The sequence below is a fragment of the Vanessa cardui genome, chromosome W, assembly GCF_905220365.1.
Source record: "Vanessa cardui chromosome W, ilVanCard2.1, whole genome shotgun sequence".
Lineage (NCBI taxonomy): Eukaryota > Metazoa > Arthropoda > Insecta > Lepidoptera > Nymphalidae > Vanessa > Vanessa cardui.
This window is the reverse complement of record NC_061153.1, coordinates 2,828,904-2,900,992: the sequence shown is the minus strand read 5'-3', so window position 1 is coordinate 2,900,992 and position 72,089 is coordinate 2,828,904. Positions and strand designations below refer to the sequence as shown.

Sequence of the window (72,089 nt, the reverse complement as noted above, 5' to 3'; positions counted from 1 at the left end):
TTTCTGGATGAATTCTGTTTATAATTAAAATTAGTTTCAGGTAAACCAGCTGCTATAAGTGTCACCAGGCTTTTCCCACCAATATTCTCGTCCATATCTAATAATAGCTTTACTTTTCTTATGGCATATTCCATTAGTGATCTTTTTTTATATTTGTAAAATATGGCATACATTCCCGTATTCCATCCTCTATCAGCAAATTAATCTAAAAATTTACCTTTCCACTCGGACCATCCAGCCTCTATTTTCAAAGTTTTCAATGGTGCTGAATGCCAGTCTGCACATAATTTGTCTAAGAATAATCTTAATATTTCTATCGTCGTTGCATCTTTCTTAATATCAAATCTATTGCATTCATTCTTAAATGTTTCTATCCATTGTTTTGCATTCGAGAATTTACATACACATTTCTCTATCATAAATCTTTCTGATATCAGTGTTAATACACAAACGGTTAGAGTACGACGTATGTGAGGCGCGTAGATAAATATTTTTTTTGTTGTTTACGATTGCTTCAACCGATTCTCCGTAATACTGTGTTATCGCTACCTTTGTATTAGTGTACAAACGCATAATAACCGCTGTTGACAATGGCTAAAGGTTTAATGTTGAGTACTAATGACTTAACAAACCATTTGAATGAGATCGACGATAACGTGAACTGCATAGAAAAAACTTATGTTGAACAAATAAATATGGAAGAGGATATGGATATGATAGAAAAAAATAAAAAACGTATACGCAACGAGATAGATGAATGTAATGAAGAGTGGCAGCAAGTTTCAAAACGCATTAAGAAAAAAGTTAGGACGGTCAATAATTCAGAAGAGGACTTAATACAAATTAGCATTACTAGTAAAGAAGTATTGCCGAAACAATTCGTTTTAGCCAAAATATTATGTGATAATCAAATAATGGATATTATTAAAGTTAAATACATAAATCCATACAAAATCCGATTAGCTTTTGATAAAGAATCTAGTGCAGAAAAGTTTTTAAAGTGTAAAATATTTAAAGATACGGGGTGGCGATGTCAAAAATCATGGGAGATGGGCTTATCATATGGCATTGTTAAAAATATTGATAAAGAGTTATCAGATGAAGAAATAATTAATAATTTATCTTGTGAGTTCGAGATTTTAACGGTACAGCGCTTAAACCGCCGCAAAGAGGATGGTTGGTTTCCTAGCGAAACTATCAAGATTGGATTTAAAGGACCAAATATTCCGGCGTATGTATACCTCCTGAACCTTAGAATTAAAGTAGAATCATATGTATTCCCGGTGACTCAATGTTCTCGTTGCTGGAGGTTTGGACATACACAAAAAATGTGCCCATCTAATAAAATCATTTGTCCCAAGTGCACTAAAAATCACCCGAATTGTGAAAGTATTTTTTTCTTATGCAGTAATTGTAAAGGAAATCGTATGCCCTTGGATAAAATATGCCCCGTTTTTAAAAAAGAAAAAAAGGATTCGAGAAATAATGTCGGAGTTCAATTGTTCATATTTAAAAGCTCTAAGTATTTATGTTCCTCCTTCACCGCTTTTACAAACTTTTCAGTCAGATACAATTCCTTCAAAGCCTAACACAAATCATGTGTACGCGCCTATTTTGCCTATGTCATCAGATTATCCTAAAATGGAAAATGTCACCCAGGATGTTTCTGAGAATCTCAAACCTTTCGAAAATGAAAAAAATATTAAAAAGAAGAAGAAGAAAAAGAAGAAAACTATTAAACGTGCTGAAAATGTGTATGCAGACATAGAAGTGTCATCGGATTCTGAGAATAGTTATGAAAAAGTATACGAGTGTCATAAAGATAATTTACCTAACAATAATGATGAGAACCTTTTTAAAGATGAAATTAATTTACATCGAGAATTTATTGATAAACTTAAATGTATTATTTTTCAGAAAAACATAAGTATTTCATCTAAATTTAAACAAATTGTGCAAAAATTAATTGAGTGTAGAAGCCTAAGACCAAAATTAAAATTATTTGAACATTTGTTGCTTCAAGAAAAGATCCATATCGCGGTGGTTAACTGAGACTTGGTTCGAACCAGATGCCTTTATAAAAGTAACCAATTATAATATTTTTAGAAATGTCTTTATCTTCATGATAATACTCATGGTAGAGTAGCAATTTTTACTCACAAATCAATTCAAGCTCATTCAATCGACGTAGAAGTTGACAACAATGGTATCGAAATTGTAGGGGTTAAGATATTAAATTGCCAACAAATTGAATACATTTTTTCAATATATTGCCCTAGTGATGTACAAACAACTCAAAGAGATTGGGAGAATTTATTTTCGCTCGCCAACCGGAAATCATTATTGTTAGGCGATTTTAATGGCCATCACATAAGCTGGTCTTTTAAATCAGATACTAGAGGTATTCAAATTTATGATTCGTTACTGGAAAGTAATCTTGTCCTGCTTAACAACGGTAGTCCTACTCGAATTCAATTGACCGGAAATATTTTACGCAAGTCATCGCCAGATTTAAGTTTAATCAGCTCAGATATTTCATTGGAATTTAATTGGACAGTCACGAATGTATGTCTTGGCAGTGATCATATGATTATTAAATTGAGTACTTCAGTACATTGCGAATTAAAAATATTAAAGGAACGTAATTTTCTGTCGAGATGGCCCAGTGGTTAGAACGCGTGCATCTTAACCGATAATTACGGGTTCAAACCCAGGCAAGCACCGCTGATTCATGTGCTTAATTTGTCTTTATAATTAATCTCGTGCTCAGCGGTGAAGGAAAACATCGTGAGGAAACCTGCATGTGACAAATTTCATAGAAATTCTGCCACATGTGTATTCCACCAACCCGCATTGGAACAGCGTGGTGGAATATGTTCCAAACCTTCTCCTCAAAAGGGAGAGGAGGCCTTTAGCCCAGCAGTGGGAATTTACAGGCTGTTGTTGTTGTTGTTGTTGCTGTAATTTTAAACGCGCCGATTGGGTTGGTTATCGTGAATATTTAGAACTCCTTTTTTTTTAAATTTCAATTTTACAGATGATATTCAAAGGGATTATGATGTATTTATTAATCTTATAAACACAGCTGCCGATAAATATATTTCCTACATTAAATTTTGTCGAAACCCTGATACTAAATTTATTCCTAAATCATACTGGACACCTGAGCTATCAAGAGCAGTGGCCATTCGTTGCATTGCCCTAAGAAATTTTCGTCGTAATCCTATACCGCGTAATTTAAACATTCTAAATGATAAAATAAAACAGACTCAAAGACTTATTAGAATAGCACAAAATGAAGCTTGGCAAAAATTTTGTTCGTCCTTGCAAGAGCTTTCTACAACTTCCGAAATGTGGGAACGCATGAAATGGCTTAAAGGTTATCAAATTCAAAGATCTCCGATTAGTGAAGCAAATGCTAATAATTTATTACGAAACTTGTGCCCAGATTTCAGTTGTCGAAATTCCCCAAAATTCACATCGTACAATGAAAATTTAGAACGCAAAATTTCTTTACTTGAATTAGAAGCATGTATAAAATCTAAAGATACTGCTCCAGGGCATGATGAAATTTCATTTTCAATGATCAAGCGTTTACCAATTGTATCGAAAAGACATATTACTTAATCTATTATCTATTATAACCGAATATTTGTGTCAAATGTTGTACCAAAGCAATGGCGGGACATATATATCGTCCCCATTCCTAAATATAAATGTAATTCAGGTAATGTTAAAACTTTTCGTCCAATTTCTTTAATTTCCTGTATTTGTAAAATTTTTCATTCAATTATAAATAAAAGGTTAGAAGTGGTACATGGAAAAAAACAATATTGACGTGACAACGTCTTATAAATTGGTTTGCCGGGTGACACTTCAAGAAACTGCGTTATGCTCCGCTCACAATGAGAGCGAGTGAGAGGCACGCGTCCCTTCCACTCGGGCATGGTTAGCCTGCCTAAGAGCGAGAGAGACAGACAATTAGAATTATTTTACCACTCAAAGTCGTTGTCGCGTAAAACTTTCGCCCGTATACCGACTTTACAGGCAACAGGTAATTTTTTTTCTCTTTAGATACAGTAGGGTTTAGAAGGGCACCGTCTACAATGGATAGTCTTAGCGTACTTGTGACTAGGATACAAACAGGCTTTTGTAAAAACTTTGTAACTGTTGGGTGTTTCATGGATATCGATAACGCATATAATAACATAGATATACATTGTTCCATACATTAGACAAATTAGGCGTAGGTGCAATGTTTTGCCGTTACTTATGGAATTTTCTATCAGAAAGATACCTTAGGATCAGAATTAACGATGTAACTATTTCAGAAAAACTAGTCAAGGTATAGCGCAAGGAGATCCATTATCTCCATTGCTGTTTAACATTGCAACAATTGATATAGATATATAAGTCAGTTAATAATGTTCATATTTCACAATACGCTGACGATTTTGTTTTGTACATAACGCGTAAAAATGTTATCGATGCAGAAAGAGAACTCCAAATAGGTGTGAATAAATTTGTTAAGGTAATTGCTAAATTAGGATTAGATATTTCATCAACGAAAAGTAAAGTTTGTGTGTTTAGAAAAGGACATAGTAGAAATTTAGTTAAGATTTTGGTAAATAATTCTCCTTTGGTTATGGTAGAACAAATAAAATACCTGGGATTATGGTTAGACAGATCTCTTAGGTGGGCTAAACAGATTAATTATTCTTGTGAAAAAATCTCTAAATTTCTTAACGTATTTAAAGTTTTAGCTGGTTATGTCTGGGGCGTTCATCCCAAACATTTGAGACGACTATATTTGTCCATTATTCGAAGTCGATTAGATTATGCATTAGGAGACCACTGAAAATCAGTGTAGAAGCAACTATGTTTAAATTTTTCACTGAGTGGATCTCCTTTTGGCTAAATTACGCTGCTGCACACTATTTATTGTTTTATATTATTTTTTACTCTCAAAACTTGTTCTGTTATAGTTGTATTTTTAGTTATTATTATTATTATATATTTTGGTTATTTTCACAGTATTATGTCATATGGCATATTACTTTGGGGTAACGCTGCAGATATTGAATCTGTCTTTATTTTACAAAAGAGAGCAATTCGGTTTATTTATAATCTTGGAGCTAGAGACTCTCTTCGGGATGTTTTTAACAGAGTAGGAATACTTACTGTTGCGTCGCAATATATTTACAACAATATCATGTATATTCACAGTAACATTGATCACTTTGATAAAATCAGTGATAATCATTGTATATGCACTAGAAGTAAGGATAAACTTATAACGCCAAGTTTCCGACTCCGCAAAGTCAATAGATCCTTCTTGGGGCAAGGTATCCGTTTCTATAATAAAATTCCGCAGAAATTTTTAACTTTGCCGTTTAGTAAATTTAAATCGTTTGTTAAAAATACATTGGTAGAAAAGCATACTATTCGATACAAGATTTTGTAGATGATAAAAAAGCGTGGAGTTAATACCTGTTGACTTCCAAGCAGGATACATTAATTGAAATAATTGTATTTAATTACTACTGAGTTTCTTGCCGGTTCTTCTCGGTAGAATCTACTTTCCGAACCGGTGGTAGCTTCACTTAATTGTAAAATGACGATTCAAAAGTGCTTATAAAAGCCTACTTGAACAAAGTTTATTTTGATTTTGATTTTTGATTATTGTATAACGACAGTAGTGTCTCTCATTTGAATAAATTGGATAAAATGCAAAATAGAGCTTTAAGAATTATCGGGGGTTACATTAAGTCTATTCCGACCCACGTGATGGAATGTGATCTGTGTGTTCAACCGCTTTGTTTCCATAGATTCTATTTAGTCGGTAAATTTCTTTTAAAATCAAAATCTTTTACAAATAGCCCAGTAATCCAAGAACTAGAGCAGTTTTCAGCTTTGAATATAATAAATTTATGGAAACGAAAACGTAAACCTTTATTACCAGAAGTCTACGATATTATTAAATGTGTTGAGGTTCATAGCACAAATTCCCTAGATTTCTTTTCTTTTTACACATGGACTAGTAATATAGATATTGCAAACATAATTAAAACAAGTATAGTATATATATCAATAAACCTAAAAGAACCTATACCATAAATTATTTAAATAATTATTGTAACAATTTTATTAATGAAACTTATGATGGCTACTATAAAATCTTTACGGACGGTTCTAAAGATAGTCAACTGATAGATGCAGCCTTTTTTGACGCGGAATCTTCAGATAGTATGGGTTTTAGAATTAATTGCAATATTTCAATAATGCATGCTGAGTTATTAGCTATCTCTGAAGCCTTATCGTATATATCATCTATTAGCTATGATAAATTTGTTATTTTCTCAGACTCTAAAAGTTCCCTTCAACACATAGCTCGATGTACATCTAATGCTAGAAGTACTCCCATAGGCTTTAGAATTTTAAAACAAATATGCTATTTGAGAAAACAACAATGCAAAACAATTACTTTGCAGTGGATTCCATCCCATGTGAATATAGTAGGTAATGAGATAGCGGATACGCTCGCTAAAATCGGAACTTACGAAGGTGTTGAAATTTTTGTAAAACCCTGTTATGGTGCTCCCACATTGCCGTTAGAAAATGTTTGTAAACATTTTCTAACATAATAACATTTACTCACAAATGTTGTCAATTGTTACATTTTGTTAGAAACTGTTACATGTTATAAGTTTAAGTAAGTAAGCTTTTTTTTTGGCGGTAGGTGTCAAAAAGTGCACACTTTCTCAAACTATGATCCTATACTATAATTAATTATTAAGTGAATAAAACCAGTTTTCTAGTTCAAAGTATTTAATTAAAGTAAAATCAAGTGTTTACCTACAATTGTGATAAGAATTATGGCTCCTATGTGAATATATGAGTTAACACCTGCACTTACCTGCTGGCTCTTCTTATAGCTGACACAAAATATTTTTTGAATTTGGCATTTCTTGAAGGAATCACAAAAAAAAACACTATGACTAAGTTAGAAGACATTTTAAAAATGCACAGAAGTATTGGTGAGTCTCTAAGTCAACGTAAGACAGAATTTGAAAAACAGTTAAAATCTAATACTAGTGACTCTTCAAAAATAAGTATTGAGAAGCTTGCAACCGAGTTCAAAGACTTTAAATCTTCTGTTTGGAATGTTCTGAGCCTTCTGAAGTCCCTGACGACCAACCTGGCAGCACAAATAGACGAAGTTGACAGCCAATCCCGGAAAAATGTTCTCTTATTTGGAGGGATAGACGAAGCCCAAGGTGTGAATCTTATATCCACAGTACTCAGTACTATTCATGTATTGATGGGCCTGCCTAATGTACAGGCATCAGCAATTCAGCACTGCCAGCGACTTGGTGTTCACACTAACAACCGTCCTCGCCCAATATTGGTTCGCTTCAATGACATGAGTATGAAGCAACTTATCTGGAGTAATAAAAAGAAACTCAAGACATCAGCGGTGGTCTTAAGTGAATTCTTGACCAGGACACGCCAATCATTATTTGTGAAGGCCCGAAAGCACTTTGGTGTCAGAAATGCCTGGACACAAAATGGCAACATACTTATTAAGTTGCCAAACGGTGACCGCAAAAAAGTTATTACTCCGGATGGTCTCGAGGAGCTTATTATACAGTTTCCATGCTCAACCCCCTCAGTATCACCCGCTGATAAAGTACCCAGTGTTGAGAAGCCCAAAGTTATTAGTCCAAGGGCCATGACTAGCACTAGTATTCGACCAGTCACGAGAAAGAACTTGAAAAAACCGTAATATGTATAATTCTGTATAGTGATTCTTTCATCCCATGGTGTAGATTCTTGCTTAATTGAAGTAATACAGACTTGTTTTAATTGCATTTCATTGTAGTAAATAAAAGTTTGCAGTTATTCCTATCGTCGTATTACACACTGTCATTTTACTAAATCTGTACACATAACAAGGTATATGTTCACTTATTATTTCACAATTCTTTTTATTTTTAATACACCCGCAATGTCCTTTATCAACCGACTTCCAAAAGGAGGAGGTTATCAATTCGTCTGTATTTTTTTTTTTTTTTATGTTTGTTACCTCATAACTTTTCACTGGGTGGACCGATTTTGATAATTTTTTTTTTTTGTTTGAAAGGTAGTGCTTCCCGTGGGGTCCCATTTTTTTTTTATTTTTTTCCGATGATGGTATCCATATGAAAACGACATAAGTCTTAAATTTGCATTATGTATATGCGCGACAAATAGGTGAATAACTGAAAATCACGTTAAACAATTTTGATAATTCTTTTTTTATTATAAAATATATACTTCAAGGGTAATTTGGTGAAAGTTTGGTAAGGTTCTGAGCACAGGATTCATGACAAAGTAACGGAACGGAAGGGAACGGAACAATTCTGAGGAGCACGTTAGCGATACTCGGTCGAATCTTTTATTTATAGGTTATTTGGATATTTGAGTCACCTTCCGTAATGTGGTTATGTTTATGTAATTATCATAGTCGAATATTATAATTAACTAGCTACCCACCCCGGCTTCGCACGGGTGCAATACTGATACTAAATATACTACAGAATTTGTTTATACACGACATCACATCGCAAACTTCTGAAATTATCAGTGTTTCTTTACTATATTGTTCATGTATTATATACACAAACCTTTCCCTTGAATCACACTATCTTTTAAAAAAAACCGCATCAAAATCCGTGGCGTAGATTTAAAGATATAGGGACAGAGAAAGCGACTTTGTTTTATACTATGTAGTGACGGAACTCCTATACGGCTCGCAGTTAGGGTGCGATATGGGGCAGAATTTCTTACTATCTTTAATCAAATTTTGTATATGTGATGTGATGTCATATGATGTACGAAATATAGTTGGTCTTTTTCAAAGTTTTTTTGCTGAGTTCGATTACAGCTCTTTCGAGGGATCCTTGTAGTTTACGCCGCGTGACGTATTAAATCTGCATTTTCGAAAGTCTATTTTTGCTTTATTCGCAAGTTTCCTTTGAAATTGTCCTCGAAGTAGTTTCTGACTCATATAAATGGAACGCTTAATCTATCCATATTAAAAAAAATTAGTTAGTCAACATCAGCTTCACTTAAAATCAAAAAATAAATAAAATTTTAACAAAAAGAAAAACCGACTTCAAACAAAACACTATTTTTAAAACAAATGAATATGCACGAAAAAGTAATAAAAATATTTGCGTATTCAACATATTTTTTAGAGTCTTCCTAAGTTAAATGAAATGAAAAATATTAGACTACTTAAAAGTCGATTAACGATTATATCATGTAGTTATAATTATTGGTATATTTGCTTGTATACTTATGCATTACCCTATATTTACCATACTGTAATGAATAGCTGAATCTACTAAACTGACTAAAACTTATAAATAAATAAACACTGAAGAAGCTGACAACAATCATTGCATCGACAATTAAACCATTTTGAAATAATTGATAATATTATACATGTGAAAGTAACTTCGTCTGTCCATCTGTATGTTGCCTCATCATAGGTATAACAATAAACCGTCTGTTAAAAAACCTAACCAGATACACAAAAACATATCTCTTTATAAAAAAATATAGAGTAACATATAATCTATCTGCTGCATATTACATAATGTCATTTGGCGATATCACTTGTTTAGAAGTTACAATAAATCATTTGGATCTCAATGTCAAAGCAATTAATAAAATATACTACTTTGGCAAAGTACTGGTCACTGAGGTTTTAAATGATATTTCATTAAAATAATTACAGGGAATACTATGAAATTGTTTACATAGATACAAAATGCGAATGTTAATTAGCGTGACAGTGACCTACAAAAACGTATGAAGATGATACGTAATTAAATCGTAATAATTAAATTAGTTTATAATTAAAACTAGCGACCCGATCCGGCTTTGCACGGGTGCTATAACTGATACCATAATATACTACAGAATTTTTTTATTTACGACATCATATTAGAAACTCCTATAATTATCAGTGTTTTTTTTTAATATAATGTGCATTATTATATACAAAATCCTTCCTCTCGAATCACTCCATCTATTAAAAAACATCGCATCTAAATCCGTTGCCCCAACAATCAAAAGAAAGAAGCGATACGAGCCCCTTGATTGATCCAGTATATTATTGTGTAAAAGGTAATTTGTATAAAACATATTTGTTAAAGTATTCTCGTATTGTTTTTTGATAGATATACTGTAGGGTTTTATTGGCTGACACCTGACTCCTATACATATATTTATATAATATTTTATTAGATATATTTATATAATTATGAGCTCTAGTGATGATTCGTTCCATTCAGCCATGAGTGATATTTCTTTCTGTTCCATAGATAATGATGGTCTAACTTTAGGTGAACATCTAATGAATGATTTATCGCCTTATTCTCATAATTTTAACATCTGTCATATCAATGCACAAAGTGTACCGAGTCATTTTTCGGATATATACGACACTTTTAATTTAAAAAATTTGCACGCTCTCTTAATATCTGAGACGTTGTTAAAGCCTTCCTTACAGTCGTCTCCTTTTTCTATTCCTGGTTTTATACTTATAAGGAATTACCGCATCGGTAAACGTGGTGTTGGAGTGGCAATTTATTTGAAAAGTAGAATACCTTTTAAGGTTATTGATTAATCTCCCTCCACTTACAGCTCATCAGCCGAATACTTATTTATTGAACTTAACTTAGGTATCAAAATAGCTGTCGGTGTGATTTACTGCCCACCTAATATCGATTACTTTAATCAAATAGAGTTTATATTTGAGAATATTATTTTTAACTACACTCATGTCATATTCATGGGTGACTTAAATACTTGTATGCTGAAAAATGATTATCGGTCACATAAATTAAGCACTATTTTTAATTCTTTAAATATTAATTGTTTGCCATTACAACCTACTCATCGCACTAATACTTCTGATACCTTACTCGATTTAATCATTGTATCTGAAGCGAACCTTATTGCTAAATATGGACAGTACTCTGCACCAGCATTCTCTCTCCACGATTTAATTTTTGCTTCCTACAGGATCAAAGTACCGAAGCTTAAGCTTAAGCTTAATTAATTAGTTGTTTTTTATCATATGAAAAGTTTTTCGAATTTTGTAACCGACCACCTACTCTAATAATACGGTTACTATCTAAAAAGATGTCAAGACTAGAAATATGTCGATCTTGTTTAAAAGGTTTGTTGTTAGTTAATGCGTTATAAATATCGGGAAATGACATTTGTTGAGACATGCGCGTTAAAACTACAACGGCATTATTCAATTCATCCGACGAAAGTGGACCAAGGTCACGATTTAATTTTATTTTAATGCGAGCGTTTTTAATAAATCGTAATACGTAAGCGGCCGCACGTCTTATACGGTTAAAATTAGAAAAAAATATTAAAAGGAAAAATGCTAATTATATTTGTTTGTAATATTAAAGAAGTTACATTTGATTTTCTTTCGGGCAATTCATTAAATTCTATTGATTCATTAGTTGAAATTTGTTTGAAGTTCGATTTAACATCGCGTAAGAACGTCGGGCCGTGCCACCAAAGTTCCGAGTGCTGAAGCGCATCTAGTCCGATCCCGCGCGACAAAAAGTCGGCCGGGTTATCAGCGCCGGCGATGTGTAACCATGGCAACTCACCGGTCAATTCGTTAATCTGTACTACTCTATTCTGAACGAATGGTTTTAATAAGTTAGGAGTAGTTTTGATCCAAGCTATTGCTATAGTTGAATCAGACCATAAATAAATGTTGTTAAAAATTAACTTAAGTGATGTAATAATTTTTTTATACAACCGTGCGCCAATTAAAGCTCTACAGAGCTCCAACCGCGGCATGGTGACAGGTTTCACGGGTGCCACCTTGGTTTTAGTACAGAGCAACTGCACAGTCACTGACGAATTATCGTTGTAGGTACACACATATGCACATGCACCATATGCATCTTGTGATGCATCCGAAAATATATGTAAATCTATGTATTTTGTGTAAGGTCCCTTAACGTGACGAGGAATGCGAATATTCTGTCGGCACTGTAAAGTATTTATGAATTTTTGCCAAGTTGTAATTATTTTATTCGGAACTTGATCATCCCAATCCAATTTACATTCCCATAGATTTCTTAAAATAATTTTTGCGATTATTACTGCCGGTGCTACTATTCCTAACGGGTCAAAAATTTGAGAAACAATTGATAAAATAATGCGTTTTGTAACGTGAGTAACATTTTGATCTATTCTTGTAGTAAAGTGTAATTGATCTGCGTACGTACTTATACTGTCGAAACCGTAACAATAAAGAAAAAATGTCGTTATGTAAACTAGGACCGACTAGTTGAATGTCGTTAAGCGACTTACCTGATGAAGTTTTTGCACTCCCGTCAAAAACCACCCTTAACTTAGTTGTGGTACTATGTTCCCTCATAACACCATGATGAGGTAAAAAATAATTTGGCAATGTACTATTATTAATGCGAGTCATGTGCCCCATGTTTATATATTCATTCATAAAATTGCAATATAATTGTTTGTATTCAGGTGATGAACGTTCAAACTTACGTTCGAGTGCAATAAATCTATTATATGCTAGCGTGTATGAGTCACCCAATGTCTCGCTGGACTCCTTCATTGGTACGCGCACGCAGAACCGACCCGTATTATCACGATACGTAGTTTGTTTAAATAAGTTTTCGCATAATGTTTCGTCTTTTGTTAATTTATTTTGAGGAACTATTTCTTCTAACTCCCAGAATTTTCTAAGTTGGGTATCTAATGATATCGAATAGTTACATTGAACCCGATTAATGCGCGAAAGTTTTTTAGTGAATATGGTACCCGATATTATCCACCCCAGCTTAGTATTCTGAATGTACGGGCCACTATTTAAGCGAATTAACCCGTCGTTTAACAATTCCCAAAACTTGTCCGCACCGATTAATATTTCAATTTCCGATGGTGAATAAAAGTCAGGATCGGCTAGCTGTATGTCGTCAGGAATGTTTATTATGGTTTTGTTATTTAAAGATGGCAGCTGAGTTGTGATTTGAGACAAAACTAAACATTTAAATCGTGTATTATAGTTAGTAGTTTTTGATCTTACGTTTGTTTCGCATCCTTGCGTCGAATGAGTCACCGAGTTGCCTACTCCCGTGACTTGAACAGTGGACTGTATTAATAGAACGTTTAACTTTTTACATAACGAAGCAGTAATGAAACAATGCTGGCTACCATTATCTATTAAAGCGCGTGCAGTGTGATATTGGTTATTAATGTCCGCGACCTCCTCTAAAGCTGTGGACAACAATACAGTCTCTAATAATGTGTGAGATGTATTGCTAACACTATTATTATTATGCGATTGTGTGGTGTGAGAAGCGGAGTGTAATGTAATTGTCTTAGCGGTTACACTAGCTGCATCCCGCGGTCCGCTTTGCGCGCTGTTCATAACAGCTGTTTTTTTTTTTTTTTTTTTTTTTTTTTTTTTTTTTTTTTTATGGTATAGATTGGCGGACGAGCATATGGGCCACCTGATGGAAAGTGGTCACCATCGCCCATAGACATTAACGCTGTAAGAATTATTAACTATTCCTTACATCGTCAATGTGCCACCAACCTTGGGAACTAAGATGTTATGTCCCTTGTGCCTGTAGTTACACTGGCTCACTCACCCTTCAGACCGGAACACAACAATACTGAGTACTGTTGTTTGGCGGTAGAATAACTGATGAGTGGGTGGTACCTACCCAGACGGGCTTGCACAAAGCCCTACCACCAAGTAATGTATGCTGATGTAGTAGATAAACGAGAGTCGTCAATGTGGAGTAAGCTATTGTGTTTCTGGTTACATAACCTACACGGGCCGAACCAACACTCAGATACTGTATGCCCTGCGCGTAGGCAATTACGACAAAGCCCTTTTTCATTAACTAATTTTAATTTAGCTTTATTAGATAAATTAATAAATGAGTTGCATGAATAAAGCGGATGAGTTGAGTTGCATTTAGGACAACAACGGTAACGTTTTAAATTAGGCGGGTTATTCTGTTTATTTTGCGTATATATAAAGCTATGCGTCTTATATTGTTGATTCGATGTCTTTTTTATATGATTTGTGTCAGGTGTATGTTTACTATGTGACATGTTAAGCGTTTCTAGTACGTCAGCCCTATTTTTAAGGAATTTAATCAAATCATTGAGCGATAACCGTACACTTGACTGACTTTCTATAATTGTACTTTTATAATTTTCCCATTCTCGTTCCGTAGACGAATCAAGTTTTGAAACAATTAAATATATAATTAAAGTGTCCCAATATTCGGTTGGTTCACCTAACGTTTTAAGTGCGCGTATGTTCTTCCAAATATCATCAATTAATTTACGTATTTGAATCGGTGAATTTCCTTCCTTATTTACCTTATTTACCGCCACAGTAGAAAACAACGCCTTTACATGGTTTTTTTACGAGCAAACGATTATTGTTATATCGGTTTTCTAATAGATCCCATGCTATAATGTAATTTTCACACGAAAACTCCAATGATTTAATTACCATAAGTGTGTTACCTGTGAGAGAAGACCGCAAGTAATGGAACTTTTGTACGTTATCTATGTCTTCCGAGTTATGAATCAGGGATAAATAGGTGTCGCGAAACTCAAGCCACTGATCATAAGAACCGTCAAAGGACGGCAAGGAAATTGTTGGTAGTTTTATCACACCGGTATTTTTACGAGAATTAGTAACGTTACTATTTTCGGCTAGGATACGCTGAGCCTTAGCTATACATGCATAAAAATGGTTCTCGAAGGTTTCCCTCTCAATTAATTCCTTTTCAATTTGAGTATCTCCGACATTAAAGTCAATTTCATTCTGAATTTCCGAAAATTGATTCAATAAAGACTCGGCTTTTTTCAACCGTTCTTGCAACTCCGTTTTCAATACTTCTGTTATTAATACGTTTTCTAACGACTCAACATATTTGCTAAATAAAGTAAATCTACCTTTAACAATCCCCCTTTTCTTGTTTAAATCCCTCAAACTATCTACATTCGTCATCATCGGTTTGTGGAAGAGAACAGCAAGAATTTATAATTTGCTAATGTGGGTAAGTGACGTTGCACGGACACTGCGCATAAAAATAATGATTTACGCCCGGAATTAAAACACTATTACCAAAAAATAAGCACTGGATAGAGGTAAGGAAGGATAAAAGATAGAAGATTGACTGACCTGGCTGTATTCTGTTGGCCCCGACGAATCCTTAATGCTGGTTTCGAGCGTCCGTTTTATGCTGGTCGCGCGATTCCTTGTATCACCCGGCGTAGAAGGTCCAATGTTTGTGATATTGATGATTTGGAAATGAATGCTCCTTCGATAGCTTCAGATAATTTTAATGATGACTACAATGATGATTACAATGGTGGAAATAAATTAAGAATAAAGCGTATATAAAATTAGGTGTTGTTCGTTAGCAAATTTAAGTGCGAATGATACCCCGCCCCGCTCCCTACCCCATCTCCCGCTCACCGTCCGCCTGTGTGGCCAGTGTGAAGAGGTGTTATATTATATTATATTATATTATATTATATTATATTATATTATATTATATTATATTATATTATATTATATTATATTATATTATATTATATTATATTATATTATATTATATTATATTATATTATATTATATTATATTATATTATATTATATTATATTATATTATATTATATTATATTATATTATATTATATTATATTATATTACATTATACTGTATTATATTATCGTTTAATTTTTTAAGACTATCTTATGTTTTTTGTACACCTATATCATTCTTTCTTGTACATCCTAAGGTTGGCTGGTAGAGAATGCAGTAGCATTAAGCCCGCCTTTTGTTAATACTTTTGTATTGTACAATAAAGCATTAAAATAAATAAATAAGTGCTCCTACACTAATAGAAAATGTATACTAACATTTTATAACATTAAAATCTGGTACTGGCTCGCAGTTTGTTTGCGTTCTGAGAGCGTCTACACGAAAAAGGAAGAGGATTTGCTCATTGGAATAGCTTTAATTTTTTTGTTTAAAAAAGATGAAAAAGCGCTCTTATCTCAAGGATTTGGGCATTGATGGTTGCTTAAAAGATTTTATAAGAACGAATTTGAGTATCTACAAAATTTAATTGGGACAAAAATAGGAAAATGAGACACTAATTTTAGAAAATCTGTAAGTGTGACGGAAAGACTTGCGGTAACATTAAGATTTTTGGCAACTGGTAGCAGTTATAAAAGTCTTGGAAATGTGTTCAAGTTGTCAGACCAAGTGATATCTATGTATAATCATACCAGAAGTATGCGAGGCTCTCAATGATGTTTTACAAGAATACATACAGGTAAGTCAAACAACATTTTTATTTATTTTTATTTTTGATTACTTTTAATATGATCTAACAAAACTTTCAAATCAAACATGTATTTTTTAATTTTGGATTGATCCCAACAAATCGTTTAATGATTGGGTCGAATCTTGGCTTGATTCCGATAAATTAGACGGACTCGGTGTTCTTGCGCTGGTACGAGGATGTGCAGTATGTGCCCTGGAGCTATCCGAAGAACTGGTTTCAAATGAAGCTGAGGGACTCGGTGCGGTGTAGTATCGAGCTACAGACAGCATTATTTTCCAAAAAAGTGGATAGATTTGGTTCAGAGTTGTATCCCCAGGAACTACTAGCAGTTGGGTTTGTAGGAAAATCATATTGTCCTATTGATGCATTGTACAAAATATTGTTAATATGATGTTGAGCAGTATTCCTAGCATAACTGTGTTTTATTTGTTTCAGTTTCATAGAGACGTACTCTCCAAATGCGTCACTTTCATCCCTGCTATTTCTAGTTTCGTACATGTTTTGTAAAATCTTTACAGCTTCTTGTTTTATTGTATCTTTTTCAACTGGCAGTCTTCTTTTGCGAAATGGTTTTGGGGTGGCGAAAAGCGTGCCCGGAGTTTCGTTTATAGTGACAGTATTTTCTGTTTCGTTTAAACTGAGAGTGTTTTCTGAATCACTTCTGTTTTTCGTTACCCCGTTTTTTTCGTTACTCTGAAAGAATAGAAGTAAACGATAACTTCAAGTTACTTAATCTTCTGTTTTTGTTCCAGATACCAACAACACCTCAAGAGTGGCTACACGTGGCAAATACATTTAAAAAAAATGGAATTTCCCAAATTGCTTAGAAAGTATCGATGGAAAGCACGTAGCCATACAAAAATCAATTGATAGCGGCAGTGAATATTACAATTATAAAGGATTTTACAGCGTTGTACTTTTAGCGCTAGTGGACGCAGAATATAACTTTTTATACGTGAATATTGGCTGCCAAGGACGCATAAGTGATGGTGGAGTTTTCGCAAACACAAAATTTCGAAATAAAATTAACGACAATAGCTTAAAAATACCCAATGACAGCTCACTACCAGGCCTGTTCCTTATGTGTTCGTATCAGATAATGCGTTCCCATTAGAAAAACACTTGTTAAAACCTTTTCCAGGACCACAAGATAGCAATTCTAAGGAAAGAATCTTCAGTTATAGACTGAGTCGTGCGAGGAGAACGGTAGAGAACGCATTTGGTATTTTGTCGGCCAGATTTAGAGTTTTACGAACTACAATATTATTAGATCCAGAAAAAACTACTACTTTAATTATGACATGCGTGCTACTGCATAATTTTCTAAGAAAAACTGGATCGAGCATGATTTACGCTCCATTTCTATACTATGATAGCGAAGACGAAATAACTGGTACACGTATCGATGGACAATGGAGATTAGAACAGCAGCAATTAACACCACTTGAAGCATGTGAATCCCAGGCAGATGATGGGAGAGAAATAAGAAAAGAATTTGCTGAATATTTTTCAAATGAAGGGTTATTGGACTGGGCATCTAAATACTATTAAAAGACGATAAAATAAATCTCACCTCCATCGATAGTTGAACTTGGGATATTTTTGCCTTTAAGGAACATGAGTTTTTTAAATGAAAACCATTTACTTGATTCATTAGCTCCTGCACCAGATTTAGGTTTACATTCTCGGTTAAATTGGCCTACGAGTGATCGAATCTTTTTTTCAATAATTTTTTATCCAAATTAAATTCACTGGCAATTTCCATCCAAGCTTCGTGTTTCTTATTTCGGTTTTTGTAGTCCTCTGACATCGTGTTCCACAGTACTTCTCTTGCTTGAAACATTTCAATCAATTTGTAAACATCTTCGTTATTCCAATTATAATATTCCTGACATATTTTATTGCTTGGCGCACGCGCAACCACTAATCTATATAGGTACGCACAGCGACGCAAGCTTAATTAAACAAAGGGCCTGACAAGACACCAGACAGCGCGCAGCGACCGGCATACTCTAACCTCCCCGATTCCCCGCATACCCCACCGTCACCTTTATAAAAGGTTTACAAACAAACGGTAACACATGTTTTATTTTGTTATAATTTGTTAACTTAACGTTACTAAACATTTTCTAACATGAAAACATTTTTTAACATTTATTATTTAATGTTAGCCAACAAATGTTTACTAACGTTACTAAACAGTTTCTAACGGCAATGTGGGAGCACCATTATTGGCTTGACTGAAAGTCTGCATGTGATTAAAAAAAAAATATAAAGGCATCTGGTTTAGGACCATACAGTTTCAACCTCTTACTATACCTTGGATCGACACCGTTTCACTGGGTAGAAAGGACATTGTGACTGCTCTACGCCTAAGATCTGGACACATTCCATTTAATAAATTTCGCCATATGATGGGAAAATCTCCCAACCCTTATTGTTCCGTTTGTGGGATATTGGAAGACGTCTACCATATTTTAATGGAATGTGTTCGGAACGAAAATAAGCGACGTCAATTTTTTAGCAGTATACTATTCCACATGAACGTTGGCGAGTGTAATAGCATTTTATCAATTCCTGAGTCAAACTCTGCAAAACAATTGTATAAGATAGTTTACCAAGCTTTGATAGAACGACCATAAACTAAGAAATGTATATACACCGTTTGTGCACTAACAGAGCGACATAGTCGCTTTAGCGACAAAGTTCTTAAAACATAGGAAAAAAAAATCTTTCTGATATATTTTTTAGATTTAGCTGACCGTCATTTTTCTGCATGGATGCAATGACGTCCGGTACTTTTAGATATAAGTCATTAAACATGAAATTATTATCTTCATCCAAATAAATTTTTACCATTTCATCGGTGCAGGAAATCCATATTATTCATTGTTGACCTCTTTGATTTAAACTTTTTTTCACTCTTTTATAGGTTTCTGTCTTAGTGCTGTGTGGCGACTCGCATATGTATCAGCGTCTGGCAGTATGTACTTTTTGTTGTCCTCTGTTGTAATTGAGGTTATGGCGATCACACTCGTCTTACTGTCGGTTTGTGATGCTTCATATCTAAATGCAAACTGCAATCTATGTGCCATTCTAAACAAGTATTGTCGTTTTATAAGACAATTACTAATTTTTATTGCAAGAGGAGAAATAAAACTTCAATTTTGTTGCTCTGTAAACAAAGAATGCAAAATTTTATTTATCGAGTAGGTCACACAATCATAATAAACTTTACAAAAATAGCACAGTCTTACCTGTAAACAAAGAAACGACAATAAAAGTTTATTGTTATCACCTTTCGATTGTGCTAATTAAACTTATTACAATTAACTTTATTAATCAAAAAACGCCAATTCATGCAAATTCTTCTTTGACAATGACAGCCGCGACGCGCCGCGGCTAACTGTCGAACTAACGGTGCGCGCGCTTATGCAGAAAGACACCACTGGGTCCACGGACCCTGAGCCATCGGGTTAAGAACAAATGACGCGGTAGCCGAGGCTACCGAGGAGGAAAAGCCCGGGTAAGGAGGGTAACCTCGAGGCCCGTACCCAAGCCTAGCCTAGGCCAGGCTGGAAGACCCGTTTATATATGCAGATTAAAGAAAGAAATTTTCTTTCTTTACATATAAAGTAAAGTAAGTAAAGTAACAACCTGTAAATTTCCCACTGCTGAGATAAGGCCTCCTCTTCCATTAAGGAGAGGGAGAGAGGGTTTGGAACATATTCCTACCTTCCTTGCAGGTTTCCTCACGATGTTTTTTTTCACGTATTCATCGTTAATGTTCACTCCTGATGTAATTTTAAATTTTGGAATAGAGAAAAATGACCCTGTAGCTAATCAAAAATTTATTAGACTTCTGTCTGATTGGCATACCTGGATACCGGTGTTCACTGAGGCTTCAAAATTATCCGATAATCCTGATGATAATTTTGGTGCTGCGGTTTGAATCCCAAAATTCAACGTGACTTTATCCTTTAAATGCCCTTCTCAGACTTCGGTGTTCACGGGTGTTGCCTTATATGAAGCACTCCTATTTGCTGACTCTCATAATTTCTCTAAAACAATTATTTTTACAGACTGTAGAAGTTGCTTACAAAAAAATTGTAGTAATCAATTCAAAATGAAAATTAAGCTCCCTATTATTTTCAAGATAAGAGAGTTACTTTTTAATTGTTGGCAAAAAGGTAAAGATATGGTCCTTGCTTGGATTCCTGGACACTCTGATATTGCAGATAATGAGATGGTGGACTCTTGGGCTAAAGATGCAACAATAAATGGATCTGAAAATCAAAGTGAAATATATCATTCCGATTTGTTACCTTTAGCGAACTTACATGTAAGAAACGATTGGCAAAACTTATGGGATTCATCAAGATTTAGTAAAGAACATTACTGCGACGCGTGCTCAGGAGTTCAACAAGATGACGGCACGCAACCGACGAGGTTACTAAAACTTAAAATATTTTTATTAAATTCACTTGTTTTAATGATTTTTTTACAGAATTTAAAATTAGTAAATATTTTTTGGAATTGACGTACTTTTGGGGAGAAATAAAAAATTAATATATTAAATAAACAGTTGTAAATAAATTAAACCTATAGAAAGTCACTTCGTCAGTTATTCATATTTTAAAGATATGGAATTGATCTTATGTATATCACATTCGGCATTCATACTAAAAGTAGCGTAATATTATTTTCAGCTTTACGAATCAGCAATTTCACGGAATTGTTAAATAAATCCGAATTTGAAAACTCGAGTGATGATGAAAATTTCGCTAAGGCTTTTAGCAATAAATCCCGATCATCGGCAGGTGAAGACATAAGCAACAGTTGTGACAGCGTTGATAGCAATTTGTCAAGAGGTCGAAGTGGTTCTAGTATTCTCGGCAGGACTACTGGTAGTCGAGGACGGGGCAGAGAGCGTGCTGGATCTCGAGTTCGTACACGTGGTGGCACTCTCAGAAACGGTTCGAGTCGGCCACAAGTTGGTACTTAGTGGACACGAGATAAATTCGACATGGATTTGCTAGGTTTGTCTTCTCCCTCTTACTTACCATCCATTCCGGATCAATCAATATATGAAGAATACTTGGATGAGGAACTGTACAAATTAATTGCAGAAAAGTCTAACCAGACAGTCATTGAGAAATCTGGTAAGCCTTTTAGGTTATCTATTAAGGAATGCAAAACTGTGGGTATAACTATGCTTATGTCATGCATCAAATACCCGCATGTAATGATGTACTGGAATCGGAAATACGCTATTATTATTATAACTGGGGCCATGTCTCGTGACAGATACTTTCAGCTACGAAACTCATTGAAGCTAGTATATGATCTTGATGTCACCACTGAAGTAAAACAGAGGGATAAACAAAACAGAGGGATAAACTCGGGAAAGTTCGACCTATTTTAGATCGAGTAATACAAGGTTTTCGGGCACAAAATCGAGAACAAAAAAATAGCGATCGATGAAATGATTGCTCCTTTATTTATTTATTTATTTATTTAAAAGGTACATTAACATCACAAATATTCAGCACTTATAAATAACAGATAAAACAAAAAAAAAATTAGGACCTGATATGAGTGACAATTACAGATGTACACAACATTCACACAAAGAAAAAAATAAAACTTATTGTCTACTTGTTGAATTTGAGAAATAATTAAAAAAATATATTAAAGAAAAATCATAAGACCTAATATACAAAACTAATATATAAAACCACAAATAAAAAACCACAAATGAAAATAGAACAATTATATCTTAGGAACAGTACAGTGATAAAATGTGACTACAAACGAAATTTTTTATTGAAAGATTTTATTTTTAAATCTGGGCAAGGCATCATAAAATATGTCAAGATGCGGGATCTTAAAACATAGTTGGTTGTACTCAGAGCAAAGTCTATTCATAGGACAATGTTTGCCGACATTGGTGCGAGAGACCGTTGTATGAAATATTTCATAAATAGGCTTTCTAGGAGGTCTAACGGGTACTGAGATGTTAATATACGAGAGAAGATGCTCACTTTTGCTACCCCGTTAATAATTTTATATAAAAATATCAGGTCATGCATTTGCCGACGTTTAGACAAGGTTTCCATTTTACAGAAATTTAAACGCGTGTCATATGGTGTTCTGTGTGATAATCCACTGCAATTAAAAGCAAGAGATCTGGTAAATGCACGTTGTAAGTTTTCTATTTTCTGTGAATGAACTGTATACGTGGGGTTCCATACTTGGGACGCATATTCAAGAAGACTTCGTACAAGAGCATTATATAGGGAAATCTTGGTGTTACTGTTAAAAGTTTTTGTGTTTCTCTTTATGAAACCGATCATTTGTGATGCCTTCTTGACTATGGTTTCAATATGAGGAACAAATGTGAGTTTTTTGTCGATTATAACCCTGAGATCACGAACGTCATCAACTTGTTCAACCGATTCTCCATTAATTGTGTATTCAGCTGGACAAGCGTTTATTTTCATTTTGGTAAAACGAATGTGATAACATTTTTTTGGGTTTAATTTAATATTATTGAGTGCACACCAATGCTGAATACCATTCAAATCTTTTTGGATTAATTGTACGTCACAGCATGATTTAACTGTCTGATATATTTTAAGATCATCAGCAAAGAGGGAGTATTTGCTATGACGTATGTATTGAGTGATATCATTGATGTACACTAAAAACAACAGTGGACCCAAGTGAGAACCCTGAGGAACTCCTGATTTAGCATAATATACGGCTGATTCATATCCTTTAATAGATACTATTTGAGGACGATCGGTCAGATATGACTTAAACCAATTTAAAACAGGACCATCAAAACCAATTGACTTTAACTTTTTAACTCTACTGGTTTTAACTCTAAGGTCTACTTTATCAAAAGCACTGCTAAAGTCTGTATAAATAACATCTACTTCACGTCTTGCATCTAATGATTGGGATATATCTGTAACAAAAGAAAGTAAATTAGTTTGTATTGAATAGCCTTTCCTAAAACCATGTTGGTGGGGTGTTAAAATATTATTAATCGTAGGATAAACGCTGGAATAAACTAGGGTCTCAAATATTTTTGAAAAACAAGACAAAATAGAAATAGGTCTATAGTTTTTGATGTCATCCTGCGCACCTTATAAATTGGTAAAATTCTAGCCTGTTTCCATCGTTGAGGAAATCTGCCATCAGTAAGGGATCAATTGATGATTGCCACTAATGGTCGAGATAAATGAGCAGCACAACGTTTTGCAAACAGAGACGGAATGTTATCAGGTCCAGCACCCTTTGACGCATCCAAATTTTTTAAAAACATCATAGACTTCGTCTTCAGTATATTGAGGATATACTGTAAACGTATTTTGAGATATAGGGAAGCTTTGGTGGTCATGTATTTGTGTCGAATATATAGATGAAATTTTTTTCGGGAAAAGGTTTGCAATATCAGAGCCGCTTTCTGCTATTTCATTTTCAAGGTGCACGACGGACGGAATAGAATTTTTTTTAGATTTTTTATCAAAAAACTTGCAGAACGACTTACTATTTTTAATAAGAGCATCCTGGATATTTATTTTATAATTTGCGTAGCACTCATCAAATAGTTTGTTACAACGGTCTCTTATAATTTCAAATTCAAATTGATCACGCGGATTTTTATATTTTCGATGCGTTAGCCTTAATTTATACTTTTCATTCAACAAATTTATTAGTGACTTAGTGTACCAAATCGGATAGCCTTTGGAGCCACGTTTTATTGACTTCGGAACATATTTTTGGATAAGGGACTCGAGAACATCATAAAAAATGGAAACCATGTCGTCTACAGTACTACATTGCATAAACTGATTATCCCGGTTTGTACGCTCCAGATCAGCCAGTATTTTGGTATAGTCTGCTTTATAGAAATTAAAGTTCAGTTGAGATTTAGGTGGAAGCATCTTTAAATTTAAGTTTTCAAAAGTACATACTAAATTAGGATGGTATTTGTCAATTTCCCGTAGCGGATCTAGTGTGTTATGAACTTTTATATTGGATAGATTGCTAAAAATTAAGTCTAGGATTTTACCATTGCAATTAATTATATTGTTGTACTGATTAAGGTTGTTTAGATTGGCAAAATCTATCAACGATTTCTCGATTGCACTCTGATATTTTATCGGATACATATATGAATAATCATTGCTTTCTTTCCATATAATTGAACCCAAATTAAAAACACCCAAAATAATAGCGTTATAATAATTCATTTATTTTCAGACAATAATAGTCCATATTTGTTAGTATACAATTTAACTTATTCTATGTTAGTATTACATAATTAATATTTATTTATTTATTATTATTAAGTTCTCAGAACATGTAGTTCAGTGAATCTCCTGTACAAGTCTGAGTCCATTCTTTCACTAATTAAATTCAAAATTTTATTCGAGCTTTCTCGAACACGCCGTACTAATGACGCTACCTTTTTGCGCATAATAGCTATAAGTCATTAACTCCAGCATCAGCAAACATAGCTGAAGCACTGCAATGTCGAGGAAGCCAGAATAGAGCTCTAAATACATTATTGTATTGAATACGTAAGGAACTGTAGGCCCGTTGTGTAAAGTTTGCCCATCAACTGCCAGAATAGAGGTTTTGGCAATAAGCTTTAAAAAGTGTTATTTTAATTTCTCTTGTACATCTAGCAAATCTATGTGCCAACATATTACCCCGGACCGACAATGCCCTACGTTCTTTCTCAATATCTTGGTCATCACTTAATGTCTCAGTCATGATATGACCAAGATACTTGAACTCCGTAACTCGACTCAATGAAACCCCGTTTAACTCTATAGATGGTACAAGGTCAGATAAAATATGTTTCTTTTCTTTAAATATCATATATACACTTTTCTTAACATTATACTTCAGGCCATGTTTACATACATAGGATTCACATACAGCCAACAGTTTCCTTAAGCCACCAATCGAGGGACTCAACAGTACCATGTCATCTGCATAGCTTATATTATTTTTACATATCCCATCTATATAGCAACCTACATGCATACGGCTGAGTTCCTCGACCAATGCATTAACATATATGTTAAAAAGCCTTGGCGATGTCAACCCCCCCGTCTTACTCCACGCTGTAAGTGATATTCAGCAGAGTAGCTATCTCCCCATCTTACTCTATTGAACTGATTTTCATACCAATAAGAGAAAGTATCAACCAGATCTGTTGGTATACCCATGTCTCTTAGCTTTCCCCACAACTTCTGATACAAGACCATATCAAAATCCCTGGATAAATCCAAGAAACATGCATATATTGGAGTTTTACTCTTAATGTAATATCCCACAGTATGTTTTAAACTTAATATTGCACTTTCAGTAGAGAAACCCTCACAAAAACCGAATTGATTACTATTTAAACATACAAATTTTTCAAGATGTTGATCAAGCAAACCATCAAATACTTTTGCAATTATGGTAGCCAAGGAAATAGGTCGATAATTATTTATATCAGAAGTATCATTCACTGAGTTCTTAATAACAGGTACAACAATAGTTCTCATAAGATCTGTTGGTATATAAGAGTGCCTGACACAAAATGTATATAACATTGCTAGTACCCTATATATGTGCACCCCTGCATATCGTAGATGCTCCACACTGAGTCCATCGTGCCCTGGTGATTTTCCTCTTTTCATCTTATTAATAATATTAGCAACATACTTACTAGTAAAATTAGTAGGATTATCAACAGCACAGGCATCAGTCCCAAGCAACCCCGATAGAATAGGGTTTGGGGATAAAGAAAAATTATTTTTAAAAATATTTGCTATTTCTTTAGTATCAGTATGTCCATCAATACTCACAGGCAGGCTTTCTCGTCCATTTAAACGTTTTGTACTTTTCCAGAATTTAATAAATCTTTTTTCAGAATGATGCGATGCTAATATGTCCAATCTTATCTGTTCTTGATTATTTTGACAATATTTTAATTTAGACTTAAAGTTTTTTCTGCTTTTACACATTTGATCAAAAATTGGTCCATTATTAGGTTTACCATACAAAACGTAGGCATAAAAATCTTCTTTAGCCTGTCTATGACCATCCCTGACATATTTATTCCACCCATACACACACTTCACCTTAATTGACTTAAATGTACGAGATTTGCGACTATCAATGGATGCTTTACACAAAATATCTACAATAGATTTGAAGTAATTATCAATTATATGCCTATGCCGTAAATCTTTACACCTCTTATCAGCTATCAGTTATTATGAAATTCGGATGGAATCTGAATATGTTTTAGCTTATTATTGCACAATAAACTATATTTATAGATTTCATTTGAATCCCTAGATCCCCACACAACCTTGCTACTAAGACTAGTAGTAATATTCATAAATATTTTTGCCTTAATTATACCTAAATTACAAGTCACTTCTAGGGGGAAATGATCAGACCAGTATACATTATGAAGCACCCTGATATTAACTATATTTTGCCAGGCTGATTTAGTAACTATGCAGTGATCTAGCCACCGCTTATTACATACAGCCATGAGCTTCACCTTGAAATGTGTACATATCTGAATTAATATCTAATTTATTTAAGTCAGCACATATCCACTCATTGTCTTTACAAAATTCAAGAAGTTCATTACCAAACGGAGTATTAGGATGCGCATTAAAATCCCCTAATATATAGGCTACCTACACACTTCAGTCTTGTATAATTGCACTTAACTCACCCAAATACTGATTAAATAACGGTTGGTTCTCAACTTGGTCTGTTGGCATGTATACACACACAATAAGGATTTCTCGGTCATCACTAATTTTTGCCTTAATTGCTACGATGCGTTCACTTTTACACTTTACCACTGTTACGTTGCAGAACATACTCTTACGCCACATTATATCTACTCCGCCGTAGGGTCTGCCTCGTAATATCCCAGCTGACGTATCCACTGCCGACTTTGCCGTATAACTAAAATTCTCATCAATGCAACCAAGTAGTGTTAAATCATGAGGTAAAAGCCAGGTCTCCTGTAAGGCTATCACATCCGCACTTTCACAGAGATGCTTAACGCAATCTAGGCTTCGTTTTATATTTTTACAATTATAACTTATAAATTTACTATTATCCATATCAAGTAGATGTAATATTCATAGTTCCTGGACGCTTGTCGTCAAAACGCCGGCGATGCGGTCTAAATTGTATATATTTCCTAAACATTATACCATCTGGCCATAGGTTATCGTTTAAAAATATATCAATTTTACTTCTTGATACAGATAATTTGAATGAATTATATGGTCTTTTATTTTTAGTAATTATTTTGTCCAGGTCAACCACCTCCTTAGTTTTACTTAGTATGTATTGACAAATATCCGATTCCGATGTCTCTTTGTTTACGTATGATATAAACAACGGAATTTTGACGTCTGCAGCTGTAAAATTCATTCCAGGCTCAGTTACGGCTTTCCCTTTTTGACCATAAAATCGATATTGATGTTTTCCTTTTTTCCGTTGCACTGTTGTCCATTCATTTTTAGATACATTTTGTATTTTATCCTCTCGTACTATATCGGCCAATGTACATATATTCTTTTTGGAAGACTTAACTGTTTCCGTCTGTTTTACCGACATTGGCGCTGTCTGTTTTGCCGACGGTGACATTGAGGCACTTTGTAACACCGACGAGCTCCCGTTTCGGCACAAGTGCGAGCGAGAGGGAACATAAATCTTATTTAACGGTTCTCCTTGTTCAACCGAACACCTCTTTTTTTGTATTTATATTATGGTTAGGTGCTTCCACCAACAATTTCAAATTTTCAACATCCATACGAATATGCTGCGCAACATCCTTAGACACATAGTTTTCCTTGATAACTTTAATTTCCTCCTGTAGTAAGACTAAGTCCTTTAATAGTTTCGTGACATCGACGTGATCAAAAGACACTGGAGGCAACTTTTGCAAGTCTCTTGCCACAAAAATAGGAATTAAATTTGGTTCTATTTCCTTAAAGAGACATATAATATCCTCAAGATCCCTTTGTTTTTTGCCATCTTTTCTTCGTGACTTTTTTCGTTGGGAAGTCGTTACTGATTCAGATAACAATGACTTAGCCTCTTCAACATCTGATTCCGAGAATGCGGTTAAACACACTCGTATTATGGATTCATTATCCATCACATCATGCTTGTTTTGTATGAATGCAAGCACTTCACTAATAATTATGTTACAATTACTACACTTTAATTTGTTAACCTCCATAGTGACATTATTATGTTATCACAGTGCTGCAATGCTATTGAAGCCTTCTCGAGAAATTCATTGAGTGTATCCAATCTGGATGGAGGTGGCAAATATACAACTCCTATAGCAATTTTAATCAGGTTATTACCAATTTTTGTATTTATAATGATCCACAAAACTTCTCCGTCAGTTTCCCAACTCGATATCCTGCATGAATCGATATTTTTTGAAACAGCAATTAGTACGCCTCCTTCATCCTGCTTGGTTATTGGCTTAGAACCTGTGGCTAGACAGCTATTTCCAACAATAAATCTATCCTTTCGGTAAACATAGTAACGCGAATCTATAAATTCACTGTCATATACACCAGCCTTTAGCCAGGTTTCAGTAAAGACAATGACATCATAAGAACATAATAAAATATTTTTGTACATTTGATTCGTCCGCGTACGGATACCTCGAATATTCTGATAATATAGTTCAAACATTTTTAAAAAGTAAATTTAAAATTACACTATCATGAATAACATATTATCCCCTTAAACTATTAACTTAATACTATCCGTATTTCTAATTACTATGGCTTGGCTGGACTCGTTTTTACGGGTACTTGTATAATTAAACAAAATTGTCCGGGAAATCCACATCCAACTGGGTTAAAAGCTTTTGTTTTAGCAAACCCCAATGGATTGGTATGTGATATTTTGGTTTACCAAGGGATTACGACATTTGAAGAATTTAAATACTGTTTGTGTGAGAACGTAGTTTTAAAATTAACTGAAACCTTGGTGCCTGGTCAAATCATCTATTGTGACCGATACTTTACAACTTTCAAACTCATTGAGGTGATAAATGTTTTTCCCACAAGGGCGAGGTAGTTATAATGCCTTAGCGCGAGAGGATAAAACCGTTGCTGTAACAAAATGGTATGATAATAAGCCGATTTTGTTTGCTTCGAGTGTCCATGCCGCGGATACCATAGATATGATTCAAAACTAAAACACTATATTTCGATTCCACGGCCAGAAATCGTCAAACAATATAACGCTAACATGGGAGGAGTGGACCTCGCAGACAAGTTGTTGGCTGTATGTCCGTCACGAATTTGTACCAACAAATGGACGGTGAGGTTCTAGACACGCGGTAGCGTGTCAGCCAAGTTCAGGTAACAGAACTGGCGAGTAGCACCGTGTGTAATTTTACACGAACCATTTGGAGCCACTTTTGATCCCTTCATAACTCAAACTCAAACTGTTTGACATAAATGTGACCAAATTTGGCAAATATATTAAGACTTGCGAGGTACCTATGTGCTCCAAATACAAAAAACCTAGAAGAACTAGCCAAGTCAGACCTTAGTCTACAATTCGTTATTCTAAGTTATAAGGAGAAATGTTGTTTTATGTACTATTAAATGAATTTCAGGAAAGATAATGGAACTTGGCACCTATTTAGATCCCACTTCTTTTGTCGTTGAAGTCAACAACCAAGGTATATTTCATAATACTGTACTTGGCTGTCATTTTACATTTATGTTTTTGATGGGATTATTTCCCACATGCTAGATCTCGCAATTGTTAACTAATATTAAAAAAAATGCTCTTAGGTAGTATACAGTAGTACACAGTTCTTAATCAGAAGCGTAGCGTGCCTTAGCGGGCCCCATGTAAAAAATAGTTTGGGCCCTTAGGAAGGGTACAGATTTCTCACAAAAGAAAAAACAATGCATAAAATTAACAAAAATATTTATTCATCATAATTATCTGTCTGTCACTTTTTCCAAAATTTTGTAATAGCAATTTAAATTCAGGTCAATATTGACGTTTGGCGGTGACAAGTGTGTTCGTACATTTTATAGAAACAAAAATAGTAAAACTCAGTGAAATTGATAGAACAAACCTTTATTAAAACATTAAGTGTTCTATAATATAATCGATTAAACTTACAATCTAGTGGTTTGGTGTATTTGTGATTACTCGTTTATTTACATATTCAAACGTTACAACCGACAGTGAAATATATGATCCCTTATACATAATTATTACAATATTTCATTTCCTTAATAAACTTTATACAAAAAATATTATTTAGTGACACATGTTGGAAAAGCTACGTACTACATTAAACGCATAATGGCCAACAAATGTAATGAATGCGGCAAGTTCTTATCAAATACAGATGGCGCAAAGTGCAATAAGTGTAATTCGGTATTCCATCGATTATGCGTCAACGTTAGCCCTGATTCCCGCCTCCCCTCACGCTGGACGTGCCCAGGGGTACCCTGGGCACGTCCAGCGTGAGGAGAGCGTGAGAGAGCAGAACGGAGAGCAGAACGTGAGAGAGCAGAACGGAAAATAAGAATAAGTCTGTCGTAAATGCTGAGTCGCCTTCTATGGGTGATATATTTACAGATGCTAGTTCGGCTGATAATGGAGAAGAACTCAGTGGTATGCTTGGCTGAGGAAATGAGGCTTCTGAGGTTAGAGCTTATGTCGGTCACGCGAGAGATAACTTCGTTCAGGGTTGAGTTAACAAGAATGAACGACAATATGGCCGAATTTAATAAAAGGGTCGACAACGTAGAGGAGCGTTTGACTTCTTAGGAAGACAAAATCTCGGGTTCTGTCGATCAAAATTTAAATGATGTCATTACGCAATTAAAATCAGACATCAACGACCGTGAACAAAAGTCGCCATTAAATGACATACAAATAACGGGTTTGCCGGAACGGAGTGGTGAGAATGCTGTCCATCTGACTCTGGCGGTCACTAAGAAATTAGGCATGGCTCACGACTCCTGCGATGTTGTGAGCGCGGAGCGAGCTGGCCCGCGTCGCGCACTAGTGTCGAGTGGGGAGCGTCAGCGTCCGCGACCAGTGATCGTGCGATTGGCGCGGCGGTCTCTGCGCGACGATATCATAAAGGCGGCGCGGGTACGACGCGGCACCGACACATCAGGCGTCACTGATGGCAATCCGTCCCGAGTCTATATCAATGAGCATCTGACAACATAGAAAACTAATGTTAATCTACATTGAATCGGCCGGGAATCGAACCCGGGACCTCGGAGTAGCGTTCCCATGAAAACCGGTGTACACACCACTGAACCACGGAGGTCGTCAAATTTACCAGAGTTTGAACCTGCAATGATCGGTTAACTATTACGCGTTCTAACCACTGGGCCATCTCGGCTTGCATGATTTGTACAGTAACAGTTTTTAATGTTTATTCTTGTATATGCCTTAATTATAATTAAGCAAAATTATAATATTGAAATAACAGCATGCCCCATTTGGCTAAGGTCTCCTCCATTTTGAATAATACGTATATAAAAAAACGGTATTAGTTTAATGTTGTCTTAAATTTTCGCGATTATTACACATTTAAATAAAACTAATTATAACGGATGAATCGCGTATATTAATTATTTTTAAACATCCCGACGTTTCGAGCACTTTGCAGTGTTCGTGGTCACGGGTAGACTAAGATGACATTTGTCTATTTGAAGAAAAAAGGAAATATTATTAACAACTACCGCCAACGATTTCTCAATTGATATCTTGAGTAACGTTCCGGTTGCACGCAGAAGGCACTAACTGTATCTTTAGGTCTTGCAGTCTGTTGGATTTGGGATTTTAAATTTTTAATAAGTGGATCCCAGGTGTTAGAAAGTCTCCAACCATCTTCTCTATTGAAGTTCGGATGTTTTTGAATTTCAATAGCCTCGCGTATCATTCTAGGAATGAATCTGTGTTCTCTAGCGAGGATCTGTGGTTTATCAAATCGGATAAAATGGTTAGGTTTATCCAGAGCATGTTCACAGACTGCAGACTTAGAAGAACGCCTATTTTTGACATCTCCTATATGTTCCTTGACCCTGGTACCGATACTTCTCTTTGTTAGGTCTATGTAAGATAAACCACACTCACATTCGAGTTTATATACTCCTGCAGTTTGTAAAGGAATATTACTCTTGATAGGTCTCAAGAACTGGCTCACTTTCTTATGAGGCTTGTAAACGGTTTTAATTGAAGCTCGCTTCAAGATGTTGCCAATCCTGTCTGTAACTCCCTTCACATATGGTAGAAATGCAGGTTATCGCTCAACTGTGGGTGGCTTGATACGGCTTCTGCGATGCTGGCGAGGTACGGGCAGCTTGTTCTGGTGGAGTGCAAGCTTGACCTGACGTAGCTCGTCCTCTAGGTGTTCACGTTCGTATCAAGTCAAATTAGTCTACCCGTGACCACGAACACTGCAAAGTGCTCGAAACGTCGGGATGTTTAAAAATAATTAATATACGCGATTCATCCGTTATAATTAGTTTTATTTAAATGTGTAATAAACGCGAAAATTTAAGACAACATTATGTGAACCAGTACGGACTGGAAACATCAAATCAAATTCGCCGGTTGGAGTACCTAAAAGTCAAACATGCTCGATACGTAACGTCCATGAAATTCCTGAAAAGATGCCGTGACAATAATCTTATTCCGGTTTGTGTAAGGATCGCACCTAAGAAGGACATAAAGCATGGTGATAAAATACTCAATCAGGCAAGTAAGAAATTATTGTTGCAACTCATCCGAGAACATCGATTTGACGCGCGACGGTTAACGGATCAAATTGACAACCTCAGTAAAGAACTCGAGTCACGATTATCAAAAACAGATTGGCAAAAATGCTGCGATTTTACTAATAAACGAGCCGCTACAAAATATAATAACTTAAAATTAAAACAAATAAAAAAGTTCGAAAAACTCAGCGGAGTAAAATCAAATTATAAAAATTTCAATAATGGCAACACCGGGGAAATTCAAAAACCTGCGCGTACGTCACTTGTCAATCTGTCAAAACAAAGTTTAGACGAATCGACTATTGCGGTGTTAAACAAAGGCCTAAATTTTGCACCGGCTCCATCCAAAATACCGTTTGAAGACATTATTTGCAATGTGGAGGAGTGTCTTTTCAAAAATAACATCACAAAGGAAGACTCGGAAGCTATTCGACAGGACATTTCGAGTGTTTTACGTCGAAGCCGGCCACCGAAAAGAAACCTTACTCGTGATGAATCTATTGCACTGAAGAACTTACGCAACAATAAAGACATTACAGTCCTCCGAGCAGATAAGGGAAACGCGACCGTTGTGATAGATACGTGTGATTATAACCAGAAAATTTCCGCGATTTTATCGGATGTAAAAACTTATAAAAAAGTAACTAAAGACCCTACTAATAACATTCTTAAAAAGACATCCGCATTAATATCAAAACATCAAGAGAAACTAAATCTGGATAAAAAATCACTCGTGCCTACATGTGCAAAGCCTCCAAAACTGTATGGGTTACCTAAGATCCATAAAACTGGTGCTCCGCTGCGTCCTATTGTAAGCCAAATCGATACACCAACATATAGATTGGCTCAACACATAGCAAGGACATTATCACCCCTCCGAGGACACACTGCGGCGTATGTCAAGGATTCTTACCAGTTTGTTGGTGAAATCAAAGACCTTAAATTAACCAACAACGAGACAATGGTTAGTTTTGATGTCCAGTCATTGTTTACCTGCTTACCCATACAAGACTGCATCGAAATTGTCAAGAGGAAACTACAGACACACAACATGCCTATTGAATATGCACAGCTGTTACATCACTGCCTCACATCTGGTTATTTATTGTGGAATGATGAATTCTATGTACAAGTTGACGGGGTAGAAATGGGTTCTCCAGTATCCCCCGTGGTCGCCGATTTGTTCATGGAAGACCTGGAGGAGAGGGCTCTTCGCTCCGGACCTATAACACCTAGGTTTTATAAACGGCACGTAGATGACACTTTCACAATATTACCTAGTGATCTGACATCTGCATTTTTAGTACATCTTAATTCTATAAATAAAAACTTTCAATTTACTATGGAATTAGAGGCAAATAATTCTTTAGCTTTCCTTGACATCCTTATTATCAAGAATCCTGACAATACATTAAGTCACACAGTTTATAGGAAACCCACACACACCAACAAATACCTCAATGGTGACTCGCACCACCACCCTAGCCAGTTAGCTACCGTTGGCAAATCTTTGTTTCAGAGAGCCCACCATCTCTGCGATGCTGAACACCTAGAGGACGAGCTACGTCAGGTCAAGCTTGCACTCCACCAGAACAAGCTGCCCGTACCTCGCCAGCATCGCAGAAGCCGTATCAAGCCACCCACAGTTGAGCGATAACCTGCATTTCTACCATATGTGAAGGGAGTTACAGACAGGATTGGCAACATCTTGAAGCGAGCTTCAATTAAAACCGTTTACAAGCCTCATAAGAAAGTGAGCCAGTTCTTGAGACCTATCAAGAGTAATATTCCTTTACAAACTGCAGGAGTATATAAACTCGAATGTGAGTGTGGTTTATCTTACATAGGCCAAACAAAGAGAAGTATCGGTACCAGGGTCAAGGAACATATAGGAGATGTCAAAAATAGGCGTTCTTCTAAGTCTGCAGTCTGTGAACATGCTCTGGATAAACCTAACCATTTTATCCGATTTGATATAAACCACAGATCCTCGCTAGAGAACACAGATTCATTCCTAGAATGATACGCGAGGCTATTGAAATTCAAAAACATCCGAACTTCAATAGAGAAGATGGTTGGAGACTTTCTAACACCTGGGATCCACTTATTAAAAATTTAAAATCCCAAATCCAACAGACTGCAAGACCTAAAGATACAGTTAGTGCCTTCTGCGTGCAACCGGAACGTTACTCAAGATATCAATTGAGAAATCGTTGGCGGTAGTTGTTAATAATATTTCCTTTGTTCTTCAAATAGACAAATGTCATCTTAGTCTACCCGTGACCACGAACACTGCAAAGTGCTCGAAACGTCGAGATGTTTAAAAATAATTAATATACGCGATTCATCCGTTATAATTAGTTTTATTTAAACGGTATTAGTTTGTTATTTAATTCATTAGATATATCACGTAAATAGAAATGTTCAGTTTAAGAAACAATTTGCTTACGGAGTTTGTCTTCGAAGCAAAAGCACATACAAAAAAAGTTTTTAAGTTGTCGTATGGCTATGACGCATCTACATATTTTTAACGACTCAAATAATAATAAAAAAAAATATTCAGTCCATGGATGTATTTACGTTCTGAAAAATCATCCACGGACACACAGATGCCCGTGCACTTTACATCAAAACGTCTGGACGTGTTATATTTTTACTGAACATCAGCAGATCTTCGCGACTTTAGCGAGCTAGTCTTGGAATACGTGACCCAAATTGAATATTTTTTATTTTAATAACATATAATAAATAGGGGACATATAAATATATTGAGCGCTAAAAACCAGTTAATAAATTAAATCAACTGGTGCTAGTAAATTTCTTCCGAATAATTCCGATGTCAAATATTGCTAGCTTTCTTTCCACCATTCAAAACATTCATGACTCCACGTAACTATTTTCAAATTTATTATCTGTGTAATTTAAATATTTTATCGTAATTACATTTAGTCTGTAATGACAAATTTAATCTATGTATTTAATTGTAAACATTTTAGTTTATAGTATGTTTAATCTGTGGTAATTTGGTCAGTATCGTGCTATGTGTGTCAGCGTTACCGTTAGACACATGTTTGTATGTGTGAAAGTTAGTGCCTTTTGCTGACCCTACGGTCTACGAGGTAATGAATGTTACCGTATCTTTCACGCGCGTCTCATTTTCAGCCACGGTTTGTAACATTTAACGTTACATGTTTTGATATATTAATATTATTCGGTGAGATTGAATAAAAATATCTGGTATTAGTGTTAATTCTGGTACATTTTATAAGCGTCTTGTGGCATTAGTTAGTTCGCAATTTAGGGGTCAGCTGTTAGGCATAAAATAAAATTTTAACAAAAAGAAAAACCGACTTCAAACAAAACACTATCTTAAAACAAATGAATATGTACTAAAAAGTAACAAAAATAATTGCGTATTCAACATATTTTTAGAGTCCTCCTAAGTAAAATGAAATGAAAAATATTAGACTACTTAAAAGTCGATTTACGATTCTATAATGTAGTTATAGTTATTGTTATTTTTGGAGCCGGTGTCAGCCACGGTGCCCTTGCCCCAACAATCAAAAGAAAGAAGCGATACGAGCCCCTTGATTGATCCAGTATATTATTGTATAAAAGGTAATTTGTAAAAAACATATTTGTAAAAGTATTCTCGTATTGTTTTTTTATAGATATACTTTAGGGTTTTCTTGGCTGACACCGACTCCAAATATAGCAATAATTATAACTACATTATATAATCGTAAATCGACTTTTAAGTAGTCTAATATTTTTCATTTCATTTTACTTAAGAGGACTCTAAAAATATGTTGAATACGCAATTATTTTTGTTACTTTTTAGTACATATTCATTTGTTTTAAGATAGTGTTTTGTTTGAAGTCGTTTTTTCTTTTTGTTAAAATTTTATTTATTTTTGTTATATGATGTTGTATAACTACAAACCTGTAACTTTAAGGTTATTATAACAAGACTTTGTTGCTGGTGGGACATTGTACACTTTATAATTATTTTTATATATTTATTATTTATTGTAATTATTATTTTTAGTTATTATATATAAATACATATATTTTTTCTTTTTTACTGTGACATGTCAAGATATAAGCCTCGATGATTCTTTTTTCTCACTGTCTTCATCTAATGAATTGAGCACAAACTGTAGCTTTCACAGTCTTCTCACTCTTAATAAAACACTCGATTCTGTTTTATCGGGTGTAATGAAAAACTTTAATATTATACATAACGAAGAAGCATGTCCGAGCGCGTTTTTAAAAAACATGACGTCAGCACAGCTGACGTCACGAGTGGCAGAGTTTCGATCTTTAACCATCTTCGGTGGTATGAAATAAAACTCAGGAAATAATCCTCTCTGATTTATTCCAATATGAGACTGTCCGATCGCTCCGACGGCTCGACCAAGTCTGTCGATACCGGCGGGTGCTTGATCTTTTATAACCAAAATAGGTGGGTAGACTTATTCACTCAACATAACAACTGTTTACAAACATTAAAATATTTCAGAGTAATTTAACATTTCAAAATTCACTAAAAATTATTCATTTAACAATGAAACAGTTTTAAATTATTAAAATAATCATTTCTGGACACGTGTTTTTCTTAAATTCGTGGTTTCGCGCCGACATACACATCAATGCTCAGAGAATTCCTGCACATTATCAAGATATGTTGAGTTTTGATAACAGGAATATCCATGCTATTCTGATATCAGAATCATGGCTTAAACCATGTTTGTCCTCTTCATCTTATGTTCTCCCTGGTTTCCAACTTATTCGGAATGATCGTCCTAATCGTACTGGTGGAGGCGTTGCTATTTATCTTCGCTCCCACCTGTCCTTTACGATCATCATTGTGTTGCTTGAGCACGTCTAGTGCTCAAGCAACACAAGGAGTAGAATATTTAATCATTGAACTAGCATTTTCGAAAGTTAAAATTTTACTCGGTATGTTTTATGGCCCCAATTCAATGATTGACTATTTTGCTACCTTTGAATCCCTTCTAGACCAGTATATTCCACTGTATCAACATTCTATTATAATGGAGATTTTAATACGTGCCTTTTAAAATCTGACTCTCGCTCTTCTCGGCTAAGATCACTAGTCCAATCTACCAATATTCATATACAGGGAGTATACTTTCTGCAACTCACTGTTTCCCTAACTGTACCCGTCTCTTCTAGATCTTATTGTTGTTTCTTCCACAGATTATGTCGCTAAGCATGGCCAATGCTCTGCTGAAGCCTTCTCCTATCATAATTTGATTTATCTTTCCTACAGAATACGCCCCCTAAAGCCAAATCGAGAATCCTTCTGCAGCGCAATTTTAGTGGTATGAATTTAGAGCATTTAAGGGAGGATGCTTTAAAAATTGATTGGAATGATGTTGTCACTGATTATAATATTGATAACCGAGTGGCAAATTTCAACACACTTCTAGTACAATTATATGACAAACATGCCCCTATTCGACCTGTTCGGCTTCGGCATCTTCCTGCTCCCTGGCTTACGCAGGACATTAAAACATTGCAACACAAAAAAAACATTGCTTAATCAAAATACAAGGCCGATAATTCTGATGAAAATAGAATCAGCTATAAAAATATTCGGAACCGTTGCAACAGGTTGTGTAGAGTTAAACAACGACGCCACATTCATAAATCAATACTCGACGAAGAAGATACTGGCCGAGTTTGGAAATTTCTAAAAACTATTGGAGTTGGGAAAGCACGTCATAATAATCATCCTAGTAACATTGATTTGAATCAGCTTAATCAGCACTTCTCGTCTTCTTGCTCTTTCGATGATGCCACGAAATTAAATACTAAAAATCAAATTCTAGCTTTACCCACTTCTAATTATCCAGCTTTCATTTTTTGTCATATCACTGATAGTGATGTTGAGAGAGGTATTGTAGGGGTGAACTCTGATGCTATCGGTACTGACTCCATTAGTCGTAAGATGATCATCCCCATTATGGACATCCTAGTTCCTATTATTAAAAGTATATTCAATTACTCCATTTCTACTGGATCATTTCCCTCTTCCTGGAAAGATGCCCAAGTTATTCCCTTACCTAAAAAATCAAATCCCTCCCGCTTTTCCGATTACCGTCCTATTTCCATACTTCCTTTCCTATCTAAAGTATTTGAACATATTGTGCATCGACAATTAAACCTTTTCCCATCTAGACAAAACCTCCTTAAAGTTACTTAGGTCAGATTGTTGAGACATCGCAAGAGGATGGCACTAAACAGTTTTCGGACTGCAATGCAGTAACCAGAGGTATTCCACAAGGATCTATCCTTGGGCCCCTCCTTTATGCCATGAATAGTGCAGATGCAAAACCATACAAAATTGCAACTACCATATGTTTGCTGATGACATACAAATATATATCTCATTCAAACCTGATAATATGATAATGTGATGATGTTACTGATAATTCGGTGTCAAAAAATTAAATGACGATTTAGAACGCATCGCAAACTGGTCAGTATCACACACACTAACTCTGAATGCAAGAAAAACGAAATACATGATATTAGGTACGAGTAATTTCAGTAACAGAATTTCACATAGGGGTTTAGCAATATGTATCAAGGGTGAACGAATTGATAGAATTACGGAAGCGCGAAATCTAGGACTACTTATAGATGAAAATCTAAGATTTCATAAGTTCACACTACGTTAGTGTTGTAAAAATTGTTTTTACCGTCTAAAAGTTCTTTATCGTATTAGATAATTTATAAGTACAGATGTAAGAATTAGGTTGTGCGAGTCATTGATAATGTCCAAATTGAATTACGCTGACACGGTGGCCGGTCCTAAACTTCTATCACACACGAAACAACTAATTCAGAGAGTCCAAAATGTCTGTGCTAGTTACTGTTTTGATATTCCGCCTCAGACACATGTTACACCATATATTAACAATGCAAGGATTTTAAAAATGGAGACAGTAGACAACTACATTTTTCTACTTTGTTATTTGGTATAGTAAAACAAGGTATCCCGAAGTATCTATACAGGGTTATTGGTAACTCAACGTATATCCATTAGGAGGTGATAGGGGTGACTATTTGCAATAATTCTAACCCGCATCTGCATAATCTCTCTGCATAATCCAAAAGTGAACCATTTTTGAGTTATCACTTATAATTTAAAAAACTTATTTAAAAAGAAGTTTTAATTAAAATCTATTTTGTTCTTTTGTTTTATAAAAAACGATTAAACACTGGATATTTGTCAATATTTAAATATTGATGTGCCTCCAAAAAACATACAGCATTGCATGTGAAGAAGCAGTGTATACTTAGCCATTTAGTAACGGTCTTTTGAATATGTTATCTGTGGTACAGCTACCCTATACTAAATGACGGTAGTAGAAAATCCAGCTAGGACACGGTTAACCCTTGGCGCTTTGATCGTCATAGCGTTGTGTTCTTTCGCCGAGTGCGGTCGTATTCTGAAAGTATTTAAATAATCCGTAGAATATTTAGAAAAATAATTTTCCGAAGTGTTAGTGAACCAATATTACATCAATACCTATCAGTGTTTTTGATGTTTAACGAGAGTGCACCGTAAAACGTGTAAAAGTTATAAGTGTAAAGGTAGTAAGTCGAGTGCACCGTAATGAATCACGCGCCGAGTGAGGTGGATGAAGCCATCGAGGCAAACCGGCCAAATGACTCCGATTCACCGACGACCGAGAGGGACCAAGGACGCGGGGAGGATGAGTCTTCCTGCTCCAGCGATGCGGCAAGCAGCGACTCTGAACCTCCGCGCAAGAAATCTAAACGTGATGCTCAGGTAACAGTCGATTCACGGATCGACGTGTTACACGAACAGGTCAGTTTCCTAACTAATTTAATTATGCAACAAAAATGTGCTTTATCTTTAAACACAAATGTAACCGGTAAAACTAATGACGTCTTTGAGCAACCTGAACAGAGTAAGGGCGATTTCTTGATCAATCCTTGTACTAGTACACCAAAATCTGCAAAACTAATTTCGATGAGAAAAAAGTGTTAAAACCAGCCGATGAACAACGTTGAAACTATTAATAGAAATACAACATTTTAATTCGTCTACGTGGCAACATATTCGATATAAAAAAGCATTAACAGACATGCTTGCATTCCCAGGTTTTTGTAACTTAAAAATTAATGACGAAATATGTCGGCTTAAGACCGACACATAATTTCATAACTAGTAATAAATGTTGTATTGTTTAGCCAAAACAAAACATGATACTATAACTGTAGTATGTCATTCAACTTTAACATATCATGCATGTGTTATGGTGGCCCTTTCTATGGGATTGTAACATATAAAAATATAACTAAACATATTACTAAAAAGACAGATTACCATCTAGAAAGATGATTATAGAATACGGCGTCCCTCAGGGAAGTATTCTGGGTCCGACGCTATTTCTGATTTATATTAATGATTTATGTAAACTACCTCTTAAACATTCTACATTAATATATTTTGCTGACGACACTGTTATAATCTCTAATGGAAAATCATGGGATCAATTATGCAAACATGCTAATGATGATTTGCGGGCCATAACTCTATGGCTTGACTATAACCTCCTGACGATTAATATAGCAAAAACGAAATTTATTAACTTTAGTATACACGTAAATCACCAACCAAAATTAGACTCCATTGTTATAAAAGCCCATCATTGTAGTAATTATACAACGGACAAAGCATGTCACTGTGAAAAACTGGATCAAACGGAGTCTATAAAATACTTTGGAATAACAATAGACCACCATTTACGGTGGAAAGAACATATATCAGGGTTAAGTGGACGTATAAGAAAATTAATATTAATTTTTAAAAATCTCAGGTATGTTTGTGATATAAAACTGCTGACCTCAATTTATTACGCCTTTTGTTATTCCCTATTAAGTTATGGAATTTCTGTATGGGGTGGAGCAAGTCAAAATTTAATGCTTACACTAGAACGAGCTCAAAGGGCTATATTGAAGGTCATAGCCTTTAAAGAGTATGTGCATCCTACTGACTCACTATATAAAAACTTGCCTTTTTTAACCGTTCGGCAAATATATATAAAAGATATATTGATGATGCAACATAGTAAGCTATGTACTGCATCCCAAAATAAGAGGCGACATGATAGACTATATGATCAACCAAAGTACAAACTAGCCTTCTCTAAATCATTCTATCTCTATTTGGCACCTTACCTATATAATAAAATATCTAGAAAAATTGTTGTAAAAGACCTTTCTAAATATAATCTCAAGATATCACTTCATAATTTTTTTAAAATGTTATCGTATGATGATACTGAAAAATTGTTAAAACCTGACTTCATTTAAGAACTAATTTCATCTAAATACAGAAAATTCTTGTTAAAAACTTATCTTCAAAAACACACGCACACACACACACGCACACACACACACACGCACACACACACACACACACACACACACACACACACACACACACACGCACACACGCGCGCGCGCACGCGTCCACACGGAACTCAGGCACTTCGTAAATGCTTACACATATACAAAATTGCATTATCAATATCTTATTTTATCTTTATTTTATTTATTTATTTATTTATTCTTTATTGCACCCAATCTTACAACTAAAAAATAACATTTTAGTTACATAAAAGTTGCATGAGGTGCAACAGGCGGCCTTATCGCTAAGCAGCGATCTCTTCCAGGCAACCTTTGGGTAAAGGATCATGATATTGATATTAATGGGAAGGGTACAATAACTTTTTACATATATATATATATAGTATAAATACTTAATAGAATAGTATACAATACACAAATAACAATGAATATATATACTATAAATATAAATATATACTATATTAAATACATACATAAATAAATACATAAAATATATTGGGTTGGGGAAAAAGTCTTTTCGCATATAGTATGTATGAACTTGTAATAAAATCTCTTTGGCTATACCATTTGTATCTGGCTGGTTTTGCTTTCATTAAAAAGTTTTAATTTTAAAGAAGGCACTTCCAAATTCAAATTAGGAATTGTTGTTGTTAAAATGAGTGAATCTAAAGAAGAAATTCGATACATTTTAAAATTTTACTATAAAAAAGGTAAAAATGCAACTCAAGCCGCGAAAAAAATTTGTGATGTTTATGGACCTAATGCAGTATCTGTGAGAGTAGCGCAAGTTTGGTTTAAGCGTTTTCAAGCCGGAAATTTTGATATCAAAGATGCATCTCGCTCTGGTCGCCCTGTTACGGACAAAATTGATGCCATTTTTGAAAAAGTGGAGCAAGATCGGCATATTAGTAGTTACGATGTAGCTGAAGAAATGGCAATTGACCACAAAACGGTTTTGACTCATTTGAATAAAGCTGGGTACACAAAAAAGCTCGATATATGGGTGCCTCATGAACTCACTGAAAGAAACCTAATGAACCGTGTACTCATTTGTGATTCTTTATTATGACGTAATGAAACCGAACCATTTTTGAAGAAGCTGATAACTGGTGATGAAAAGTGGATCACATACGACAAGAACGTGCGAAATAGATCGTGGTCAAAGGCCGGTCAAGCTTCACAGACTGTGGCAAAACCCGGATTAACTCGCAACAAGGTAATGCTGTGTGTATGGTGGGATTGGAAGGGCATCATTCATTATGAGGCGGTAACAGCCGCCCGGCAGGACCATCGATTCAGAACTGTATTGCGAACAATTGATGAGATTGAAGCAAGAAATCGAGAGAAAGCGGCCAGAATTGATCAACAGAAGGGGTGTGGTTTTTCACCATGACAACGCTAGAACTCACACATCTTTAGCCACTCAACAAAAATTACGAGAGTTTGGCTGGGAGGTATTAATGCATCCGCCGTATAGTCCTGACCTTGCACCTTCAGATTTTCATCTGTTTCGGTCTCTGCAGAATTCCTTAGGCAGTGTCAGGTTAACATCACGAGAGGACTGCCAAAACCACTTGTCACAGTTTTTCGATCAGAAGCCCCAACATTTTTACAGCAATGGGATCATGTCACTACCAACAAGATGGCAAAAAGTTATGGAACAAAATGGCACCTACATACTTGAGTCAAATGTAAATAAACTATAAAAAAAACTTTTTGAATTTTCATATAAAATACGAAGAAACTTTTTCCCCAACCTATTATATAATAAAATAGGAGATATTAACTAAACAAGAAATTAAGAACAACAACGACTGCTTAGAATAACTAATGCGATAAGTAAAAGTCCTTAACCATACTTTTAAAAACGGCTAATGACTGTGCGCGCCTTACAGCTAAGGGTAATGTATTTCAAAGTCGAGAAGCTTCGACAGTGAAGGACTTAGAATAGTAAGAAGAAGAATGAGAAGGAATGGAGAGAATTAAATTTTCATTCGAGCGAAGAGCACGCTTATGAGTCTCCCTAAGGAGAGTGAAACGCTTTTTAAGATAGAAGGGTGTCGCTGGATTAAAAAGAATAGAGTAAAGAAGAGATAAAATGTGAGTATTCCTGCGAAGGCGAATAGGGAGCCACTTGAGCTTTTGGCGAAATTCGGAAACATGATCATATTTGCGTAAACCAAATATGAACCGTATACATAGGTTTTGTAATCGCTCAAGTTTATTTAATTGCTCCTCACTTAAGCTTGTATAACAAGTGTCGGCATAGTCAAGAATCGGTAGAAGGAGAGATTGTGCAAGCGTAACTTTAGTTGGAATGGGTAAAAAGTTTTTCAATCTTCTCAGTGAGCCAAAGGATGAAAACAATTTTTTACTAACCTCATTTATTTGAGGTGCCCAAGAAAGGTGCCTATCAAAGATAACGACGAGATTTTTTGCTGTTTCACAGATTGGTATGCAGACGCCATCAAAAAGGACAGGTGGTAATTGTTTCCAGTCAATCCGTGAAATATGTCTCGGGCTACCAATGATAATCACCTTTGTTTTTGTGGGATTAACTCTTAGACCACAAGATTTACTCCATTGACTTATGTGCATCAAATCTTTGTTTATTAAATCAATGGTGTCCGAGAGCCCGCTGAATTGTGTCTGTGAATATATTTGGAGATCATCTGCGTACAAGTGGTAGAGAGAAGAAATGTGATTAGTGATAGAGGAAATGAATATAGAAAATAATAGAGGAGACAACACGCCACCTTGCGGGACACCAGCGCTTAGCATACACCAGTCTGAGTTACGACCATTAGTATATACGCGCTGCGACGCCCTCGCAAGTAACAATGAAACCAGTCAGTCACCTTAGGAGATATGTTAAGAGAACGTAGTATAGCTAGTAAAATATCAAAGTCTACAGTGCAAAATGCATTACTGATATCCAGCAGTGCCAGCACTGTAATCAGTTGCTTGTCCATACCAAGTCTGATGTCGTCCGTTATTTGAACGAGGGCAGTAGCCGTACTATGACCACGGCGAAAACCGGATTGGAAAGGATTCATAAGGTTATTTTTAGATAGAAAGGGAGTCATTTGCTGATATATAAGACGCTCAAATACTTTGGATAAGAAAGGAAGAATCGATATGGGACGAAATTCGGAGTAACTATTCGGGTTGGACTTTTTAGGTACGGGGATTATTTGAGCATCTTTCCAGATCGTAGGAAATGTACAGGATTCTATCACAAGTTGTAGATAGATCTAAGGATAGGAGCTACAATATCAATAATAGGAAGAATCATTTTACGGCTAATGCAATCTGAACCCACGGCATCAGAGTTGATGTCTAAAATGTTCTTCTTAACATCACATACAGTAAACTGACTAAAAGAGAAAGAAGGAATATTGGGAGTAGAAGACGCTGAAATATTTCTAATGGTGCCAGTTTTTATCGTACCATCTATGGTATTAGAAGACGAGAAATGTTGGTTAAGTTGGTTTATATCCAGATTATTTAAATTTAGTTCTTGACGTGCTTTCCCAATTCCAAGTGTTTCAAAGAAATTTCCACACCTTAGAAGGATCATTGTTGGTTAAGGACTGATGAATATGGCGTCGTTGTTGATCTCTACATTGCATGTTGCAGCGATTCCGAATATTTCTATATTTCTCGCGGTTTTTGTCTGTAGGGTTCATTTTATATTTTGCTTTGGCTATGTTCTTACGATGTTGTAGTACTTTGATTTCATCAGTAAGCCAGGGAGCAGGCCGATGTTTTAGGCGCACAGGACGAATGGGAGCATGAGTGTCATACAGTTGTGTCAGTAAGGAATTTAAAATTGCAACCCGTTCGTCAACTGTATCCGCAGCCAGTACTACTGACCAATCGATTTTAGATGTATCTTCATGCAAGCGACTGATATCCATACCACCAAAGTTACGCAGCAGAAGGATTCTTGACTTGGCTTTAGGTGGTTTAATTTTATAGGACAGGTAAAGTAAATCATGATAAGAGAATGCTGTAGCATTGCACTGACCATGTTTTTCAACATGGTCCGTGGAAGACACAATAATTAAGTCAAGGAGTGAGGGATTGGAATTCGGAAAGGAATGTGTGGCAGAGAGAGGAAGAATGTGCAAGTTAGATGAAGATATTAAGGAATTGAGTCTCACGGATCTATAGTCATTCTTGATCAGATATGTATTAAAGTCACCCATCAATATAGTGTGGTTATATTGAGGAGTAAATTTTTCAAGAAGGTATTCTAATGAAGAGAAGTAGTCGATTGATAGGCTAGGATTATAAAAAACACATACTAGAAGTTTACAATGGGAAAAGGTTAACTCAATAAAAAGATGTTCCGCGGAAGGACCAGTCTGAGGTGCTGACATGCTGATAATTTTAAAAGGAATGTAGGATCGCAGGTACATGGCAACACCTCCACCAGCTCTATTGATACGGTCAATTCGAATTAAATGGAAACCCGGTAAAGAATATGACTCAGAAGACAAACATGGCTTAAGCCATGATTCAGAAACAAGTATAGCATGGAGGTTTTTGTTATCAAACGATGTGAGAAGGTCAGGATAGTGAGCAGGAATACTCTGAGCGTTAATATGAACAATGTTAAAGTTTTTATGTACGTCTGTAAAAAGATTTAATAGGGATTCATTGAGCGAAGGAATACTTTGAAAGCTGTCGTCGCTACTGGTTAAATCAGAAGAGAGAGAAAGATAAATATCATTGTCGTCTTGAACATGGCTATTATCAATCATTATACATATATATTAAATAATAATAAATAAATAAATAAGAGTATAATAAATTAAAATAAAATAAGTACATAAATATATGTAATAAAAACAATATATAAATATACAAATTGCGAATATATAATAGTTCCATCTTACCCGCCAGCTGTTGAAAGATTAAGAAATTGATAAAACTAATTAGTAATAACTAAAAAACCTAAAAACTATACATAATACATAATCTGCTTACTACTAACATAACATAAAAAATATATATTTTTATTTTATACTTATTTTTATTTTTAATTTTATTGGGACAACCGACAGTAGATACAATATAACAAATAATAAATAAATTACATTTCAAAATTATCAAGGTTAAATTTCTACTATTTACAGGTAGTCTCATCTTGCTTTGTATGTATATATCATGTGATACTAAGATTAATATAAAATTAAAATAAGTGCTCTGTATAATTAGAACAATTATGGAAGCAGCATGTAACTTTTGCTTATACTATGCAGCTATTGACTCGCGATCGAGAAATGTGCTCCTACCGTCATACAGTTCACCTAGTACGGAGGGTATGTCCATCGAACTTGAGTTGCTTAGCATTGCTTTATTTAATTTACAGTATATTTTAATAACTTAAGTGTTACTTTTCTAAATAAAATAAATGTTATATGTATTAATTGCTAATATTAGTGCTAAGCAAGTTGTAATGAGTTAAATAATAAATAAATAAAAATAAAATGTTGCTTAAATAGAAGCAAAGATTTCCTGGCCTCAACAGAAGAAATTATGGCTGCAATTACCAATGCTTTATTATTCCAAAGGCAATTATTACAATCAGGCCTACAAGAAATTGTTAATTGATCTCACAGTACTCCTACAGAACTAACTGCTAATAATCTCTTCAATAAAATAAGCGAAATTTTCGGAACTACATCGTCGTCTTATAAATTATCTGAACACACATTACAAATTGTGTGCGGTACACGAGCTGAATGCATAGAAACTAGACGTAAAAGATTAATTAATGAAATTCCTGATAAAAATATTCAAGCAGCTCTTCTAAGTATACCCCAGAGTGAGGAATTCCTATTCGAGAAAACACAACTTATATCGTTGGTACAATCCCTCGGAGGGCCCCACTACCGGTTGTCACTTCAACAGATGGTCAAAAATAGGACGCAGGCAAAAAGGAAGTATAACGAATCTTTATCATCAACATTCAAACCTAGACCATAAAGACAAGATCAGAATTATCATCAAGATACCCACAAAAAATCAAACGCTAAACAAACATACAAAGGAAAGACTGACCCCTACAAACAACCCAAAAACCCGTCCTTTCGAAATAAAGCCAAGAAGAAATGACTATCCGACACACTTCAGGGGGGGGGCGACTAAAGGCATTCAAAAACCGGTGGCAGGCACTTGGCGCGAACAAATTCATTATATCAGCAATCCATGTTTTCGAATACCTGTTTGCAAAAAACCTCCTTTAATAATGCCAACAAGACTGGTTATGACCCGATTTGCAACCAAACCGTCTCCGGCATGGACTCAAATAGTGCAAGACCTTTTAAAACAAAAAATAATGCAACCGGTTACAAAATTAACCCCCAGTTTTATCTCGAAGCTATTTCTCCGGAAGAAAAGCGACGGAACGATGAGACCGATTTTCGACTTACGAGAATTAAACAAATTCGTAAAGATTCGTTTTCGCCTTATCTCTCAAAGTGCAGTGCCAGATTTTCTTCAACCGGGGGACTGGATGATAAAATTAGATATCTCTCAAGCATACTTTCATGTAGCGGCAGCAAAAACACACTACCCGTTCCTTCGAATCAGTTACCTAGGTCATTTGTACAAAATGACATGTTTGCCTTTTGGCCTAGCCTCGGCGCCACATCTTTTCTCTTCAGTAACATGCTGGGTTGCGGAGACCTTGCGTGCCAAGGAATGTCGTGTACTAGTCTACCTAGACGACTTCCTTTTGGTCAACCAAGACCAATCCAAGTTATGTCTTCAGGCTTCGGAGGCCGGGAGGCACTTAGAAGATCTGGGCTGGATAGTCAATTACAAAAAGTCGATCTTACGTAGTAAGGTCCAAAAGTTTCCGGCCTACCCGCTTTGGATTCATCAATGATATTAAACTAGCTTGACATTGAAAAATTACACTTTTGTGTTCTACCCACAATTTAAAATATTCTTCTATTTCATTTATTGTCAAAGTTATAACCCTTTGAAATCAGAAAGTCAGCAAAAAATTCGAAATGGATAAGATTGAGTATCGAGCCGTGATCAAATTTTTGACAAAAGAGGGGAGGACGCCGTCTGAAATCAAACAACGTTTGGATGCTGTATATGGACAATCCTCTCCTTCATATTCCACCGTAAAAGAATGGGCGAAACAATTTCGTTTAGGAAGACAATCAATTGAAGATGAACCCCGCCCAGGACGTCCGTCTGAGGCCATTACGGACGAAAACATTCAGTTTGTCGAAGAGAAAGTACTGGAGGACAGGCGGTTAAAGACAAAAGAATTAGCAGCTATGACGGGTCTTTCGAAAACAACTGTGCTCAGAATCCTCCATGAGCATTTGGGCATGAATAAGGTCAGTGCAAGATGGGTCCCAAAACTTCTTTCTGCTATTCAGAAGCAAGAACGTGTGAAGTGCTGTACTCAATTTTTATCTCTTTGTGAAGGCCGACAAAAAGAAGTTTTGGATTCAATTGTAACAGGAGACGAAACTATGGTTCTTTACTATGATCCTTTGTCTAAAAGAGAATCGATGGAGTGGCGTCGTCCAAGCTCACCACGGCCCAAGAAAGCCAAGGTGTCTCAGTCACAAAAAAAGATCATGGCCACAATATTTTGGGATTCCCAGGGAATATTACTAGCGGATTTTAAAGAGCGTAACACAACTATAACAGGCGAGTACTACGCTTCCTTACTACATCAATTGCGAGATGCTATTAAAGAAAAGCGTCGAGGAAAATTGTCTCGAGCAGTGTTGCTGCTTCATGACAATGCGCCGGTCCACACAGCGGGTGTTTCCAAGACTGGAAACTTTTGGACCTTACTACGTAACTCCGACACAAGACCTAGAATACCTCGGCATCCGCTGGGAAACTTTAAAGAACAGGATGTCGTTACCGGAAATGAAGATAAACAGTCTCAAAGCAAACATACATCGATCGTTGGTTATCGTTAGAGGTCAGATCACGCTTCGCGAATTACAGAGCCTGCTGGGTCAGCTCAATTTCGCCAGTTTTGTCATACCTCGGGGAAGGTTACATTGTCGACAAGCACAAATCTTGCTTCGGTATTTCAACAAGAAGCAACCACGGCAGAGAAAATTAATCCCCCACATGGTGTATCAAGAGATGAGGTGGTTGCTCGACGTCACACTTCACTCTTCGGCAATACACAAAAAGCCGGTTACTCATTTCCTTACAACGGACGCTTCCGATTTAGGTTGGGGTGCTCACTTAAATGGCCATCTAATGTGAGGAACCTGGTCTCCCCAACAACGAAGATGGCACAGCAACAGGAAAGAGTTCTATGCAGTAATGGCAGCTATCAGAGCAAATACTGCAGCCCTATGCAAATCTCATATACTCATCCAATCGGACAATCGAACATTAATTGCATACATTCGGAAAGAAGGCGGAACGAGAACGTTGACAATACTAGGGTTGACATACGAATTTCTAACTCTAACAGACCAGTTCAAGATAACTCTGTCGGCACAATACTTACCAGGAAGGTACAACACCATAGCAGACCGATAGTCACGGAAGAAAGAAGTTGCAGAATGGCACCTCTTGCCCCAAGCAACTGGAGAAGTCTTCAAAAAATCGGGTCGACCAGAAATAGATAGAGAGATAGAATTAATATACGCGATTCAAATCCGTTATAATTAGTTTTATTTAAATGTGTAATAATCGCGAAAATTTAAGACAACAGAAATAGATCCCTTCGCTTCCAGTCGAAGTGCTGTGGTAACAAACTACGTATCAATAGATTGCAGAGATCATTCGGCAAGCTATATAGATGCCTTCAGCAGAACTTGGCAACACAAACTAGCGTGGGTGTTCCCCCCACCGAGCCTATTGCCCAGAGGTCTGGCACACTTGAACCGTGCGACGGGGACTTATTTGATAGTAGTACCGGAGTGGCCCCAGGCTTTCTGGTTGCAAGACCTGAAGGCCAGAGCGTTGGATCACCCACACGAAATACAGAATCTATCGAAAACGATGATAGACATGACAACATTACAAGCACCACCTCAAGTATATTTATACTGTGATATATTCTACATTGTTTTTATTTTCGTTTTTACAATTATATATAAATATTTTACAGTATGCAATTATTCTAGTCATTTTAGTAAGCGATGAATATTTATCCCATATCTGTCTGCTTTATGTTCCAATATAGCGCAATTTGTTTTAATTTTTATTGCTTCTAAATCTGTTACTGTAGTTTTGGGTTTATTGTACGTGATATTTTTATGATAGAGAAATTCGGGTCCAATGAACCAAAGTTTGGCGTTTAGTAGTTCAGACGGATGTAATCCTCGCGACGCACAGTCTGCCGGATTTTGCTTGGATGTAACGTGTGACCAGTTTTGTGGATCGAGGTTTGTATGATTTCTGATACACGGTTGGCTACAAAAACACTCCATTTACTTGGATGGTTGTTCAACCACGCAAGGACGACACTTGAGTCAGTCCATGCGTGTATATTGCTTTTCTTTATATTAAAAACCATTGCTACTTCTATTATTAATTTGCTTAACAGTACGGCTCCGCATAATTCTAATCTCGGAATGGAGACTTGTTTTACTGGAGCTACCTTTGTTTTTGAGGTGATTAAAGACACGTTTATGTTGCCTAAAGAATGAACTACTCGTACATACACAACTGCGGCGTACGCTGATTTCGATGCATCACAGAAGCCGTGAATTTCAACTTCGTGGTCATCTGTGTGAGTGCCGATCCATCTTGATATGCGAATTTCACGTAACTTTAATTGTTCTTCGCGGTAAGTTAACCACTAATTTAAAAGATTATTTGAAACGATTTCGTCCCAGCTTAATCCTGCTAACTAAAGCTTCTGGGTCATAATTTTTGCTATTATTACACTAGGTCCTACCCATCCTAATGGGTTGTAGAGACGAGATATATCCGATATAATCATCCTTTTGGCTACAGGTTGCTGCAACGTCGAAAGATTAACTGAATAACGAAAGGTGTCGTCGGGTCGGTTCCAGGTAAGTCCCATTATTTTTATTAATTCGTCTTCCTTGATTTTTAATTCTTCCTCCAATTCTAGTTCCTTTCCTGCTTTTTATCCCTTTCCTCCCCTTTTATTAATTCCAAGAGTTCATTGTTATTGCTATTCCATTTTTGAAGTTTTAATCTTGCCTTTCCTAGTAGTTCATTCATGTGTGTGAAGATTTTATATCCTTGCTTGACATTTTCACAACCACTTAAGAAGTCCTCAACATAAGAAAGATTATTATTATAAAGATAAATAAGAAAGATTTCAGTATTCTTTCCGCTGCCATTGGATAATCAGCACCATCATCGTGCGCTACCTGCTGCAGTGTCTTGACTGCGATATATGGAGCAGAAGCTGTGCCGAAAGTAACCCGGGTAAGTTTGTAATGTTTTATTTCTGAATTAGGATTTTCTCGCCATAGAATTCTTTGGAAATCATTATCACGATTGTCGGTCTTCACCTGACGATACATCTTAACAATATCAGCTGACATGCAAATTGAGGTCAGCCTCCAACGCATTTTGATGTGCCGTAGTTCCGGCTCCAAAGTAGGTCCTATTGCTAGTTGATCATTTAATGACATATTGTTTTTACCCTTGCAGGACGCGTCGTAAACTATTCTTACTTTAGTAGTTTCTTTGTCATCACGAACCACAGCGTGGTGGGGTAAGTAAATAGCCTTTGGGTTATCGATTTCTTCCGGGGATATAAGTTCCATATGATTTAATTTTAGGTACTCATCAATTACTTCTTGATATTTTACTCTTAATGTTTTATCCTTTTCTAATTTACGTTCAAGTGATTTCAGACGATGTTCTGCGATGCCTCGAGAAGAAGTGACTTCAGGAGCTTCAACTTTAAATGGAAGGCGAACAATATATCTACCGTCACTCTCTCTACAGGTATTGATTTTAAAGTGTTGTTCACAGAATTTCTCTTAATCAGTGAAAAGTTTTTCCTTGGGTAGTTGAATGTCTGATTCAAGTTCCCAGAATCTTTTTAAATCAGATGTGCAATGACAATGCATTACGTTTATGTGACTAGCGGGCTTGGTATTTGATTCGATTACTCCAGATAAAATCCAACCTAAACATGTTGCTTGGGCCAGTGGTGTACCAAGCGGTCCTCGTTTTATTCCTGCACGAAGTATTTTTGTGTATACTTCAGCTCCCAAAAGAATGTCGATTCTATTGGGTGTGATATTCGGGATCTGCTAGCAATAATTTTTTTTTGTTGTAACCACTCCATCGGTTCGATTTTCTCAGCTGGTAATGAAGACGTTATGCATTTGATAACGTGTGCGTTCACTGAAATTTTTACCGTGGGATCATACATTGATTTTAACGTGAACTGGACTGCGGCCTTCGATACCACATCCTTTCCTCCACCCAAACCTGCAATAAGATTAATAATTTTCTTGAGACCCAGATACTGGACTGCCGACTCCGTTACAAAAGATGACTGCGAGCTCCGGTCTATTAAAGCCCTTAGTTTGTAATCTTCCCCATTTTTCGATGAGACCTTGACTACCGCCGTGGCTAGCAAGACCTGCTGAAATATTTTACCTGTCGAGAAACAGGAGACCAATGATGCTGAATGGTTTGAAGGATTGTTTGAAGGTGTGACAATACTCTTGTTTGGCTTGTTGTCACCGTCATTATAGGCCGTGTTTTTACCCTCGGGATGAAGAAGCGAATGCTGTTTTTGTTTGCAAATGCGACACCGTGAATTGCTATGGCACTCTTTGGCAAAATGATTACCTCCCATGCAGTTGAAACAAATGTTCTTGTCGTAAACAAACTTACGACGATCGTCTACTTTATATTTATGAAATTGTTTACAATTATATAGTTTGTGATTATCCGAACATAATGGACAAGATACATTATCATTTGTTACATAGAGTGCTTTTATTTTACTATTAGGTTGGGTTTTCGTTGATCTTGGATCAAGACACTCTACAGCGCGGAAAGTTTCGGATAAAAATTCAGTAAATTGTTTGTAAGTAGGAAGTTCTTCAGAAGAGATAGTTTTGGTAACATGAAACTCCCACTGACGTCTAGTTTCTGGATCCAATTTCAACGTGAGGATGTGAATCAACAGTACATCCCATGATTCTGTATCGATTCCCAAATCTTGAAGTGTATTTAAACATGTGTTAGTAGTATTGACGAGGTCTCTCAAACCATTAGCTGATTCAACTCGAAGGTTTTTCTGGCTCAAAAGTCTCTTTAACGTTTGATGACAAATGTATTTTTTATTATTATAACGTTCCTGTAATAGTTGCCAAGAACGAGTAAAATTGCCATTATCTATTGGAACGTGTCTAAGCAACTGTTCATCATCGCCTACAAGATAAATTTTTAAATAATGTAGTTTTTGAATGTCATCCAAGGAAGAGTTATTTATTATTAATGATGTGAACATTTGCTTAAACGTTGTCCATTCAGAATAATTGCCAGAGAAATTAGGAATATTGATTTTGGGGTACTTTACATTACTCATAGGTTTCTCACAATGAGAGTTATCATTGGAAGTGCTTTCGTTAAAATTCTTTAGTACTAATTTTAATTCTGTTTTGTATGAGATATAAATGTCTTCAGTCTTATCGTAAACATCATTCGAAATGTAACTAGAACTATTTAATTCTTTAGGATTGGAGCTACGCATAACTTCTTTGTGTCCAGATAAAAATTCAAACCATAATTGGTCTAACAAGTCAATTCAAATTCAAGTTCAATTCAAATTCATTTCAAACGAGTCAAGTCAAAAAGTCGAGACACTATTATGTTTTTTCGTCCGTCATCGGAACGTCATTGACAGTGTTTATGTACAATTAAATTCAATAAAAATAGTAAAACGACGTAAATATCTTTAAAAGTTTTATTAAAACGTTATATAAATTGTGACTACATATTTACAGTGTTAGTGATATCTAAAATAAAGTGATATGTGCTGCAAATACAAAAATATAATTTAGTGTACAGTGGAAAGTTAACTTGTACCCACTAACAATTAAATTAAATATAATACTAAATTAAAGTGTTTAATAGCCAGAAAAGTTCATATAAAATAATAATAAACTTGGACACTTAAGAATCGATTACAATTAAGTATAGCCATATAAAACTAAATTAAATTAAAATAATTTTACAAAATACTATTAATTATTATAAGTGCCATCTAGCATCCATACTCATAATTGCCTTGTTGATATTAACGCAGCGTTGTGACGAAAAGTGCAATAATTGCGGTAAATACCTCGCAATAATAGATGGCGCGAAGTGTACCAAATGCGCTATGCTTTATCATAGAATGTGCGTTAATATAAAGCCGGGAAACACCATTCCCAAGAAAATACTGTGCAACAATTGCAAAGTAGGAACGAAGCGTACTACCCCTGCGAGCGCCAGTAGCCATCCCTCTCCCAGCTCAGATACAGAAAATGCAGAGGACAATTTCACAGATGCTGATGAAAATAATTCTGAAAAGTCCCTCGCTCATGAGATAAGGCTGTTGCGATTGGAATTTTCTTCGGTAACCAGGGAGCTGTCGCGGCTTAGTACGACTATATCCGAATTTAATAAACGGGTGGACAGCGTCGAGAAACGCTTAGATAATTTAGAAAAAGTTAATCAGGAACGACACTCGGAAATTGTCGATAAAAATGCGACCGAAACAATTGCCCAACTGCGATCCGAATTGAATGACCGTGACCAAGAGAACCTGCTAAACGATATCGAAATCTCGGGTTTAGAGGAGAAAAATGGCGAATATCCAACCAATATAGTGGTTTTAATTGCAAAAAAAATTGGGTCAGCGCTGAGCGTTGGGGCCCGCGCCGTATAATAGCCGATCACGGCAGCCAAACTCGGCCGCGGCCATTTGTCGTGCGTCTCGCTCGGCGCACCGTCCGCGACGAAATGCTACGAGCCGCGCGCGTGCGCCGCGGCTGTGACTCATCGGGAATCGTCGAGTCGGTGCCTAAGCGGTTTTATGTTAACGAGCGTCTCACTCCGATGAGTCGCCATATATTTTATAAAACACGCGAATTAGGTCGACGCGATGGATGGCGATACATATATCTGGACACGAGGAGGTCGCATTTACGCTCGTCGCAGCGGAGACTCCGAAACTCGTCGTATACGCACGTTGAGCGACACAATTAAGTTTTTTGGAGACAATACCGTTTGATGTTAGCTCATATAAGATTAGTTTATTAGATAAATTTAAAAAATATATTACACATGTAAAAACAAAATTAATAAGCAGGTTAAATTAATTTCTCATATTTATTGAAAGTGTATTATATTTTATATAATTAAGTTTTCACTGTGTGGCAGAATCATACTTAATGTTGTCTTAAATTTTCGCGATTATTACACATTTAAATAAAACTAATTAATATACGCGATTCATCCGTTATAATTAGTTTTATTTAAAAGAAGCATACTTCTAAATAGTAATTGTAACGATGTATTATTATTATATTTTATTATATTATTTGCTTTTAAAAGTAATATATGCAACAATTATTGTGAGATGCCGAATGTAATATGTAAAAGTTAACTTCATACGAGTATAGTCGGGATTCCGAACTTGTCATAGTACGGCTACTGCTTTAGTTAAGATCACCGATGACATCAGATTAGCTATGGATAACCAGGAAGTTACAGTTTTGACATACTGGCTTTCAGTAATGCCTTCAATACTGTTGATTTCGACATATTACTGGCTATTTTAAGTGCCGGTGTGCCTCAAGGCGGAGTGCTTTCACCTCTGCTATTTTCGATTTTTATTAATTCCATAACTCACAATATATCTTCTCTCTACCACCTGTATGCCGACGATTTTCAGATTTACTGTCACTCTAAGCTAATAGATTTACCACTGACAATACAGACAATTAACTCAGATTTAAAAAAGATCTTAAGTTGGAGCAATTCATTCGGTCTCAAAATAAATCCACTTAAGTGTCAATCTATTATTATTGGCAGTCCAATATTAATCTCACGAATAGATTTTTCTCTTTTATCCCCTATTTTATTTGACAATGCCATAATTCCCTACACTGATAAAATTTAAAATCTGGGTATAATATTCGATAAAACCCTTTCTTGGAATCCACAAATGAGTGAGGTAAGCAGAAAAATGTTTGTTGCTGTTGGTTCCCTACGTAGATTACGTAACCTTTTACCGATCCCCACCAAAATTGCGTTAGCACAATCTATCCTTTTACCAATTCTTGATTATGCAGATTGCTGTTATCTTGATCTTAGAGAAGATCAATTGAACAAACTTGAGCGCATTCAAAATCTTTGCATCAGGTTCATATTTGGGCTTCGCAAGTATGATCACATTTCCGATTTTCGCAAAAAGCTCGAGTGGCTCCCGATTCGCCTTCGCAGGAATACACACATTCTCTCTCTTCTCTACTGTATACTATTCAACCCCAATGCCCCTATTTATCTAAAACAGTCCTTCCAATTCCTTAGTGATTCCCATTACTGCAGTCTTCGCTCCGAATAAAACCTTACTCTTAAAACTCCTTCCCATACTTCCTCCTTTTTTACTAAGTCCTTCTCTGTCCAAGCAGTACGCTTGTGGAACTCCTTGCCCATAAATATAAGACGTGCACAATCCGTTGCTGCTTTTAAGAGGCTTCTAAAACACTATTATTTGTCATTGTAAATAGTTGTAATTTTATTTATGAAATATAATAATACTTTATATATAAGAAATTTCACTATCAAATAAATAGAAATCCGAGCTCGTTGGGCGAATAGCCGCCATGGAGGATCTAGCCCTTCATCGTTTTATAATGGGTATCCACCCTCGGTTATCAACTATTGTCCGTTGCCGAGATCCCGAAAACCTAAATGAAGCAATAAACCTTGTCATTTCTGAAAAGAAAATTCAACAGACTCTATATAGGACAAAGGTCATCAGATCAGACGCGAGATTAAACGATAACAGGCGACCCCAATTTAACAACAATAATAATAATACGTATAACCCGCGAAGGTTTGTCAAATCCCAACCATCAGGTTCGTCCAGTTTATTTTGCCGTTATTGTAAATCACCAGGCCATGATATTGCTGATTGCCAAAAGCGTGCATTTTATAGCAATCGTTATAAAGTTCAACAAAACCAACAGCCCCAGGGTAAATTTTACCCAAATAATTCTTCCAGACCTGTTAATCATATCCAAGAAGTGTCCGATGATACTAACCATAATGAGATAGACGAAGAACTTAATTTAAACGAATAAAGGTCTCGTCTCGGTGTCGCACGGGACCATTTAAACCAGCCGACACCCATTCAAAATCACAAACCTCTGAATCGATTTCTATAAGTAAGGCTGTAATTCAAAATAATATTTACGAAATTAATATCGACACATCAAAATAACTTTTACCACATATCCTTGTTCATACCCAAATTTCAGACATTTCTATAACATTATTAATCGATTCTGGCTCAGCTATAAGCCTGTTAAAACGAACATCCATATCCAAGAAAATTAATATGTCTAAAGAGATTATCCATATTAAGGGTATTGACCCGGGTAACAAAACAAGGCACACACTAGGTCATTTCCTACTACAACTAGACTTATCAAAAAATAAACATATAAAACACCAATTTCATGTAATTGAAAATATAAATTTACCTTATGACGGTATAATTGGTACGGTTTCCTTACGAAGTTTGGTTGCAATATCGACTATGCACATGATGTTTTGCGATTCAAGGACATAAATCTAAAGCTCAATTTCTTTGATCCGATTTATATTATACCACCCAGAACAGAAACTGTCATCGAATGCACAGTTCAAATCCCTGAGCTTAAAGAAGGCATTATTCTGGACCAACATCTATCCGATACATTGCTAATTGCCAATTGTATTGTGAAGGTAAAAAATAATAAAAGAGTTAATATCACAGTAGCTAATACATCAGAACAAATTGCAAATGTAAAATCAAATCTTAATTTAAAATTAGAACCATTAGTCACTTCTGCTGCTATAAGAATAAATAATTCTGACAAAACTATTTATGATCGAACCTGTGAGGTGATAAACTCCTTACGAACTTCCCATCTGAACGATGAGGAAACCAAAGCTCTCACTGACATCTGTGCTGAGTTTTTAGACATTTTCCATTTGTCAAATGATTTGCTTTCCTTCTCTACTGCCCTAAAACATAAAATTAAAACTACTACTGACATTCCTATCCACACTAAGTCGTATCGCTTCCCAGAATGTCATAAAAAGGAAGTGGAAGTACAAATAAATAAAATGTTAAATGAAAACATAATAGAACCTTCATCCTCTCCATGGAGTTCTCCAATCTGGGTCGTCCCTAAAAAGTCAAGCTCAGAAGGACTTAAAAAATGGAGAATTGTAATTGATTACAGAAATCTAAATAACATAACTGTTGGAGAAACTAATCCAATTCCGCAGATTTCTGAAATCCTAGACCAATTAGGTAACAGCAAATATTTTAGTACTTTAAATCTTGCTTCTGGATTTCACCAAATTCTCGTTGATCCGGAAATGCTCCTAAGACCGCTTTTTCTGTGCCACAGGGACATTTCCAATTTAATAGAATGCCATTTGGGTTAAAGAATGCCCCTGCAACTTTCCAGAAAATAATGAATAATTGCCTCTCAGGCCTACAAGGTACAAGATGCTTTGTGTACCTGGATGATATCGTTATTTATAGTCATGATCTAAATTCACATATAGAAAATTTGAGAACGGTTTTCGAAAGATTATGAAATTACAACCGGAAAAATGTGAATTTTTACGTAAAGATGTAGGTTATTTAGGTCATATAATTAATGAAAATGGGGTTAAGCCAAACCCAGATAAAATACAAGCTGTAACTGAGTTTCCTGTCCCTAAATCACCGAAGGATATAAAATCATTTTTAGGTCTTGTGTCATATTATAAGATAAGATAAGATAAATATACTTTATTGTACACCGAAACAAAAAAGATACAAGAAGTAACACAACAAAATAGAAAACACGGTACAAAAGGCGGTCTTATCGCTAAAAGAGCGATCTCTTCCAGACAACCTTTGGATAGAGGACATTGAATACTCTAAGAAAGGGGTTCGGAGGTGTACACCTTTTAGGTAAATCATATATACACAAACATAACATATCTACATAACATACATACATACGATTAATACATGTTATATATAACATATAAATACGCGTATAAACAAAATATTACATATGTTTTACAAATAAATTCAAATACATAAAAATACATACTTATATATAAAGTATTATTATATTTCATAAATAAAATTACAACGATTTACAATGACAAATAATAGTGTTTTAGAAGCAGTTTTCTTAAAAGCAGCAACGGATTGTGCACGTCTTATATTTATGGGCAAGGAGCTCCACAAGCATACTGTTTGGACAGAGAAGGATTAAGTAAAAAAGGAAGAAGTATGGGAAGGAGTTTTAAGAGTAAGGTTTTGTTCGGAGCGAAGACGGAAGCGGAAATGGGAATCACTAAGGAATTGGAAGGACTGTTTTAGATAAATAGGGGCATTGGGGTTGAAAAGTATACAGTAGAGAATAGAGAGAATGAGTGTATTCCTGCGAAGGCGGATCGGGAGCCACTCGAGCTTTTTGCGAAAATCGGAAATGTGGTCGTACTTGCGAAGCCCAAATATGAACCTGATGCAAAGATTTTGAATGCGCTCAAGTTTGTTTAATTGATCTTCTCTAAGATCAAGATAACAGCAATCTGCATAATCAAGAATTGGTAAAAGGATAGATTGTGCTAACGCAATTTTGGTGGGAATCGGTAAAAGGTTACGTAATCTACGTAGAGAACCAACAGCAACAAACATTTTTCTGCTTACCTCACTGATTTGTGGATTCCAAGAAAGGGTTTTATCGAATATTATACACAGATTTTTAATATTATCACTGTAGGGAATTATGGCATTGCCAAATAAAATAGGGGATAAAAGAGAAAAATCTATTCGTGAGATTAATATTGGACTGCCAATAATAATAGATTGACACTTAAGTGGATTTATTTTGAGACTGAATGAATTGCTCCAACTTAAGATCTTTTTTAAATCTGAGTTAATTGTCTGTATTGTCAGTGGTAAATCTATTAACTTAGAGTGACAGTCAATCTGAAAATCGTCGGCATACAGGTGGTAGAGAGAAGATATATTGTGAGTTATGGAACTAATAAAAATCGAAAATAGCAGAGGTAAAAGGACTCCGCCTTGGGGCACACCGGCATTTAAAATTGGCCAATTAGAATAAGAGTCCTGAACTCGGATTCTTTGTCTGCGGCCATGTAGATAACAACGAAACCAGTCAATTACAGTAGGAGATATATTAAGAGAACTTTTTTTTTTTTTTTTCTCGCTGGAAAAACGCTTTACGCGTTTCCCCCACGTGATGGAAAGTGGGGGGGTGTGTGGGACTCCCCGGAGCCCTGAACGCCGAGTACGCCCAAGCACACCGGGTTTACCCACTAAAAAACCAGCGGTACCCTCTCCGTCTTACGGCGGACGCCACGGGATCGCTTACGCATGCTACCGTGACGCCCTGACGGTCGGCCCGTCTATACGGGCCTCCAACAGCTAGGGGGGATTCCCAGGGTACTGGGACCCCCCCTGGTCCCTACGGCGCCTATTGAGGCGGAGGGAGAAGGTGCGCATAGCGCCTTTTCCTTCTCCCCGGTCGTCTTCTGCGGAGCGAGTCAGCGGCGGCATTCTTTTCCCGCTCCCGCTCCGCTGCTTCCTTCTGCGACATGACACTTTCGCAGAAAGAGCGCATCTCCGACCAGCACATCTCGCTACCGAGCATGGCGTTGATAACGCTCGACAGCGAGAGGTCTCCGCCCATACTCGCCGTAAGGGTGTGCCTCTGGGGCCCCCACGCAGCACACTCGTACAGGGTGTGGTACGCCGTGTCCACTGGCGCACCACACTCGTGGCAGGAGGGTGACTCCTCCCGCCGCGCTATCCCGTGCAGGTACTTACGGAAGCACCCGTGTCCGGTAAGTACCTGCGTCATTCTATACGACAGTGTGCCGTGCTTCCTCTCGACCCAGCGACTCAAGTGGGGACGGATCGCCTCCACTGTCGCTAGGCCCGCCGAGGGAGACCCCAGATCCTCCTGCTATCGGGCGATCAGGGCTTGCTGGGCTAAAGCCCTGATCCGCCCGACCTCCGCCGACCCCGGACGGTCGCCGCGGTCTCTCGCCTCGACCCGGAACCGGTACACTTCCGCGAGCACCTCCGCCTGGAGCTCCCAGGGCGGATCACCCGCGAGAAGTGTCGCCGCAGTCCACGACACCGTACGGTACCCTCTGATGCCTCTCACCGCTATGACCCTCTGCGGCTTTCGCAGCAGGGCCCGATTTTTAGCGGTGAGGGCGTCTATCCAGATCGGGGCACCGTACAGCGCCATCGACCTCACTACGCCGGAATAAAGACGCCGGCATAGCGACCCCGGCCCCCCACATTCGGAAGGAGGCGACCAAGAGCGGCGGCGGCGTTGATGAGCCTCGGGCCGAGATGAACAAAATGCTGCCCGAAGCTCCATCGTCCGTCCAGGATCAGGCCCAGATACTTCATCTGGGCCTGCACTTTGATCACCGTCCCCTGGACGGTGATACTCGCCCCTCGTGGGGGTCCTTTCCGTGGACCGCGGAAGAGGAGGGCCTCTGTTTTGGATATGGAGACCCTCAAGCCCAGCATTCCCATGCGGTCCACGGTGAGAGCCGTTCCGACTTCGGCAAGGCGAGCCGCCTCCCGGAAGTCCCGTCCAATCGCCGTGACGAGAGTGTCATCAGCATAACACAACACCCCCATCCCGGGAAGGACGGGAGCCCGCAGGAGGCAGTCGAAACCGACGTTCCACAGAATTGGGCCGAGGACCGACCCCTGTGGAACGCCGCAACCCACTCGATGCCGAACGCTCCTCCCATCGACCCCCGCCCAGAGGACCTCCCTGCCCTGGAGGTACGCCTCCAGCAGTCTCCTCAGATAGGTCGGCACCCCATGGTATCGGAGTGCCTCCCGTATCGTCTCGAAAGGGAGACTATTGAAGGCGTTCGCCACGTCAAGCGACACAGCCAGGACGACCTGCCCCCGGGCCACCGCTTCCGTCGTCCGAGTCTTCAGGGCGTTCAGGGCGTCGACCGTCGACCGGCCCGCCCTGAATCCGTACTGCGCCTCCGAGAGACCCGGACCGACCTCCTCGAGGTGCGGAACGAGACGGGCTGCGAGGACCTTCTCGAAGAGTTTTCCCGTCTCGTTCAGCATCACAATTGGCCTGTATGCCGAAGGGGAATCCAACGGCCGACCTTCCTTCGGCAACAGGACCAACTTCCCTTCTTTCCAAGGCTTCGGAAACTGCCCGCTGCACAGACATTCGTCGAACAGTGATCCAAAGGTAACTGGATATCAATGGAATCACTGACTGCGGCATCTTCTAATTTCAAGAAAACTTCGTCTTCTCCATTTTCTAAAATACAGAGCAAATTTGCATCACTTAACGGTCGGGAACTCATTTTTTTGCAACAACTATTTTGTGCAACAATAGATCTGCGATGCTCGATTAATTATGATTAACGTTTATAATTATTTTTATGCAACTACCGCAATAAAACTAACTAACTAACTAAAAGCAAAAAATGTGGGTATTCATATAACTAATTGTTTAGTTATATGAATACACATTTTTTGCTTCGTCGATCCCTGCATCATATGTGATACACTAAAATTAAGGACGAGACGTCCTTGTATCACATGTGATACATGCTGCAAATAACTGTAACACTGTAATTATAGTGACGGAGATTTCAAGTATAAATTTATTAAATGTGAAGTAGTTCCAACTACCTTTAATAAAAAAACCGCAGGACGCCACGTGAAGGTTGTTGGATTTGGCCTGGACAGTCAACGTGTTAATATTATAGTGTTATCGTGATCCCGTCTCGCATCAGTGATCACGCCATAGGGTGTCATGACGGCCGTGTTATCCCTAGACGACAACAACAGATGAAGATTTTGAGTACCGGTAAGTGTTAAATGGTAATAACTTAAAGAAGTAACAAATTATGTACTTTATTTATTTTGATGTACAACTATGAACATCTATATCCAATTTTATTATTATTATTATTCTTATTATTATAGACAACGAGAGAGAGAAAAAAAGGAATGTCGACAAAAGAAAGTTATAAATATTGTAGGGACATAGCAACAATTTATTATATTTATTTATTTTTTCCTTTTTTTTAGGGACAGCTAACTAAAATCTCTAAAAGAACTGGGTCCTAGAAGAGCAGACGCGTCGCAGCCAATGCAGCCTTGGAGTATTAATCTGCATTCAGCTTGATGGCCATATCATGTCAGGTATATTTAAAATACATCAATATCAAATTATTTATTTTATGAAATTGTTATTTATCCATATATATAACGGAGCAGGCATGTCCGAGCCCGTTTTTAAAAAACATGTCGTCTTTATCCATACTCGGAGGTTTGAAATTAAACTCAGGTAATTCTTCTCTGATTTATTCCAATATGAGGCGGTCGGATCGCTTCGACGACGGTTCGACCAAGCCTGTAGATACCGGCGGATGCTTGATCTTTTATAACAAAAATAGGTGGGTAGACTTATTCACTCAACATAACAGCTGTTTACCAATACTTAAATATTTCAGACTAATTTAACATTTCAAAATTCACTAAAAATTATTCATTTAACAATCAAACAGTTTTAAATTATTAAAATTATCATTTCTGGACAAGTGTTCAGAGTTCAGATGGCCAATAACACCTAGGTTTTATAAACGGTACGTAGATGACACTTTCACAATATTACCTAGTGATCTGACATCTGCATTTTTAGTACATCTTAATTCTATAAATAAAAACATTCAATTTACTATGGAATTAGAGGCAAATAATTCTTTAGCTTTCCTTGACATCCTTATTATCAAGAATCCTGATAATACATTAAGTCACACAGTTTATAGGAATCCCACACACACCAACAAATACCTCAATGGTGACTCGCACCACCACCCTAGTCAGTTAGCTACCGTTGGCAAATCTTTGTTACAGAGAGCCCACCATCTCTGCGATGCTGAACACCTAGAGGACGAGCTACGTCAGGTCAAGCTTGCACTCCACCAGAACAAGCTGCCCGTGCCTCGCCAGCATCGCAGAAGCCGTATCAAGCCACCCACAGTTGAGCGACAACCTGCATTTCTACCATATGTGAAGGGAGTTACAGACAGGATTGGCAACATCTTGAAGCGAGCTTCAATTAAAACCGTTTACAAGCCTCATAAGAAAGTGAGCCAGTTCTTGAGACCTATCAAGAGTAATATTCCTTTACAAACTGCAGGAGTATATAAACTCGAATGTGAGTGTGGTTTATCTTACATAGGCCAAACAAAGAGAAGTATCGGTACCAGGGTCAAGGAACATATAGGAGATGTCAAAAATAGGCGTTCTTCAAAGTCTGCAGTCTGTGAACATGCTCTGGATAAACCTATGCATTTTATCCGATTTGATAAACCACAGATCCTCGCTAGAGAACACAGATTCATTCCTAGAATAATACGCGAGGCTATTGAAATTCAAAAACATCCGAACTTCACATCCTCTTATTAAAAATTTAAAATCCGCAATCCAACAGACTGCAAGACCTAAAGATACAGTTAGTGCCTTCTGCGTACAACCAGAACGTTACTCCAGATATCAATTGAGAAATCGTTGGCGGTAGTTGTTAATAATATTTCCTTTGTTCTTCAAATAGACAAATGTCATCTTAGTCTACCCGTGACCACGAACACTGCAAAGTGCTCGAAACGTCGGGATGCTTAAAAATAATTAATATACGCGATTCATCCGTTATAATTAGTTTTATTTAAATGTGTAATAATCGCGAAAATTTAAGACAACATTATGCCTGAGATCCCTTTAGATGTTCCACATAAGCGTATTGTTCTTAATTGTAAGAAGTAGCCGCCTCTACTGTATGTGACCTACCCCAGAAGCATCACAAAATGGTCAGACATTTTGTGATGCTTCTGAGGTTTTCATTTAGGTTTTTAATATTAATACTAGCTTCGTTTGGCTTAAATGAAATGTATAGTTGAATATCATCAGCATATATATGACATTTGCAAAACCTAATTATATCTGCGCAATACAGTGCGAAATTATGGGGCTTAGTATAGAGCCCTGGGGCACGCCTCTATTAACGGAGACACATTCTGAGAGTGTTTTAGTGCCATCGTTAGACATCAGCTCAACAATCTGCTTTTGGTCTCCTAAATAACTTAAGAACCATTTTATTGTATATAGGCTAAACCCATAATATTTTAGCTTACTTATAAACAAAGGTCTATTTATTGTTTCAAACGCCCGGCAAAAGTCTAATAAAACTAAAATAGTACCTTACCCTCATCTTGCGCACTTAAAATACTATCTGTTACAAATAGTATATCATTTGACTCTAAATATTCTGATAATATAGTACATACATTTTTTTCTAATATTTTAGACAAGCACGGTAAGATAATAATAGGTCGTAACCCATTGACATCTGAGATATTATCTTTTTTGGGGATATGTTTTACTATAGCTAGTATTTGCCACCTTGCTGGAATTTTATTTGTTAATACAGAAGTATTCATTATCTTAGTAATAATGGGTAAAGTTTCCGGAACGATAATCGCAGCATATCGAGAGATATACCGTCAATACCTATTGCGTTTGATTTTAATGAGCGTATTATGTTTAAGACCGTGGTTTCGTTAGTTGGTATTAAGGTAAATACTGATGTACTATGACTGTGTTCTTCGTAATAATTTATCGTTGCTAAAGCCACATAATGATTCCCAGGTGAATTTAGAAAAAGTCTATTTATTACATCAGCATCTCGGAGATTTTCTGGAATCTCATAATCGCGTTTGTGAGTTACTTTCACGTATTTTGATAGATGTTTCCAAAGCTGTTCAGATTTGTGAAGATTCGAATTCACATAAGAATTAAAATATACCAATTTCTCCCTATCTATCGCTTTTGTAACTTTGGTCTTAAGGTTTTTATAGTAATTTCTGCATGAATCTGTATTATCATACCTAGTCCTGAGATGGGCTTCATCCCTGCGTTTCATTAGTAATTTAATGTTATATGTTATCCAGAGATACTTATGCTCCTTGACACAGACCGTCTTGATCGGTGAAAGCAAATTATACAACCATAGTAAGTTTCTAGTAAATATTTCGACCATGACATTTACATCATTTTCTGAGTCCACATTCTGCCAATAAAGAGCAATTAATCCTTCCTTTAATTGTACAGTGTCGATATCTTTTAATCGCCTAATAATAATCTTCCTTGGTGGGATTTTATCTTTCATAATTTTTATCTCGAAGGAAACAAAGGCATGAGCACTAACTTCGACTACTAAGTCTAACCAAATTTGATCAAAAATCAAAATCAAAATAAACTTTATTCAAGTATGCTTTTACAAGCACTTTTAAATCGTCATTTTACAATTAAGTGAAGCTACCACCGGTTCGGAAAATAGATTCAACCGAGAAGAACCGGCAAGAAACTCAGTAGTTGACGGGTTGGAGTAAAAAAACAAGCCACACCACTTTTAAAAGCTCTTAAAGATTTTTTTATTTTTATAGTATAAATATTTATTTAAAACAAATTAATTTATAATATATTATGTGTATGTGACCTACTCTACCCGCCAGATAGTGAATCCTCTTTAAAATTACTTATCACTTGAACTATTTGTCACTTTAAAACTACACAACAACAATGGAATCTATCAAGGAGTCTCTGGCTGCAATGACCGACTTATTCAACAGCCGTATGAATGAATTCCAGCAAGACTTGCAGAGGACAACAACACCTGTGCCTGTGCCTTCACTTTCATCGGAGTTCAATTCTTTTAAGTCTTTTATTCTCACTGCACTAAGTGGACTTCAGCGACAAATTGAGTTTCTCGCCAGGGAAATGGATCGGACTGAAATGCAGAGACGTCGAAAAGTGCTTCTTTTCCATAGTGTTAGCGAAGAGAGATCCGAGGATGTCACTGCTCGCGTTACCAGCATTGTTGCGGAGCACTTGGACTTGCCAAATTTTTCTACCAGCAGTATCAAATCTTGTCATCGCTTGGGAAGACCTTTGGACAGCAAGCCCAGACCTATAGTGGTCAAACTTACCGAGACTGCTATTAGGGATAAGGTCTGGTTCGTCAAAACGAAGTTGAAGGGCACCGGTGTCACAGACTCAGAGTTCCTGACGAAAAGCCGACACAATGTGTTTTTGGAGGCCAGGAAGCAGTTCGGCATCAACAAGTGTTGGACACGAGACGGTGTGATACACATTATCGCCCCAGATGGATCTAGACATCGTGCCGAATGCTTATCTGATCTTGACTGGATTTCAACTTGTAAGTCCCCAGTCCAAAAAATTCCCATCGCAAACACTAGCGATAAAGTTGTATTGCAGAGGTCAAAGCGCGTAGTTAAGAATAGTTATTTCATATTTATCTTTCTTCTTATTATTGTTTGTTTCTCTATAATTTTAAAATTATTTCTCTGTCTACCTGCTTTCGATTTAATTTTTGTGTTGAGTAAAACTATTTACGAATCTATTTAGTTAAAAGTTAACGTCATTCTGACGTTTGTCAATCAGGCGCCATAGTTTTCTTGCTTTGGATGGTTAGTTTTTAGTTCTATACTAGGCATTTATAAAGATCGTCTCTATTTCATTTTCATATTCGATATAGATAGATAATAGATAAATATAGATATAATATAATAATACTCCTTCTTAGTAAAAATTGTTGTTATGGCTGCCTGATAAATATATGATTTTTTTTTGTTAATGTTAGTTTTTAATGTTATTATTGTTTCTATTTTGTTATGTTTGTGTTTAAGTGATTATTCCTAGGCAACTGGCGGGTGAGTGTTCATAAGAAATTAATTAACGTATAGTTATTCATTTACTTATTTTTATTTTGTAATTATAAAATTAATATATATTATTATTATTTTACATATATATTTTATATATTTATCTTTATATTTTTACTTATTTTATTCTTTGAATATTTAATTTAAAAATGTCTAGAAACAATGACGAGTTGGACGAAACTTTTCTTTCTCTTTCTTCTGATGGATAGAGCAGTAATGACAGCATTCATAGTATCCCTTCGCTCGGTAAAACTATAAATTTTTTATTCTCAGACTGTCTGAAATATTTTAATGTTATTCATATTAATGAGGGTAGGAGTGTAAATGACAAGTCACGTTTTTTCCTCAGCTGTAATTGAAATAAATATTTATATGTAAAAATATGTACCTGTGACAGCCCTATTCCTGCCAGCTACTATATATTATTGCACAAATACAATCATCTGCTCATCTACTCACTTCTAATAATATTCACTAAACCTATTATTTTCACTTACAATTTTTGACAACCTTAACTAGAATGGACTCAATAAAAAAGACACTGAATGACTTGACCGAACACTTTAATATGAAGATGTCTGAATTTCAAAAAGAGTTAAAATCATCTACTCCCGCTACTAGTCCAACTTCAAACATCAATGCACAATTCAACGCATTCCGATCCTTTGTGCTAGCGGCATTGGAGAATCTTCAACTTCAGGTTCCAACAATGACACGGAAGTGCCCTCAACAGCCAGTGCTATTGTTCAAGCACCCAAGGATAACAAGTTGTCTCAATTAAGAACAAAGAGGAACGTGAAAAAATGAGTTAAGTAACTTTCTTAAGACTGTTATACTCTTTGTAATTTTGATTCCATACTTTATTTATAATTTCACTTTTTCTTATAATTTAAGTCTGTTAATCTTAGATTTTTTTTTTAATTTTTATTTATTGTGTTTAACTTAATTTTACGATTACTTTTACTTATTATTTATATGTTACCCGCTTTTCCAGTTTTAGGTAATGTTGTCATGTCAGAATGACATGTTAAATTGTTTTATGTCAAACGTCATTCTGCCTAATGAATAACCATAGACAATTATTTTTACTTTATTTATTATATTTCTTTTTTTTTTTTTTCTAGTGGGTCACATAAGAATATTATTGTTTAATAAATGTTAGATATTTTTGTTTTTTATCTTATTAGGTATATATGGTCTTGATAAATTGTTTTCATATATTTTTGTTTTGTTTGGTTTAGTTATATAACAATTTGTGCAATTAGTTTATAAAATTATCTTACGTCGATTTCTGAAGTCTGCTGGCGGTTTGGGTATGTGCAATTATATATGTATATATATATTTATTTTTATTATTATTATTTTATTTTATTTTTTTATTTTTTATTTTTATTATATATATTTTTATTCTGAATGTCGCTCAAAGATAGTATAGACAGTAATTTATTTATATCTTTGTCGTCTAATAACTCTTCTATTAGCGAAGATAGTTATCACAGTACTTCCCCTGAACCTCTTAATATCACCCTTGACACCTACTTCTTAGACCTACAGAAGCATTTTAACGTCATTCAAATAAATGCACAAAGTATTCCGGCCCATTATCCCGACATGCTTGCGTCTTTCAATTCCAAAAACATTCATGCCATTCTAGTATCTGAATCCTGGCTTAAACCATCGCTTCCTTCTACTTCTTTCTCCCTTCCAGGCTTTCATCTCATTTGCAATGACCGCATCAACAAAGGTGGTGGTGGCGTAGCTATTTATCTTAGGTCCCACATTCCTTTTACTATAATTAGCACGTCAAGCCAACCCACCTCTGCGGATGCGGCAGAGCACATACTTATTGAAGTTATCTTGTCCCATAAAAAAATCCTTCTTGGTGTCTTTTATAGCCCATCTCTCTTTAACGATTATTTTGACTCATTTGAAACTACTTTAGAAAATTTTATGCCTGTTTATGATCATACCATAATTATTTAACACCTGCTTACTGAAAAACGATGCTCGTGCTAAAAGATTTCAGTCGGTAGCAGAAGCATGCAATATGCATATTATGCCCCTATCCGCCACCCATAATTTTCCAAATTCTACTCCGTCCCTACTTGATTTAATTTTGGTTTCTTCCTTAGATCATGTGTTTAAGTATGGTCAGTGCTCAGCTGATGCATTTTCATACCATGATCTCATCTATCTTTCTTATAAAATACGTCCTCCAAAAGCGAAGCCGAGAGTACTTCTGCAGCGTAATTTTGGTGGAATGGATATTGACAGTCTCCGTACAGATGCTGGTAA

The 72,089-nt window shown here is 36.2% G+C and overlaps 2 pseudogenes; both read right to left on the bottom strand.

Moving 5' to 3' along the window:
* Positions 1-16,517: 16,517 nt before the first annotated feature.
* Positions 16,518-19,211, bottom strand: LOC124542430 (annotated as a pseudogene).
* Positions 19,212-58,277: 39,066 nt separating this feature from the next.
* LOC124542429 lies at positions 58,278-63,408 on the bottom strand (annotated as a pseudogene).
* Between the last annotated feature and the right edge of the window lie 8,681 nt (positions 63,409-72,089).